This window comes from Lagopus leucura, unplaced genomic scaffold (genome assembly GCF_019238085.1).
Source record: "Lagopus leucura isolate 7727_CA_CO unplaced genomic scaffold, USGS_WTPT01 Super-Scaffold_100004, whole genome shotgun sequence".
Classification (NCBI taxonomy): Eukaryota; Metazoa; Chordata; class Aves; order Galliformes; family Phasianidae; genus Lagopus; species Lagopus leucura.
In genome coordinates, this window is record NW_024962264.1 from 33,349,322 (window position 1) to 33,421,410 (window position 72,089).

Below are 72,089 nucleotides of genomic sequence, written 5' to 3' on the forward strand. Positions count from 1 at the left end.
GCAGCTGTGCCGTGTCTTGACACGAGCAGGGAAGATACATAGGCTTGTTTCTACTTTTCTCTGTTCTCGCCTGACTGGATCAAAGTTAAACAACCACAGACAGAAGGAAAAATAATCGCTGAACAGAAGTGGAAATGTGAAATACGTCAAATGATATTCTTTTTTTTTTTTTTTCTATCGTCAGAGGTGCTCGGGGGTTGCATGTGGCCAATAAGAAAAGAATAGACAGGCAGTCTGCAGAATGGGAGATTTCTGACGGTGAAGTCCTATTGAGGGTTTTTTTTGGAACAGTTACATATAAGACACCAAAGGAATGGCTCAGAACTACTATCCCCACCTACAGTGTTTCTTTCCCTTTTCATTTACGGTAACAATGTTCAGGCAACAGTTTGGTTTTTTCAGTTCCCACTTACTATTCATTGTGAAACTTGGTAAGATGGGCTCTATTTCAATGTTCCTCCACGACTGTACGGATTAACACATTTTTCTTCAACAGCTTTTTGCTATTATAAATGCATCCGACTGTTTGGACCATTCCTTGGGACAATTGGTTGGCATCAGTCTGTCCTAAAACTTCTACCATTCCTCTCATTTTTATTCATGTTTATAGAAAACATATACAAATGATTCTAATTCCTTGTATAGCTGCCGAAATACTGAGTATCAAAACTAATCAAAGAAATCCTCATCATTGGTACAGCAGGCAACTTAGTAATAGGCACGATTTGAAGCAAGAGCAGATCTGTAAGAACAAATACTGAAGTAAAACTCCATGTAACAAGAGCAACAACTGCATGGCAAACCACAAAGATCACCTTTCAAATTGAAATATTCCAAACTTTTTAATGGTAATAATAAGCCCCAAATCAAAGCTTTTATTCTAAGCCAGATTGTATACTCAAAACCAAAGGGATTCATTTGGTTATGCCACAGAACAAGGAATCTCTCCAAACCGCACTATGAGTGCTGCCATTGCTTTTACTTAGTAACTACAAAAATTTTTATTTCAGGTTATTAATGCCTTATATTCATAGAAAAGTAAATTTAAATTCATGAACATTTAGTAGCTCTGTATGTAGATGTGGCACTGGGACATGGGTTAGTGGGCAATACTGGTGGTAGGTGGACGGTTGGACTGAATGATCCTAGAGGTCTTTTCCAACCTCAATATTTCTATGATTCTATAGAATTCAGCTGAGAACAGCATGAAATATCTGAGTCCTAGTCTATTTAGCAAAACTTGAGCTTCTGTGATAGCAAGTAAAAGCCCCTCTTACTGCCATTTCCAACTCTCGAAATAATACCCAAGCTATTGACAAAGTTTCCAGGAAAAAAACATTTGCAGTAGTTGGATATCATATTTAAAGTAATCTTGAATGAGAATTTTTGATATCTGACAACAACTTTTTCAATATCTGGGAATTATCCACTGCTTGAAAACTCTCTGGTGCCTGAACACTCCTTTGGTAGACAAGTTTGCCTTTGACCATTGTTTACTCTTTTGTGTCACAAATAGTACCTATCGCTTTCACTGCCTTACACTAAACCTGGTTGATAGGTACATCAAAATTAAATCTAACTAAATGTGTAAACTGTGAAAATTAGGTTAGGAGGCAGTTTGATTGTTTGGCAACCCTTGCAGAGTCTGTCTGGGGAAGCTGCCAATGCCTGTGCTTCGTATGTACACAGCAGATCTGTTTGTACATCACTGCTGCCATTGTGTCTCTGGCAACTGAGAAAATGTGACCTGTCAGCAGTGGTACTTCTGTCCATGCCAATGCTGATTCGACTTCATATCACCACCTCCCACCAGCTTCACAAGAATTAATCAAAAGTCATTTATGAAAAGCTTTCACTATACAGCAGTTTTGATTTCTGCTCCACATAGCCCGCAACAAAAATTCAAAGAGCTGGGCCGTTTGACCTCATGTAGCCTTTTTCCTCCAACTCACAGCACTCTCATCAGCACTACCAAAATCATCACATCTTTATTCATGGCAAGTATTCACATTGCTAACTTTTGCCACCTTTTCCATCACACCTCTTCCTGGAGTGACCCAGTGCCATACTGACCTGCAGAGCTAGGGGCTGACAGGAAACACGCTGTGGGGGCTGCCACGGAGCTCCGGAGGAGTATGGGCCGCTTCTCAGCAACTTCTGTGCTTGGTTAATTCAGTCTTTTTCCGAATAATTTTGAAGAAATCCTGTTAGGGAAATGCACTTAAAACTTCTGGTTAAATCCCACGCTTAAATTCAAGAACTTCCCTCCCCCTCTCTGAGCAGTGCCCCTCAGCCCCCAAAATAGCCACTGGGTTTCTGCGTAGCTAATGCACACAGCTCAACTTCCACCACAGCGGTCCTTTGGGGCACTCCTGTTGGAGGACAGTGTGAGAATATAACAGTTGACAGAATGCTGATGTGAACACTACATGTTTTCACACAGATTTCCAAGTGCTGTCTTTAACTGTGCTGCATCTTTATTGTATTGCTTGTCATAACTTATTATACCTTTACTTACATTTTCCAAAATACTCTGTGGTCTCAAATATAAAGTATGCTCCACATTCTTGATTATATAAGAAATAACTAAGCTTATTATAAGCTTATAATAAGCAATGACAGACTTTTAATTTACCAACAAAATAAAGTCATCTTCCTGAATGAATCAACAAAGCCACCAGGCCATTTTCAAGTAAAGCGATACCACATTGCCAGAATGACAAGTACAGCATTGCCACACAGACAGTAAACAAGAACTGAATTGGAGAAACATCATCTGGACTTTCTATAGTGAATCATCTCTTTTTTTTTTTTCTTTTTCTAACTGGAGGTTGAAGAAAGGGTGATTCGTTCTACTCTGAATTCATTTTCTGTTTCATTACAGCTGTTTTCTGCAATGTCTTTTGAGCAATCTTGGAAGTGCAGCATAATAGCCCACTTACTATTAAATCAGTCCCAGCAGAAGAGAAAACCAAGTCTGTGGGAAAGAAGAAACATTTTCTCTCTGAGGTTTAGGAATAAGTGGAAAACTGGGGAGGCAGAGTTGAATGAAAAAACCCTTCTCAAGGCAAAGAAAATTCATCTTTTTAAAACAGTATCCTGAAGAGCACAGACAGTCAGTATTAGGTGAAAAATCATAGAATTACAGAATCACAGAACAGTTTGGGCTGAAGGGGACCAAAGATCATCAAGCTCCAACCCCCACCATGGGCTGGTTGCCACCCACTGGATCAGACTGCCCAGGGCCCCAGCAAACTTGGCCTTGAAAAACAGCAATGTGGGCTTTGAAACTGTGAGGCACGTGGAAGCTTTTCCTCAGCCAGCAGAAAAATGAATTCCTCAGGTGGGCTGGTGAGGCAGCAACACGTTTCGTTGCAGCCAGTGATGGTGATGCTGCAGATGCACCGGGCCAGCCAGAGCTGGGGCGAGGGGAAGGAAGCGGTGGAGGAGGATGCACCGATACCACTGATGCAGCACCTAACACTATGGGAGCACCACACGCCAACATGCTCCCAGGGCCAAAGTGAAGTGAGCATAGGCTGAAAGCTAAAATAACAAGGAATCAGAGGGATAAGCCAGGTTTGAGAGAGGACCTTTTTCACAGATGGGGAAGCCTGGTTTTGAGATTCCTAACAAGGAAGCTGAAATAAAGCCATCATCTCTCTTACTCAGACAGCCAGCATGACCACAGAGCTATCGCTAGTTGTGACTAATGCCTAAAGCTGAGAACCTGCAGGTCTTGTGTCTTGCAGCAGGAGGTACACACTAGGCTCTGAAGTCACTTACTTATCTACAAGATAAGTGTCACCTTCTTATCTACAAGACACCTACTGTAACCATATCTTCACCTTTTTGAACAGAAGTTTGAGGTGACCTGTGCAATAAGGTGTTCTATACCAATCACAGAGCACTGGATGTTGTTCTTACCTCACCTGATGAGATTCAGCATGGGCAAGACCATCTTTGCAATCATGGGAGATGTATCTCAGCCATATGGCTCCTCAGCAAACAGCCACCTCTCACATTAACCAGAGGACATTTACTACTTGGAGGGTGGGGGAAAGCTGCCAGAGTGCCCCAAAGCTGCCTGTGTAATGGTGAAATAGCAAAAAAGCAAGCAGGATACAAGTCTTTCACACACAGGCAAGAATAAAAAGATATGGAGGAATGGGAGTGAGAAAAAAAAATATGTGGGGAGAGAAGAGCAGGGGCACAGTTTAAAAAGAGATGAAGATATCTCTTCCTCCTATCAGAACAGTCTCCTTAAATGCAACCTATAGTTCCTTTCTTTCCCTTTAGTCATTTAGAATGTGAACCAGTTCATACCTGTGTGCAGGCCTTGTGGAGCAGGGCTGTGGGAGAGGTGCATGACAGCCTTCCTTTCATCTGTTAGCACTGGCCTGCTGTTATACATTCCTGCATCTCGTGTATGGCTGCAACCCCTGCTTCTCACTTTTGATTGCCTGTTCTTGACATTAGCTGTGAATAAATGTAAAAACATATCAAGTATAGATGCAGGGAAGAGGAAGCAACAGCTCAAGGTTCCTCCAATCCTGTCCTAAGACATATCCCAAATATTTTCAGTAATGTATCCTTTTCTTAAACAGGCACAGCAACAAAGAAGTCTTTGTGTGGGACTTAGGGTTTCCCCTTTTCAACCCACACATGAGCAACAACCTTAACAAGAGGAGGAGTTCGTAGAGTAGCTATGATGTCATTCAGTTAGTTGTGCTCCTCATCAAACCTGTCAATCTACAACCTCCTGATGATGTGTATGTAGTGCATTCAGGCAAAAATCCTACAGTGGCTGTAGAACTGTAAAACATTCTAAGCTGGAATGTACCCACAAGCATCACTGAGTCCAACTCTTGGCTTCACACAGAACCACCCAAAAATCAAATCATATACGTGAGGGCATTGGTCAACTCTCCAACTAGGTACCCTAGGGTAATTTAACCAGTGGTGGATCTGGGCTGCTATTCTTGCACTGTTGTGATGTCTACACTACTACAAGCCTGCTGTTGGGAACCTGGCACAAGATTCTTTCCATTCTGTCAGGGAAGCCAGAACAGGTCAGTTTCACCCATCTTTTGCAGTACAGTGCTACCCATAGGATTGCTGTTCCTCAGATACTTCAAATCCTGCTTCTTCCACTGTGCTGTACGTGAAGAGTTTAGCTAGCCCCTTCATCAGCCAGGCTTCTGAAAAGGAAGCTGAGGGCTACTCTTCTCCTTTCCTACATTCTAGAAGAAGTGCACTTCATCTAGGTCTAGTCCTCAATCATGGAAAAGATTGCCTGTTTTACTACTAATGCTGGAGCTCTTCTGTAAATTTTTTCACTTCAATTTCCTGGAATAAAAAATAAGTCATTTCCCCTCTGAGAGCTCAGGGAAGAGAAGACTGGCACAAAGGCTCAGCCTACGTAACTGAATGGCTCCATAAGGTGCTATGGCATAAACCACCAATCAGTATAAATAGTTTGCACAAGACTTACCCGCTACTCACACTTCATTATTTTTAAACATCCGACTGCTCATTTATTCCAATCTGTGTGATCTACTAGGATTACTTATCGATCTGCTCAGCAATACACAATGTGTGGAATTAAATAATGCAGGTGAACAACGGTATTTGTGCTGCTGCTGTTCTCCATACTGAGTCAAATGAAGCATCTGAAGTCCATAGCGCTGTTAGCTCTGTTTGCTTTGCTAGCTCTCCCAGCTGTTCTCACACACAGTCATGCAGCATACAAACAACAGTACTATTAGTGAGCAGATCGAGCACTATTTAGATCATTGGCGCTTGAAGGGAAGAGGTTATTTGCTTTCCTTCTAGATAATGGTCTATCAAAATATAAACCGCTCCACCCTGGTTTCAAAACACCAACATGCTAAGGTGGGGTAAACCAACTGCATTTTCTTCCTGTCTTTTTTTAATAAACATTTTTGTTCATCTTCAAGCAACAGCAGTTAAGCAAAAAAAGAAATCAAAAAACAAACAAAAAAAACCACTGAGCAATGTATAGGAGACTCACCTCAAAGACAGTCTTTTTTGCCATCCACACACAACATCATCTATTTTTGAAAAAATCATGTTCCTAACACCTGTGCATAATACAGAACATCAAGTTAGAGGACAGAGAATGCAAGTACTGGACTGGTCATAGTGCTGTGATGCCTGTCTGCCTCTCCTTTGCAGAGATACTGAAGCAGCTCTCAGGGCTTACTTGGAGAGGAGCAGAGCAAATTGCACCAAGGGCTTGTGCGGTGCCTGGCCTAGTGTTGTCCCTGTGGGGAGAGCTCTGCCATTCTCCTGTGTGTAGCCAGCACTCATGCTGAAGCTCTCAGGCTGGAGGGCAACTTCGCTGTGCATCAGTGTTATTTCTTAAATGCAACTGGGCTTTCTCTGCACGCACTCTAAGAAGCAAAAATAGGGAGAAAAAAAAAAAAAGATGCTTCAAAAAACGATTTCATTTTAAATACTCTAAATCTACTTAGGTTTCTAAAGTACACAAAAAGTAGAAGTCTGATTGCCATACAAAGGAGACTTGAGAAGAAAACTCAGCTACTTGTGCAAGTTAAATTTGAGAATGGTCACCTCGTGATGACTTATATTGGTTCTTGAATATACATGGACCACATCTTTCCCCTAAGCACTCACATCTCCTTAAATCTCAGCCTTTGCAGGAAGGATTGGTTTATCTTTTGTAAGAGTGCATGGGTTTTAAGTTGAAAGACTTCAGGGCATTTCATTAATCAGAAGTAAGAGATAATAGATACTTTGTGTTTTAAGTTACTTCCTACTGTATCCTCTTGATAAAATGAAGGCAATACGCCCTCACAATTTTCCATTTACACGGAATTCCACCAGTTTAATCAAAGTGAAACATAAGGTACTGTTATGGTCCTTGTACCTTCAGATTTCCTTACTGATAACCCACATACTATCCGTTAACCCATTGCATCATTCAGAAGAATAAACAACTTGGGCTCATTATACAGGAAGCTGAACAAAAAGGAAATAGAAAATATTAGCTTTCAAATATATATATTGGCCTTTGCACAGTTCAGACTGACATATTTTTATAGATCAAGGCTCTTCTTCAGAACAACCTGCTAACTAAAGAGAGAAAAAGTAGTTCCTACTTTACTTTACTAGTTTACTTTTTCAAGTAAACTATTTTGTTACACAATTTCCATCCCTAAAGGATAAAGACTGCAAACGTCAAGACTTTATTTGTATTCTTTTATAGCAAGGTACGGAAAATCATTCAGGCTATACCAGCGTGAGTGTGCATTTTTCTAAGCATCCTCCTTCTGGTTTAGTAATATTACCACATGTATGTCAGCGTGTATGTCTATGCTCCATGGACTTGGGACACTAATTGCTTTAACAATGTTGAGATGATTATAAAAGCATTGTCTCAGCTTACAAGGTTGAAATAAATTGAATATGAACTAACTTTGCATAAATTAGGAAAGCATGCTGGCATCAAATTGTCAAAGGGCAAATGTCTTCACACATAGTTTCTTTCTTTTATGTCTTTAATGTCTGGGATGCTTTCACCTCCTGTATCTAAAGGCAGCTTTTGATGGGTGGGGCTGTCCATGTGCAACAGCTGGCATGGGGTCTGAGCCCCAGGGAAGAGCAACAGCCACAGGATGGAGGCGCAAGACAATTCTTGGTGCTCCTCCTCTGAGCATCAGCTCTCATGGAGAAACGGCCAAAGAGATGTTCCATACTTTATAATATCGTATTCAGCAATTAAATCCACAGTGTCTTCCAGGGTAGCCATTGCTTAGAGATTGGCTGGCTCCTCCTTGCAGGGATCACTGATTTGTAGGGGATGAAAGGGATCTTTAAAGATCATCAAGTTCAACTCTTTGCTAGAACAGATTCCCTACAGTATGATTCCAAATGTCCAGGCAGGCTTTGAGTATCTTCAGAGAAGGAGACTTCACAACCTCTCTGGGCAGCCTGTTCTAGTGCTCTGTCACCCCCATAGCAAAGAATTCTTTTCTCATGCTCATATGGAACTTCCTATGTTCTAGTTGTTGCCCCTTGTCCTGTTGCTGGGCACCACAAAAAAGAGCCTGGCCTGGGCCTCTTGACTCATGCCCATCAGATACTTATAAGCATTGATAAGATCCCCTCTCAACCTCTTCTCCAAGCTGAAGAGATCCAGGTTACTCAGCCTTTCCTCATAAAAGGAGATGCTCCAGGCCCCTCGTCATCCTTGTCGCCCTCCACCAGGCTCTCTCTAGGAGAACCGAGGAGCCCAGATACACAATACTCCAGATATGACTTCACCAGGGCAAGGGGGAGAAAGGCGAACCTTCCTCAGGGCCAGGGAAGAGATGAAGTTGTCTTTACTTCCTTTTTTACCCCCTCTTTCATTCACTTACTAAGTGCTGTGTTCAGACACGAGATTTTTGCTTTTGTTCCTCCCGCATCCAGCTGCAGGAGGGAGTGCTTCTTCTTCTTATGGCCAATAATGAAAAAAGCACCTGATTCTAGATAGAAAGTTTAAACAGCACCAGTCAAGGTGTAATTCTATCCAGGTTATCCAGTCATCATTCAAGCATCTGAACAACAGTCCACTGAAGAGAAGGATGCAACACAGTTCTATATTTAACAGGACCTGCTCATATAGCTACATCTTCCAACAGCATACAGATGACCTAGAAAGTACATACTACTACTGCTGCTACAGAATTAGTGTCTTGCTGAGGGATTGGACCCTAACCAGGCAGCATAAAATACTCCTCCTTGAAACAAGCAGAGTACCACCAGAAGGAGCCATTTTGCCAACTCATTTGTAACTGGGAAAACATAGTTTTCTCTTTTCTTTCCTTCTGTTTTATGATTTTCTGTGGGATAAGGGAGTCTTATCCACTTAAAACTGAATTAGGTAATGCAACTCCCAATACAGCGTCTTACCACTACAATAGCTTGTTATTAAAGCTGGCACACAGATTAATGATTGAGGTGGTGTAAGACTTTATAATAAAGGTTATTTTTTATTTCTTCTGTATTTGATTAAATTTCTTTACAATGGGAATACTTTTCTCCATAATTTATATCACAGTCCAAGAAAAGGGATGGCGGGGTTATTTCTAAGGCTACTTGTGAAATAGATACTATATCTTAAACCTTGCAAATATAAAAAACTACTTTGGGTTAAGTACAGGTAATTTTCTTATACATATCACATTGTTCATATTGAAGACTAACTTTTCAGTCACATTCATAAATTTTCAGTGGGATTGAATCACATTATTTGGTCACATTAGGTTACTGCAAGGCTGCTTGTGAACTCTGACACTATTTTTTGCTTATGCTATTGCAATAAAGAAATGTAACCAACAGATTTATACTGAAATTCTTCTAGGGTTTACCCATTGGGAAATCAGTACAGAAAGAAGATTAATTCTGGGGGTATTTGGTGGTTGTAGGAGAATTCCTTGACATATAGCAGAGAGCTACATCAGTCCTGATTCAGTAAAGCAGCTGCAGAGGTGCAGAGCAGAAACGCAACACTGCCTGGTTGTGTATGCAGGCTGAGCGCTGTTCTGTACCACACAAAGCCCAGGCCCTGCTGGGTAGAGGTCCTCTGCATGCATACACTCATGCTTCTGCACACTGACACATTTGACTTTGAAGTGGACCTCACTTTCGCAAAAGGCAAAATCCAGTATATGCTAGGTATTTTTTTCTCTGCTTTCTTTCTGTAAAGCATTAGCATAAGGAAATAAGCCCTTGTACTTTGTACATCTTCTCACCTTTTCTGATAAAAGAGTTCTCCATAGCTCTGGGATATTTGCTGCTCTGGTCTGATGATAGGGGAAGCACTGGCACCTGCTAATAAACCAGTTTATTAGCAGGTAAACATAGGTTAACAAAATACTGCTCACCACAGCACTGGACATTAGACACCTGTTATTAAGTTGCTGTGGCATTCTGCAACTTCACTGAAACCATGGCGTAAGTCTGCTAGATAGAGAAGTGAGAGACAGCAATAAAATGAAGCAGGAGCTGAACTCACACGTGAGAAGATTTCATCTTCTTTCTGTCTCTCAACAAAAGCATCTACATAATTATCTTCTGGGGATGTTAACTGTATTTACATTGCTGACACTATTCACAAGTCCACTAGAGAGCAGCTATGCTGCACATTTACTGTTTTTTCTTTTTTTTTTTTTTCTATTAGTTTCTCTGACATTTACTGCACTTAACACAAATGACTAATCAGACCTGAAAAGCTTTCCCAGTACTAGACTGAGGAACAACACAGGAGTGGACTCGTTGCTCTGATTCAAACCAGTGTAATCTCTTTCTTAACTCTGATCTGCTTATTCATACCAAATTGCAGTATCATTCTTACAGAAATCCAGTACCTGAAGGGGGCCTGCAGGGGAGACTTTTTATAAGAGCAGGTAGTGACGGGATGAGGAGAAACGGCCTTAAACTGGAAGAGGGTAGGTTTAGACTATATATTGGGAAGAAATTCTTCACTGTGACGGTGATGACAAACTGGAACAGGTTGCCCAGTGAGGTTGTGAATGCCCCCTCCCTGGAAGGGAGCCAGGCCAGCCTGGATGGGACTTTGAGCAACCTGGTCTAGAGGGAGGTGTCTCTGCCGATAAGCAGGGGAGTTGAAACTAGATGAACATAAAGGTCTCTTCCATCCCAAACCATTCTATGATTCTATGAAATCTTCATTCATATTCTGGTTTGGGACATTTCATTTAAGCTGAAGAAATGCAGAGCTGGTTTAGAGGCTTTTCCTCAAGCAAGCCTTGAGTAACCTGCATCATGCTTTCCACTGAATACCTTCAAGGAAGGGTGGGAGTGCAGATTTTTTTGGAAGAAGTCCATTGCAAGGTTCAGTCATAGTGCTCACTGTGCTTCCAGCACCTTGCTTGTTCTTTCCAGTCAATGGATAAAACAGGAATTGAAAAATAGATAACTGAAGTTCTTATGTATCATTTCCCCTAAGCACAAAGAAGTCTGTGCAGATCCATGGCATAGCAGTCCACATCAACCCATATAAGGCCATCTTCCACTTACCTTATGGAAGATGTTAAACAATAGCAAAGACTATTTTACATAAATAAGGAGGTATAAAAATGTTATTGTATAAAATATTGGCTTCTCTTGGTTATTACTGCAATATTCGAAATTAAATGGGTTAAACAGGCCTTTCTGTAAAACATCAATCAGCAGGCTAAATATAAAGGCACACTTCAAATTCCAAAAGTCACACTATTTAATTTGTAAAGGAGAAAAAAGAAACAACAACAAAAGAAATGACTGCTTGTCCCAAAAGCTGGTAAGTCAGATTCCTTAGCTTGATCTGTTAATGAACAAAGCAACTCATTCTGGCCCTGTTAGAAGAAGAAAAGCATTACTAAAGTAGAAGAATATCAGCCTTTCTCCAGCCTCCAGACTTCAGTCAGATATATGCTTGCCAGGTTCTCCCTAAACCACGCAGACTTTTTACAGCTCTTCCAGATTTTTCCAAGAGAATGACTGGTAAAGGCTGCACTGCCTAAAGCAGGATGCTGGGGTGAACCTTACATTTGTAAGAAGATGTATGCAGTGGCACAAAACACACTGCAGTTTCTGAGATGACAAAGCAAAAGGAGTTCACTTCAGGATTAATATTCTGCATCAGACTATGAAGAAAAAGTTCTTTCCCAGCTCATAAAAACTATTAAAAAGAAAGAACTGCAGCCTGAAATACTATAAACAGAACATTGAAATGCTCATGTGAAAGTGTCAACATGAAATATTTTGATACTTCAAGTTATTTGTTTCAATAGAAAGTGAATAAAATCAATACAATCAAATAGGAACTGATAAGAGGAAAAATATGTTTTGTTTGATTCTTAGGCACTGAACTAGTCTAGCAATAGAAGAGACAACAAGGCAAGGCAGAGATTGAGCAGGGAGAGCTTCTAAGGCATTTGACTATATCAGAAGGTAAAACAGTTCAATCTTTGTTCAATGTAAGGATGATTTAAGTGAACTGAATGATGGTTTTTATCTCAGGAAAACTCAGCATGGCCAACACAGAAACGTGGAGGGCAGTGGCAAGAAGAAAACAGGATGAAAGCTACAGTGTCTATTGCTTTCTTCAACATGCAGCATTTTTAATGGCACCTTCCAAAATAGAGTAATGTTCGTCTTCAATTTCCTCCTGCAGATCCGCCACAACAGCAATCTGAAAGAACGTCAGCCTCCTTTGATCTCCCCATACTGTTTTGGAAATTGCGTATTCGTCTCCTCTGTTCCTTCAGGCCATTTCTGACAAAAGCATTCTAACAAAAGCAAAGAGTTTTCCAGTTCTCATCTTTAATGTTTCCATTTCCCTCTGTGCTGCCACCCTTTGTGTAGCAACATCATATAGAATTATTTTGCAGACTGTAGAGTCCAATTGGCATCTTCTTACTGCATGGTGCACGGCATGGACACAAGTATGGAAGATCAGGGTGGTGAGGCTAAAAGAACTGCTGTCTGTGCACTGTTTGACCAGTCCAAAGGGCAAGTAAAATACAAGGTTCCTACTGATTTCAGCTCTTAACACTTTCTTTTGCTTGTGGCTGGGCTACAAGCACATACACAGTTGCCAGAAATGGTTCTGCTGATGGCAACAGTGGATGAAGTTCTGAGCTGAAGGTGAAGGCTGGGTAGGTCACATCCACCCTACCAGGGCATGATGCAGTTTGGTCTGGGTCATTCTGCAAACTCATTCCCTGAAAGCAAACACAAAGCTAGTGAATGGCTGGTACTGGAAAGAACGTCCTTTTGAGTTGGGCCCTCAACACTGGGAGATTAAGTCAGTTGAATGGGAGATGTAAGCTGTTGCTTTTGCTCCACATTGCCACAGCACTGCAATGAGAGGACAGGGGTGCCTGTTGCTGGTGTACAGTAATTATGCACCACTGCCTATCTTCAGCCACCAACAGGCAGGTCGGCTGGGAGGAAGACCAGTCCCAGGAAGACAAGTAGAAATGGAGTGGCTTAGAACCACTTTAAAATGCTGCCAACCAGGTATCAAGAACTGTAGTTACAGAGCAAAGGAGAAAAAAAGAGGAACAGATAGTTTTTCATAGGGTTCAGTAACAGTGCAGTTGTGTAATCCCTGTGATAACCAGCAGAAGATGTGGACTGAAAATTCTGATATACAGAGGAAAACAGAATCTTAAGATACTACTTACAGGTAAATTTCGGATGCTCAGAAAGACTGTACTTCTCTGGTTATCTACATTTTCCATGCTTGCAATGATTATGGAGGAAAAAGGTTGTTTGCCATTGATTTCAGCTAGCACCTGCAGCAGACCCTCATTTTTCTCTCAGCTTCCCACAAGTCAGTTCAGGTAAACAGCATGGTATGCTCAAAGAATCTGGTGTCATAATTCTGCAACAGGCATACAAATAACAGGCAATAAAAAATGTAATTGTCCAGAAAACTAACTTAAGATAGCAATTTTACCATTTGCTTATATACTTACTTGCAGCTGCAGTTGTAATGATTATCAGCTCAGGTTTCTGGAAAGAAAACACCAGCAGGACAAGACATCTTTATTTTCCAGTGAATTGTACAATAAGAGAGTAACACTTCTTTTTTTCCTTTTTGAAAAGAAACAAGTCTCCCATCAGAACCAATGAAGTTGTAGGAAGGAACTAAAACCTATGGCTTTCTATTGATGTTTTGATATAGAAATGAAATTACTGAAAATTATTAACATGAAACTTGACAGTCTCCCTCAACAGTAGGTGACGACACTTTCAATCTTTGCTCACAAAGAAGTATTATATAATCTTCAACTAAAGCTTCCTGACAGATTTTTGTACTCTCACAGATGCAATGAGTAGTTGCTTTTCACCTAGGGTCATTTATTTACACTGGAATTGGAACCAGATGATCTTACAGGTCCCTTCCAACCAAGCCATTCTATAATTCTATGACCATATATTTTAGCAAGTAACTTTGTTTTGTACCTCAAATGTTCTTTTTCTTTTCTTTTGTATTTTATTCAAAGGTCTTTGATCATCTTGTTTCCCTAGATTTGCTTACTGTGTTTAACCACAGAGAATGGCACACATGCTCCTGGGAATTTACTTCTCAGAGGCAATACTTCTGTTGGTGCTAAGTGTAGTTCTGCTGCTTGTGACAGAAAGGAAGGTGATTTGCCACTATTAGAGGTTCAGCTATCTATTATTGCCACAGCTCAGCTTTCTGGGGATTTAAATGATGGCAGGCACTCACCAGAGCAGAAGGCAGAAGCAGAAGTGTAAATGAGGAAGATAAGAGTCCATGGTGGGTCCCAGTTCCAGTTTGGCAATGCAGTCGTGGATGTATTTCTTCTGAAGCTACACAGCATGGACAAGCCAAAAAATTTATTTTCTCCTCCTTCCAATTCCGGTTACACATACCTGCTGTGATATCCTTTGCACCAACATCAGCATATTTCACTTGTCAAGGAACTGCATTATTTCACTGTACCTAGCATAAAATAAAAGGGGAAAAAAAAAAATGCATTAACTGACTAAGAGATGACTTACACTGTTTTGCTTGTTTGATGCAACTTCAACTGTTTAAGCTGCAGATACATCTTGCATTTGCCCTGCATGTGAACTTATCAGTTTGCAGAGACTGTCTGAAAGACAACAGATACCTTGGTTTATTCTAAACTATCTTACTTTGTTGTGTTGCTTTTTTTTAATATCATATTCTCACTTGGAAGGTTTTTATTTCATAACGTCTATGTGACTTCTCACAGTTCATTTCTCTGTTTGTTTCCCCACCCGATAAATACTTTCTTCTCAACTGCAACTCCAAGTATTTAATTTTAATTTCCTTCTTAGAACTTAATCAAAATCAAGGATATTTTTATTACTCTCCCTTTTAAGGTCAAAACAGGTTCACAGAACATCTTAAAACATTTCCATTATTGTTTCCACTGAATGCAGGGAAAACACAATGTTGACTTCATTAAAAAAAATAGAATAAAATCACACCAGAGATAATTTTCATAAATTAGATGTACAGATTTCACCGTTCAGAAACAAGGATGTCAAACGTGTCCAGCTTGTGCAACCTCCTACACAGAACCACAAGGTTTCAATGATAAGTGACTGAAACCACAGCATTCAGCTTTTTGTCCAAGACTACTGAACGGGTGCTGCTGCTTCAGTGCGATGACTGATCGCACATTAGTTTTTCCAGGGTTCACTAAAGGTGCTGACCTGTGAAAAAAAATGAAACTCATTATGCAAAGCAACTGTATCATTTAGCTTTTAAAATGTGTACGAGTGCACACATACAAGATAAATCTGTTGATGCAGGTATACACATTCACGTCCGTTATATGCATCTGGCTGCAGATGAAGGCAGACCAAACAATTTCTGAAAAAATAGACCAAGCTTTCTTCTTTTCTAGAGATATTGCATTTGAGTTTTATCTGTTAAGTATAGTGTTAGGCAGCAGCCTCTGAGCATTCTGTAACCTGCTGTAAACAATGAAATAGTACATTTACTGAAGCATAAAGTCATAACAAAGTACATTATATTCAAAGAGTATGAGAAATGGGATAGTTCGTATTGCTATTTAAGACAATTCTATAATGGTATAGTTGCAACCACATTGGAGATGTTATTGATATAATTGCCTGGAAAACAAAACAAACAAACAAAACTCAACAAAATGATGACATAATACCAGCAAATTTTAAATGTAGACCAGGCTGCTGGGTTAAGACTTTCCTAAATTCTCTTCCTTAAAATGATTCTGTCAGAAACTATGTTTCAGCCACAGTGAAAGGGCTTAATTCTATTTGCACTGGCAAACAATTGCTGTTCCTGGAATGCTGTTGCTCAGTGATACCCAGTGGCCCCCTCGGCCCTGTGTGCTAGGAGGTACTTGTTGCGTAGGCGATCCATGGTTTTGATCTGCAGCAGAGCCATTAGAAGAGGAGTTTCTGACTTCTAGCAATGCATTGCTGGTTGTAAACCTGTTGTGCTATGGAGAAAGCAGAGTTGGTAGTAAAATAATTCTAATCAAAATGAAGTAAAACGAACAGGCAAACTCCCTGTTTGCTAGAAGGACTTTTAACTTGGATTGTTCCATTGATACCAGCAGCTGTAACAGAGGCTCCTGAAAGACAAACTGTGACGCAGAGCCACAAGAGAATGGTGGTAACATGGAGTAGAAAGTTCTTTAACTGGCTTTGTTGCTGAAGAAGGCACTTGTGCTACTACAGCTTGAGGTTTGCAGGGGTGCCTCCTGCATCAGCCTGCTCTTTGGTTGCACAGCGTGACAATAGAGCCTCTTCTCTGTGCAGGAGCTGAAGCACAAGCATCTGATGGCTCACACAGTGGTTTGCAGCACTCAGTGTAATAGTGCACAATAGAAGCTGAGGAGCTGGTCTGCAAGCAGATATGTGGAGTCACTTCAAGGGGAGGCAGACCACATCCTCCTGTGTATTCTCACGCTGCTCCTCTGCATTCACCATTTCTCACTGTGCCACAGAAATGCCCCAGCATGATATGGCATGACACAGTTCCTTGACCTGGGAAACAAAAGCCATGGCAGGAAAACAATGTCAATGAGTTTACTGATCTTTAAACCAGAAGTATCATTAAATAATTCTAATAAAAACTGTGTATGCATGCATAGACATTAAGACATTTATGATCAGTAGTAAAATCTAAAGATATTTTGGTAATGCAAGAGAACCCAAAACTATTTAGAAATAAAAGCAGTATTCAGTTATCTGCTTCTACCAACACATGCCAAAAAAGTAAAACATAATAAAAAGCAAAAAACTGTATTTGATTTTAAAGATAAATTGATGTAGAAGGTATCTGTAAGGAAGATAAAATCAGTGCATATTTGCTGGAAAAGAGGGAAGAGAGGCCACAGTCCCTCCCCCCCAAAAATGTGTCCTATTGTTTGCTCTAGACCACGCAATAGGGAAACAATTTTACTGCTGGAGAGATCCGAAACCAGCACAACAGCCTCATCAAACCCAGAGAATGACTTCCAAAATCCGTAACAAACCTCTAATTTTGATATTGAAATACAGACTGCAATGTCAACACTGACACAACAGGAAGGCCCAAAAGCCAGTGGTTTTTGTATGTCACACACGGCCAGAAACTGCAGCAGATTTGCCCATTCTGAGCCTGTAGTGGCTTGGTTTCTACTTGTTTGATAGTGTTGATATTGTAAAATAGAAGTAAATCTCTTTCAACTTCTGTTCCCCCTCTTCATAAACATTAATAAATTAACAAAGACTGAACTTTGTGTTGTTCTGCTTTCTCTGTTCCCTGTCCAACATCTGCATACATCTCATTTGACTTCTCTTTCTGAACATTTTGAATGAACAGGACATTTACATTTGGGTTTCAGTACCACCACGTCACAGTCTGTCACACCACACGCCATACTGTTCTTTAATGGAATTCTTCCAAAACGTGTTACATACAGAGAACACTCCTGTGGTAGAAAGATTGCACACCCGCTGGCCATGCTTCCTAAGATCTGAAGAGCCACAGAGAAATGCCACCATGCAGCTGCAGGAGATTTCACTGCTGCAATACAGAAAAGGAGCACTGACTTTTCTTGCTTATAGCCCTCATCTCCCTGTACACGTGTGTCTTTCAGCTGAAGAACTACTTTCTGTCCTCAAATTGCTATCTTGATATCCTGACAGCTGCTGCCTTGTCTTCTGAAGGTGGCTGTCCTTTAGTAGTGGAGAAAGATGTGCTGTGAATAAAAATGAAGATGCCCTATAGAAGCTGGAACACAGCACAAGCACAGAAAAAGCTCTGAGCTCTTATCGTTACCAAGATTGAACTGATAATGACTTATGCGGGAGAGCACAGCCGAGATGTGAAAGAGACTGGATGACGTGAATGCCTGCAATGGCAGAAGACTAGACTCAGTGACCCAGCAAGGCTTCTTCCTTCCTACATGCAGAGAAAGGTACTACCCAGAAGGTGGGTGATTGCTCCAACAATAAAAGGAAGATTTGAAGTGATATGGCCTCAAAAGGACAGTTCTTCTGAGCATCTTGTGCTGTGCATAGCTGGTCCAGCCTTGCATCAGGCTCTGGATGTCTCAATACAGGCATTTCTCAATACAGTTTGTCATTATTTGTTGATAAGAAATACATCAACCACACTTCATGCATAAGAAAACACCATTGGGTTGACTGAGGAGCAAGACGCGCCTGGTATTTAACAAATATACAACTACTGTTAACGATAAATTGTTCTGCTTTACAGTCATTGTCACTCCTTCAGAAAAAAAAAAAAAAGGAAAAAAAAAGAACACTAAGACTATAACGCTTGGTACAAAGCAAATGAGACAGGACGGGAACATTTGCAAATGGCTTTGCATTACTCATGCATCTTCACTAACTGAAGCTGTTTCCAAAACTTAGACAAAAACATGAACAGGGCTGTACTAGATTCAGAAAGTCTCTGCCTGTTCTTGAAAGCAGGTTCTATTTTCCATCCAAGTCTCTTTCATTCTTACATTACCTTTTTCTGTTGCGTGATGGCATTGCATCTCAGCCCTATCTGCAATCAAGAACCAGAGGTTATAATGTAGCTGATGTTCACTACTGAAAGAGTAAAAAAATCATTTTTAAATCTAGTAATAGCCAGAGGCTGAACACAGGCATACACACAGCGCCTAAGTACCAGCTCAGCCCCTACTATGAACCACAGATATGGAGGTTCTTTGACACTCATGGAAGTTCTCCACAGACAGAAGAAATCCATCCAGTGATTTCTCTGTACTACATACCAGGTCTGATTTGTCTCTTCTCAATGACCTTTGGATTTGTAAAAAGGTGTGGGATAGGTATGATGCCTTGCCAGCTCCAGGACTGTGAGCTAGTTCTGCTCCAGGTGTCCATCACTTTGTACTAGTTAAAAGAAAAAAGTACTGGGGCTTGCGGAGTCACATATTTAGTCCCCATGTAGAAAACACTCTACCTGTTTGGGGAGTTTCTTGCTCATGACTTTGGTCTGGTTGGGCAATTATGGTAATGAAATGTTTATCATGAAGAGTAGCAGGAGGATTACTCTGGGTTTTTTTTTCAGTATCCAGAAGCAAGGAAGATGGAGTACAACACAGTCACTTTAATCTGACTCGCCAATAATGAACTTGTAAGATTCTACTTTATAACTCAGCCAGATGAGCACTTGTGCTCTTTTCCTTGCTATATATATATAAAACACAGTCTCCTGACACAGCCATTCCCTTTGTTCTTTCAATTCCTTCATCTACTGCATGGGATCTTTTTATTTGCCAAATCCACTTCAATGAGGACTAGAAACTGTCTATAACATAACATTGTGGAGGAACATTATGGAGAATCTCAATAATTTTATTGTACTATATGCAGTCTATTAATTTTTCAGTGCCTTTTCACCACACTGAGAGTTGTATTTTTTCTGATTTTCATAGAAAATATAACTTATAGCTAAGAAGAGGTTTTTTTCCCTGCTTTTGGTAGTTAATTTTCCTCTTTTCTAAGCAAGGTTAGAAGACAGAAGAACTACACAAAGTTAAGAAGAAGAAAATAATATTTGGAGGGAGTTGTCAGAAATATTTTATAAACTAGTTTTCCTAGATCTGTTTTATAAAGGTCCTCTTTCTAGGCTCACATTTTCCAGTTTGCTTTCCTACACTCTCCCCATGGATGGCATACATGTGGAACGTCACATACATAAGTTACAAAAATTCTTTGAAAGCAGCTCCGTGCATTACAGGCTTCTCCTTTTTTTTTTTTTTTTTTTTTTTTTTTTTTGGCTGAGCCATAGCAATGACTAAGCTGTGGGAAAAGCCTCCATTCAGCTATACTGTAAAGGAAAATGTGGGTGGGGAAACCAGGTTTTCAGGGTCGAAGTCATTCAGTACTTGGGTGTTGAGTGGCAATGTCGCAAAAAGGAAAGAGGAGGACTTCACTTAATGGGCCAGGGATGGAGGTTTTTCAGATTTCCACTCTGCAGCCATCCCTCCAAGGCCAGGCAGGCGACAGTGTGAGAGTGAGTATCATTATTTGACTCAGCATGTTCCTAAGCCACAAAAGAGAAGTGACGTATATAAAAACCATGTTGCTCACTCTTATCTGATGAGAGGGATATCAAGGAGTTTTCTCCACTGCCTAGACAAAAAGGAAGCTCTTTGTCCTTATATTTCACTTTCTCTGTCAGTGTGCCTTTCTTCAAACAATTATTATGCTCTTCGAGCCTCTAACACAAAACAGAAGACTACACAAATTTAGAGAAATGATATGCAACCACTTGCTATCACATTACCAAATAACTAGTTGTTTAGTTTCCTATTCTAATTGCTCCATCGACTTCATAACTGATTTACAATACAACAGATTTAATTTAGGAATATTTTAGATAGAGCTGTCTCATTAGTATACCTCCAATTAGCCCATGAATTATCCTGCTAGACTGGTAAAGAGATGAGGTCTGCCATATTTTTGTGATGCTTCTGGGTATTAAGTGACAATGCTTCACTAAATACCTGCTGCCCAAGTGCTCTCTGATGCTGTTTTACAGGTATCTTTTCACACATAAGGTTCCACTGTAAAATAGACAGGGATTTTCACCGCCACCTACCATTCACATTAATGTCTCCTCTGATATAATAAGCTGCCTTTTACAGTGCATTGATATAAAAAGTGTTTTTGGGACTACATGCAGCATGCACAACCTGGCATCTATCAGCAGAGTTCTCCCTTAGTTTGCAATGTCATTAAATATTCCAGAATGTGGAGAACCAGAGTCTAACAAAACGGCTTCTTTTTTAAAAAGTGAAGCTTGCAATGACACAGCCTCCTTTAAACAAGAAGAGAATTTTAAAACAGTTCTCAACATGCTTGAGCTTGGTTCAGGGAATTTAAAGCTGCCTTTGTCTGCCATTGTAATTATTTTCTTTCCTACAGTGACAATCTCAGGACCACTCATGCACAACTGTCTCATTGTTTTTCAGACTATCTCTAGAAGCTGCTCTAATTTAAACTCTGATCACTGCATTAGACCCTTAATTATTACTTTAGGAAAAAAAAAAAAAAAAGATGACAATTAAAATGGTTGTTAGCTACACAGGTATGGTTCTTCTATACAGCTGTAGGACACGGTCAAGTGTGAGAGTACAGTCCTGGGAAGCTGCAAATGACTCCCAGTGACACAGTAATATCCACAATGTAGCTGTGCGTTACTCATGTCCAACAAATTATCAAGGACCAACAAAAATGCAATTTTAGTCAGTAATAAGTGAATCACATCCAGATGGTTCAATACAATATTATAGCTCCTGCACAGTGAGATGCTGGGACCTCATCCAGAATATTATCAACCATTCCAATGGAGGTGTCTGCCAATCAAATGGAGGTGTGCAGAGCAGAATGGATGGGATGATCACAGGACAGGGACACTTAAAGGCATCAGTGTGCTTAGTCTGGGGCCCAAAGGGGTCTGACTGCTCTCTCTAAGCTAAGCAAATGAGAAAACATCAGTCAGAGAAAACAATCTAAGTGGAATGACAGCATCAGTGTAAGAACAGAAGTGACTAAGCTAACAGCCGGTGCCATCAAGGCTGGAAGTAAAAATGTCTCTGATTGCTAAGCATAGAGACTTTAAGAACCAACTATGGAAGTAAAGACAACAGTTAAATAATTATGACATATTGTCATGGCAGTCGATAGGAGCTGATGCCTCTTTGTTTACCCATTCAAGCCCTGAGTTCCTGAAAATACACGGACAGCATTAACTGAAGTTCTTGAGTGGTCCTGAAGTTGTCTGGTCAACGCAGTGGCATTTTTGCATAAGTAACTGCCAACCATCTAATATGCTAACAGAGTCAATCTCACATCCAAATGGAAACCTTCCAACCTATCAACCAAATAAAGCTGCCTAAAATAAAAGCTAGCATGTTCACCTATAGAAGCTGGGCTCAAAGAAATTTCTCAAAAAAATTCAAATTTGAAACACTAACAATAAAGGCAGAAACATATGTATCACTGGTCTGCTCCTTAACTATGAATGCTCCAATGGCATTATCGAAAACTGTATTGAGAATACAATGTATGTTTATCTAAATTACTTGTCAATAACCTACAGAGAAGATGAAGATTCAGTTAGGTTAAAGAGGAGCAGACTTCACATAAACAATACCACAATAATAATCTCTTCATCCCTTCAGCAGCTTCACAGAGGTGTTAAACAATAGATTTGAAAACAACAAACTGTACAAAAATTCACACGAATAAGGTGAAAGAAGGGATAAAAATAAGTTCTGGTTATGGTTTCTCAAACAAAGTGTCTCTACTGCTTCTGATTTCCACTTATGAACCTTAGCTGTAAATTAAAAACTTCTGAATAAAACCTGAGATTCCCTCCACTTCAGTCCATCTAGGCTGCTCATCTAAAATGAATACAAAACATGTCCTTCAAAACAAGTGAAAAAAAATAATGACTGCACTACCTTTTATTGATGAAATTATATTTTAGACTGTGCTAGAAGAAAATATTTTTCTATCTTGTTTCCATTTTCATTTCTCAGGATTCCTGTTCTGTCAGGTGTGATTAGCTGCCCCTTTTGCCAGAAGACATTTTGTACATACATGAAAGCATAAGTGCATTTGTGTAGACATACATGCATACACCTTTAAAATCTATTCCTCCAAGCTATCCAGTTGTTGAAAGATTATAAACTGTTTATAGTGAATAAACATTTGCATACAGAAAACAAACACACCACATTAAATGGTGAGAGATTTTGAAATAGACAGAAATCAGTCATCCCAACTGACTGTCTGATTGACCCACCTGACAGATAAAAATAGAAGCATTTTGTAGAGTGCCAGCTTATTACACAGACTAGCCTTCTAAGTAACACAACATCAAAATGAAGTCCAAACACCTTCTATTTTGCTTTAAAATCTTCAATAGGCCAAGATTTAAGACACTTAGTTAGGTACCTTTTTATTTATCACAGTGAAGGTGCTCAACTGATTTTATTTGCCCTCTACCTGTTCTACACAGCAACCTGTAATGGTCATACAACAGTGCTGATAACCATTTATTACTGACAGTATTTAACAGACATTTAAAGGCATTTTACCTCCTTGCGATGAAGTGTTAGGAGCAGTGGTGTTGCAAAGATTCCCAGAGGTGGCAGCACGGAAGTCCCTAGTGCTCACACAGCGCTGCTCTGTATGCTCAGTGCAAATAAGTGAGATTACTCTCTCATGAAAATGGAGCTTAGGCTGGAGGAAAATAATTGATAAATAAACAAATAGTAAGCGAGCAAACAAACCAAAAAAAGGAGTATATTTGGGAATGTCTATAAATACCGTGGCACTCATTTAGCAAGAAGACAACTGAGGTACCCCCATAAAAGAACATTCCTTACTGACGTCCCTTGGAAAAGCTCCCAGCACTAATGTGTCTTTCAAGTAATAATCTCAAATCTGCTTCCTCAGAAGTAGCATACGTACTTCATTGCAGTAGGCAACAATTTTGAAGGAAATCATAGGAATCTGAATTATTTCTTAATTCAGATTATTCCACTGTTTTTATTCTCCCTTTAAATTTTGTAAAGTGCATTGTTAATCTATTTCACACCGCACAAAGGCATTTCGGCGTTCTCAAGAGAATTCTCTAGTCTCAGTGTCACATCTCCATTGAAGGGGTTGCATAGATATGCAAAGCTAACTTCCACAGCCTAACTGTGACAAAACATAACTGAACATGTTTAGCTGCCGTATCCAACATGATAACGTTCTGAGGGACTGACAACTTAGTACCGATCCTCCAATATCGTTCCCACCTGGGCAATGGGCATGGGATAGGAATCCACTTCTCCCATGGCAATGCATCTCCATCAAGTCAGACCCCTGCAAATGCACTTTCAGCCCCCAATGCACATACTCACTAGCACATTGTTAAAATATATGAAATCAGTTTGAAGTAAAAAGCAGACATCAGCTAGCTTGAATGTTAAAATGACCTTTTATCCACAGCTGTTGCAGAAACCATGCATGAATGTAAAGGTGACAGTTCATGGACATCAGCTGGATCAAGCTACATATCCTCTAGAGCTATAAAGAAAAGTAGGATAAATACTTTAATGTTCTGAAAAGAAGTCCTGCCATATTTCATCAGCATGATATGGATGATTTTCAATTGGATTGAAGAGATTCTTTGCTGCAAGAAGCAGGAAAAAAAAAAAAAAAAAAGCAGAATCTTTGTTTACCTGGGCCTGTGGTTTCTAAGCATCTACTTTTTACTACGTTCATTTTTTGACTCAAAGCGAAAATGGGAATTCACCCTTTTCTCTTTTTTTCCTGTCCAATGTGCAGATGGGGCATATTTTAATTCACTCCATCAATCCCTGCCCCCCTACGCACAAACTCACCTAGCCAATGGAAAAGAAAAAAGGGTTACTCATTAATCCATTCTTCAAAGCTTTCCAAACTGAAATGGGTGGGTTTTACATCTGCATCAAAGACCAATATATAGGTAGGTATGTGGCATACCTGAGCACAGCTCAAACTGAAGTGTTCATCTTGGATAGCGCAACTTTGCTCCTAACACAACAAAACTCATCAGAGTATGGAGAGGATGATTATTTTCTGTATGCTCTTCTTCTGTTCCAGTATGGTGCTGACTGCAGCTCCACCAAAAGCAATGAAATACAAACAGCTTGCAAAGACAATTGACCATCTAAAAGATGTAGTGAAAGATAAGGTAAGCAGAGCATTTGTCCTAATTCTGAAATTATTTTCAAGTATTATGCATTGAATATATCTTTTGAGGGACATTGCTCAAATGCTAAACTTTTCTAACTTAGATTTGTTTTATTGTAGGATGTTGAATTGCTGCATACACCAGAAAACCCTGAGGTGAGACCGGTTTAACACTTCTTTCTAACTATATCAAATGTATTCTGTATTGGTTATTTCCACTGACAAATCGACATGCCTTCTTTTTCAAATCTCTGACCTAGAATTCTTAGTACAAGCTAAGCTATGTTTGAAGATGCTTTGATAGAAGTTCCTTATTCCTGGATTTTTCATATCGGAAGTGTTTATATTATGCAGTCTTAATTATTAGGCTAGTGATAGGTTAGGTTAGGTTGTGCATTCTAGCACATCTACATTCAAATTTGTAAGTGTTCCCTTTACTCAGTGCCATGAGTATAAAAATGCCTGACTAGCAATGCTCCTGAGGATGCAGTTTTTGGGCAATGAAGCACCTCCAGCTACCGTGAGCTCCAGGTGCATTGGCAACACTGCTAAACGGAGTCTGAAGGGATCCCCTTTCCCTCCCACTGGAGATAAATGTCAAGAGTGGTACTGTAAGGCTATATTACATAGCACTTCCTTTCATGCAGTCACACTGGTTTCTGTCAGACTACTTGCGAGCAAAGTGTGTGCTACCACACAGACCAGGAGACAAAGCTGCATTCTGCAAGTATTCTCTTTACATTATAACTTGTTAAAATAACCACAGCAGGTCTCCGCAAATTTCTTTTTATACCGATATTTATTAATACATTTTTAAAATGATGATACTATGTATTATTCGAAGTCAGGAACTTCTCATATGTATTAAGTTACGCTAGAGTCACAGAAAGCGTGCACGTATCTACATACTGGCAGGATGCGGGATTTACAGCATAATGAAATGCTAAAAATAACAGCATGTCTTAAAAGTTTAGAAACTCAGTGTGTTCTGCATTCTTTTGATAATCCCCAACATGCAATGAAGACCTTGTTATCAGTTATCTTAAATTTACCCATCATGTTTGTTTATGGGTGTGGACACCTATTTCAGAAAGAAAGCGATTTTAAGCAAGATGTAAAAATAATCATCATGCATAGTAAAAAAAAATACTTGCAGCATATAGAGGTGTTTACTCAGGGCTGTAAACTTTTTTTTTTTGCAAACTGCAAGAAGAAAGGAAAAAAACTCACCTCTTTTCACAAAGCTGTTAGCCTCCTCCTAAGATTTATGGCTGGTGCATTTTTGACTTGCAAAAAACATAGAGAAGCATGACCAAAACAGATACATTCCATTCTATCTGATTGCTAGAAACAACTGCAATGCAAAAAGTAACGCACCTGATGTTGGTTTTTTTTCACTAGCCCTCTTTCTAACTCGTACCCTCAAAGGGAAAAGAGCCAGATGGTTAGCCATCATTTTACTGCAGAGTTTACTGCTACCTCTGAAACAAGCAAATACACCCAGTGACTAATCACTTCATCGGGTTGTTGCTTTTTTTTCTCTTGAAAAACACCAGGAAGGAAGACAACAGTTCATTTGCAGCACAGAGCTTTACGGGCTGCTTCTGGGAGGTCCTGAGTACCTCTGTCAAAAAGTATAGCAGATGAAGAATTTAGGTATTTTGGAAGGTACTAAGATCGATACAGGTTTGATCCCTGATGAAAAGACAACGCTAATTATTAAGAGTAATTGTTAACAGTAATTATTACCAGCAATCAGACTGAAAAGGATTTTATTCTGTGGAGTGAAATTTACATTTATTGAATTATCCAAATACACATATGTTATATATTCTGTTATTATATTATATATATTATATATCCCTCCAGTATCTAAAGGGAGGCTATAAGAATGGGGACAGACTCATCAGCAGGGGCTGCTGTGATAGGATGTGGGGAAATGGCTTCATACCAAAAGAGGGGAGAATTTGATTGAGTATAAGGAAGAAGATTTTTACAACAAGGGTAGTGAAGCATAGTATTACTTATATGATAACCTGCTTATGGCAGACTTGAATTTGGCCTTCAATACGTAGGAAGAATACAATTTTTCATTACATCAAAAATTCAGTGGTTTATCAATATTGGTTTTGAATTCCTTGAGACACCAGTGAATGGACTGAATGTTAGCCCCAGTGCAATCCCACATCATTTCCCTGTACACTCAAGTGAGATTTAAAAAATAAAAAATAAAAAATAAAGTAGTGGAAGGCTAAAGATAGCAGAAGATACAAACTCAAAAGAAAAGATACTGAAGCTGAGGAAGACTTCATACTGAGTTGATTCAAAAGACTGGAGGGAAAATAGGATAGACCTTGGAGATAGACCTTGCAGCTGAAGCCAATGGCACAATGCCCATTTAAATCACATAAGCATCTAACTGCTGTTGTTAGTTCAGGAAGCAAAGGTTTTTCAAGGTAATCTGTAAAGTTAGAGTCAGGTGTAGAATGTTTGTTTCTGGCACAGCTATTTTACACATTTGCCTAGCGCCCCTCAGACTTCACCACCGGTACAGACTTTTTAATGCCTCTTCATCAAAATGCTGAACCCATCACAACATACCAAAAATCATTGTGGCCCTCTGACTGTTGGCCTTCCTACAGCTAACTGTTAACTCAGCAAAATAAGAAAAGAAAAAGCAGCATATATGAGAAGTGCTAGTTTCTCAGCTCATCACGGATGAGGCACAAAATGTTTTCAGTTTCAGCTGGAAAATCAATCTGTTGAAAAAAAGAGTACTTTTTTTCCAGTAAGCAAGTCTGGTTACGGTAAGAAGCTTGAAACAAACACAAAAGTGTGGTTTTTAATGAAAATAAAATGTTGTATCTAACCAACATAAGATGATGCTATTAACGTTTGCTATAGACAACATACACTGAGGTTGCCTTGTCCTTGCAAAAGCAGCACACTGCAGTGGCATCTAATAAACCAGACGAGATTCAGCTTCGGTAGCTGTTGGTATGCAAAACAAAGATGACGTCTTTGGAGCCATTCTAATATGCATAATCAGCAGTTTTAACTGTGTGTTTCTTTGAAAAATGGAAAACGCGTTAGAAATGGGCTTCAGTAAACACTGCTTTTCTTTTTATGTTGATAATAGGTTGGCTTTGGTGGTATTTTCCACAGTTGTATGCCTAGTGAGGAAAACTGCTACCACACAGGAAAGGAGATTCTGGAGAGTTTGTAGCCTGTTAGTGTAATAAAAATTAATGTGCAACCACACCATGAAAGAGAAAAAGCAGGCTGCTGTCATCATTAATATCCAAAGGGAGACTTTAGGCACGTATTTGATGAGGAAATACTTAAGCAATTATCAAAGAATGGGAAAATCAAAGGATCCTTTGTGTATCTAAAGCTATACTAAAAAAAAGTACTGTTGGATCTTGGATTCTTAATTTTGAACAAAAATCACAACTTAACACATGTGTGGTGATGTTCCTTTTAAAATTGTTCCTTCTGTTCCTGTCCTAGGATGGATGCCTGTTCACAGCTATGACCTGCTTCCAGGATGGCATACTGAAATTACAGCCAAAAAACAGCCAAGTAAATGTTACATTCACCAAAACTGTGAAGATCTTGAGAAGACCCATTTTGCCAGACTCTGGAGAGGTAGTATTTTCTGCCACTGCTCAAAGTCTTGATCATTGCCCCCTTATTTTCTGCAACGGACACCACCTCTAACAGTAGAGCCAAACTTGTTAGAAAATCAGATCAATCTTTCATTACTTTGGAAACAAAAAATATCAATTTTTGTGCACTTCCAAGAGAAATTCATTCCAATCCTATCAGTCAATTGCATGTATGCACTTTAATGATGACAACAATGTGACGTACTGGGCAAAAGAACAGGGAACACTGCAAAAATTGTGAATGAAAGGTGTAGTTACTATTTTCAATCCCTTTCTGAAACAGCCCATATCTTGGTTTTACTATTCATAAAAGGCTGTGATTACAATCAGCTAGATTTTTTAATAAGAAGTCTTTAAGTATTATTTACAATTATGGTCAGATCTTTCAAAGTGGCATGCTCTGCTTTATCTTTCAGCATTGTGAGTCTTCATGTCAGTCTTACGAGAGAAAAAAACCCCAAGAGTTTCTGAACAGCTTTTCAAAACTGATACAAAAGGTAATCAATTAGATCTGGATCCTGCTGTCTGGTTTCTGACATTCTGTAAATAAGCACTGATACCTGTATTTTCTGTTATTCCTAACACTGCATTTTTTTCACAGTTATTCAAGAACTGTGGATACACCAGAGCTGAAGGCTACTGAAAATCTACTATTTAAAGCAGACACTATCTTATTTAAGACTGTGAAAAATGTAAATATTTCTCATTGCTACTTTGCTGTGCTGTGTGTGTGGTAAGTGAAAGCTTCTCCCCAGAATATAAAGGAGGCTTATTTGGATGGCTAAGCATAAGAATGATGCTGATTTGAAAGTAATCCTAGCCTCATCTCACAGTGAAATTCCAACCAGTGAAATTCCGTTATTTCAGAAAACAAGGCTCACTTGTGGGACTTTACTGTCACTTTATGCTGAACTAGAAATGCATGAGGTGGCTGCTAGTCTTTTTTTGCATTCATCTCAAATGAATCTCATACATAAGTGACTGAAACATTTTAAAGAAGACAGACAAAAAGTTACCAGTATGTTTGAAGACTCAGGTTTCTACTTGGACTGATTTCCTTATCTTCAACAGTAATACCACACACACAATTTTATTTATAAGTTTTTAGATTGTATCTTAGCTGACTGTGAAAAAAAAATATCCTGCATGTAACTATCACAGAAAGAGTGGAAAAACATTTACAAACCTTACTGTATGGTATGGATCTGACATACTTCCATGTTGAACTTAACCAGGCATTTGCCCTGGTTTCAACGGGGAAAGGGCTAACTCAAATGCTTGGAGATGTAGAATTCTTGTAGAATTCTCTGGGGAAAAAACTTCTCTCAGGACTCAGAATTCCACCTCGACTCCTTCAAGCTAACATAAATTCATGGTTGATATGACAGGCCACTGCAAGAGATCCAGCAAATGCAGTAACTGATGATTATTCAGAGTGAAGCTTTTCAAAAGCATATTTCCTTCCTCAGAATATTTTACTCTTATATCCATGTACCATAACACTATTTCTTCTGTTCACTCTTGATTCACCAGAATGCTTTAAATAGCAATTTTTTCTTTAAAACCTGTCAAGTTTTTGTGGAAACTTCACTGTACAGCTTCTGCACCTTGTACATTTCTGTGAAACTTTGGCCAGAGACAGCGCTGGCTTTTTATTTTTATTTTTCAATAAAAGTAAGTATCACATCACTTAGAACTAATTTTTAGCAACTGAATTATGTACAACAATATTCTGCTTGCTGTGACTCTGTACCTCGAGACTTCCATCTGTGAAGCAGCAGTTAATTTACCCTCCAAAGAGATATTAGAACCACAAAACGCTGCTCTTGGAAGGGAGTGTAAAGACCGCCAGTAAAAATTAACCTTCCATCTGACTTTCTCTATACTTAGTAGAAATACAGTATAAAAAGGAAACTGGAATGGAAAATGATAAGCTTAGTTATCTCCAGAAATATTGAGAGGCACTATTAAAAACATTTCCTTTCTTACAATTGTCAGCCTACAGAAAAACTAACAGAAAAAGCTTTTTTTTTTTTTTGCCTCCACATTTTTACTGTCCTGAAATGTGAACTTCTTCAAAACATACCTATGTTAAGAGGAGGAAGGAAGATCCTCAGGGCAACAGTGAACAAAGTTTCCACAGTCAGTTCTTTTTTGCTTTCCATCTCCTTATTTCTGGCTGATGACAATTTTGCTTCAGATTGTCTTTCTTTTATCTTTTCCTTTTATTTGTTTGAAAAACTTTTTCCTCCGAGTAATGTTCCGCTATATCTCAGTGTTTCTGCATTTCTGAATGAAAATTAACATTCTAAAAATGAACTGCCCCTTGTATGTATGGGGAAAGAGCTTCCTTTTTTACAAAATATAAGGTAGGCATTTTTTTACTCTCTTTTCCAGTAATTCAGTATGTGCGTTCAAATCAGTTTTTTACAAAACCCGGTTACAATTACGTAGCAGAGGTGAAATGTGATTAGCATGCTTTAAGAGAACACTGCACATTATATATTTACTAGTAGTCATTCTAAAAGATTGAAAAGCAGCTTTTAACTGCTTTAACTTCTTTTTTTTTTTTTTTAACTTAAGATGGATCTCTTAAGAGAAAAATTGCCATTTCCTTAACAGAATATCATAAGCTAACTGGTTATTCCTGCCTACACTGAAACAGTTGATTTTTTTTGATTGTTTGTTCATTTTTGCACGCAAGGCAGCATGTAACAAACTAAGTAATGTAGCTATTTCTGTTTAGTGACTTGCCCCACTGTTTTTAATTGATGGATCACATCACAACAAGTGTAGTGGCTAAAGATTGGTTGGTAGGTTTTCTGAATCTCAATATACTTGTTTGTAAAGTAAGACCATTTCTTATATCTGCAGAATAACTTTAGTCAAAATGCTGAAGCCATGATCTAAACAAACAAACAAACCAGCAAGAAGCTGTAACAAATCTAGATCTTAAAGGGCTAATTGTCCCTAAGTCCTGGAGAAAACTGTATTAAGTGGATAATCCAGTTCAGACATATGGGAAAAATTAATCACAACGTTATCGCAGTTGCTCTTAGTTGATGCCACTCCTCTGGGCAGTGCCAGCACAGTCACTCTGGAACTCTGTGTATGTTTAAAATACACTTAAGACTCACACGATGCTGAGGCCTCCTATTAAGTTTTCAATTTGTGACAGCTATGAAAGATTGAGTGTGTTATTCAAGGATGTACTATTTTAATCCCAAATGAAGAACAAGAAAACAGCGAAGGACAGATCAGTCTTCAAGAGGACATCACCTTGTTCTTCAACACTATTCTCAGGAGAATAATATGACAGTGGCCCAACTCTTATGTTGGGAGGACTAGTTACCACAATTCCAGACATGAAACAATCTTGATGTGTTTTTATTTGTAAGGTGAACTCTCTTTGTGCTGACTGCATTGTTAGAAGAAGAATGTTTCTTTAGCTGAGTACATAGGGTAAGCCATAAAAGCTCATTACCTCCCAGGGAGGTTTAACAATATATTTATGATTTTGGTCATGAGTGTCCATTGTGGGCACTTCAATATGTGTCTTAGCATGGTATATACAGTTTTGTATAATATTTACTTTTCTTGAGAGGTTTCTGTATTATTATACCAATTGTCTCATTTAATTTAATTATTTATTGTATTTTGTGAACTGAATGTTTATACTGAGAACCTCGTGGTTTGATTTATTTATACACCTATGATATTAAATAATTTTAGCTAATACAATTTTCACTTGTTCTTTTCTTAAAAAGCTTCCAGCCATTTCAATCCTTACTGTGGTTTATAAGATTCCTCATGTGAACTTTATTAGCCCACACTATCACAGATGCTGCCAGATCAGACCAAAGATATGGTATACAAAGTATATTATCCCTCTGTACACAGTGACTACAGGGAAGTCTCCATCACTACATTACACCTTCCAAGGGAGCACAGTGTTCAACACACAGCTGTTTGCATATGCCATAAAGCTTAAATTTATTGACTACCATGAAGTTCAGATTGCACACGTACTGCTGAGAGAATCCTTTTGGGCTGCTCTCTGGCCTCTTGCCCCTTGGTCTGTACAGACATCCAGGGTCGCCCTGTTCCCAGGTGCAGAATCCAGCACTAATTCTTTTTAAACTTCACAAGGTTGGCGACTGACAGAAATCTTGTGATAATATCAGCCAGTTCTTTGAGTACCATGGGTTGAATCCCATTGGGCATTCAGCTGAAGCAGAAAATCCTGTGCAAGTTCAGAGTTGGCTGGAGTTTATCACTCCCACAGTGACTCTTGAGTCCTAGAGCCCTAGCCCAAAAAGGCATTAAACACCTTTGCTTTATCTACACTCCTATCTGTGAAGTGATCAATCTCATCAAGTAATGGTCCAGTGTAATCTCTGGTCCTCCTTTTCCTCTTAACATACTTCAAACATTTATTTGCTTTTAAAGCTTAGGAAAATTGAAAAATATAAAAGTAATGTCTCCTATTTATTTTCATGGAAACTACAGCAGATACAAAGAGCACAATAGCACTATTTGATAGAGCAAATTCTCAGCTACAAAACATTGTTTTTCAACATAGCTATTAGCTATGGTTTTTTTTTGCCCACTATGAACAAGAACCTGTGTGCCACTCATAAAAATCTTCTTGGCTGTCAGGAATGTGGCATGTCTTTCATGTCACTGTAATCACTGCTGGAAAGCACACTCACAGCCTCACTGTGCTCACATTCGCTGGTTGGACTCCATCAACATTAAACAAGAATCAATGAACGTCAATTTGTGCAATCTTTTTTCACATGGAGGAATTCATTTCCACAGCTTTGCTTCACGTGCACTTTTCCATGTCAGACATCACTGTCAGACTGCCCCTCTGCTGCTATCTGGCACATGACAACAAATTGTAAGAGAATATTGGTGGGAAGATTCAACCTCTACTGCCACGCCACCACCATCTGCCTCTGACATCATGGGCTAACATCGTCAAATAGGAGCCATTACTTTCAGAGCAGCCCTCATGAATACATAGATTAAAGATGCTAATCTATGATTCCAGAAATATTATTAGTAGCTGATGAAATAGCATCTCTGCTGCATTCAGACTATACTGTGTAAATAAAAACCTTGACACTGCACTGTGACAAGCAAAGTCACAGAAGTCCTGTGGTTGGGCTACTTTATCTTCCTAAGAATCTTGTTCATTTGTGGTCTCTGAACTCAAATTCTAGTGCTTTGGTCATAACACAATTTGAAACAGATTTCACAGCTTTAACATAAGGCTTTAGGCTTCCAGTATGTTTAGAACTATTTGCTAGAGCAGAGGATACACTTTATGGGCATCTGCTCTGCAGTGGAAAACAACAGAGCCTCTAAAACCAGAGGACTGTGCCTACACTAGAGTAACTCAACTATTTAACCCCATTGAGAAGTTTAGGCACCATTTTTCCCACATCAACCAAGACATTTGGGCATAGATGCTGCTGCGTACATATTTCACAAGTCTTTTTCAGATTTAGAACATCTCAAAAATGTTAATTTGTTCTATATAGATATGCTGTATTCTTTCTATCATTTGTTTACATCTTCATGGATGCATTTTCCCAGCAGCTGCGGGTTGTACACTGCTCTTGCTTTTCACTTTTACTGATGATCCATGTTGTAAAAGGTGCAAAGCTGAAAGTGAACATTTCCTACTCAAACATCCTACTCCAAGCTATGATCTGAATTGCTGTACTGCCACCTGTTGATAACTGTGACAAAATGTTTTGCTATACACTGGAAATAATACTTATTTTCTTCTCATTTAATTTTCCACTTTTCTGCTTACACATCTGAAGACTTCCCAGTATCCTTTTCTTGTCCAATTGCATTACCACTGTAAGACCACGAAGTATATGTTTAAAAAACCCAGAGTGAAGACAACCAAAAAAAATACTTCAAAAGCAGTTCCTATTTTCTAGACTTCAGAGATGTTAAAAAACACCAAATATGAGGCTTTGGTCAACTCATACAGGATAATCTGTTTTTTTCTTATGGAAGTTTTGTATCTGAAGCTTGCATGTTTCCAGCATATCTGTTGTGTAATTCTTGAACAACTTGCAGTGACAACTTACATAGGATGAAAGGCTTACAAGGGTAGATAAAAATTCTGAAGGAATGAGAGGATGAATACTGATGGCAAGGGAATACGACGTCACTCAGAAAACTATGAAACTTGAGATAAATCACCTGAAACCACACACAATACTGCCAACATACAAATGTTTTGTGGCTAGATTAAGGTCTATATTCCTTTGGATAAGAGCATCTTCAAAGGGTTTACTACATTTTAGCTTGTGTACATGCATTTCACATCATCAGCTGGTTTCTTTTTCTAATGAAATTGAATTAACTCAAGTCTGGCTGAAAGATAAACACTTGGCGTTTGTCCTGATGCTGACTTGCACACTCAAGAAGTAAAGAATTCAGCAGTGAAGCAGATAGGACTGCAGCTATGTGTAATCCAGTTGGTCCTTGGACAGTAACATTCCCAGGTATGTGAGAGACAATAACCTATAATGAATATCTTCAAAACTTTTTATGGAGCAAAGCTGATTACAACATATATTTACATGATGTAGAAAGAGAATACAGATTAAGTTCTCAAAACTCACTGCTGATACCAATTTGCCAACAGATTAACAGTCAACAAAGATAATTTACAACAACTTCCTCTCCTTATCATCTGTACACCAAGCTTGAAACTATCCTCATAATTTGGAACTTAATAAAGTTAGCAGTGAATATGCTTGCTGTTCTTATCACTGTCATTACAAGGGAGTAAGATCACTATTTCTGAATGTATATATTGCTTATTTATCACACTCTGCCTTTAGGCAACCTGCCATCCTTATGTCCAGCAGTCTTGCCTGTGTTGCTTCATTCACAACCATACAAGGGAAACCTGAAAACCTGTTTCACGAACAACCAATTTAGGAATATCAATTCAGGAAAGGCTGTAATCACTTTAACCAATCCCTCGTGCTCATCACCAGCAGAACCAACTCAGTAACACTGCAAATCTCCACTATTTCCAGTGGGTGGCAGTAGGTAACTGCCAGCATCAAAGGGGTTGAGTTTAGTGAAGACCCACACCACTGCACAGATAAGAGCTTCCAGATACTGACAACAATTCGTTTTGCACTGCTAAAAGCTTCCACAATTCAGTCATCTGGCCAAACAATGAGAAACATGGTAAAGCACTACTCAAGGTATCTTGAGCTGCATCACAGCACTTCCAGACACCAGAAGTTGTATTCTGATTACACGACGTGCACACCAGTGAAGGACAGATTGAAGAAAGATTAGAAGATATCAGAAGTAAGCACGGGTTTCAAACAAGGGGAATAACATAGGCATTTTAAATGATCTTACAACAAAGAGCCATAAGTTGCATTTCTTTCTCTTAGTATTTTTCATGTTCTCAGTGTTAAGTTATAAGACTGCAGAAAAACTCACCTTGCTGTGGCTTGGTCTGTGCAAACATTCGCTCTTCCCAGCACAGACTTGCATGGTCCTTCTGATCTGAAGCATCTTTAACAGCTTCCATCTGTTTGGCGTGGGACTCTCTCCTTTCCACTTAGCATGTAAGCTGACCGTATGTTTCTTGTGACACAGGGCCTAAGGCACTCACTGTACACGGCAGTATCTCACGTCACCTTTTCAGCAATAACTATTAATGCCAGTAAAAGGTGTGCAGTGGCAGCTGGAGATGATAGGCAGAGCACTGCACCTACCCAGAGATTTCTGCCATCCAGCAGGAGATGGCCCTGCTATGGTACCAATGACTTCTCTTCAGCTGTTATCTGATGAAGTGGGAACCAGGACTTCTGAGTAGTCAAGGAGGCAGACAGGATGTCAACGCTAATTTTCCCTTTGGAGAGAAAATATGGGTCATTAATCAGCTTTGACCCACACTCTAACACTGCTTCAACATCTTGTGATTGCAGTGCATGACCTGGTCAGCTACCAGAAGACAATTTTTGGACTTCTTTTGATCAGGACTGCACTAAGACTCTGCTAAGATCTCTAGAGAAGGGATGTGCAATAATCAGTTCACACAAAAGCCGTGTTTCTCCCATGTTTCTGCAGAGAGTTCTCGTCTCCGCAGGACTCTCCAAGTCCTGCAGAGACCCTTACACCTGACACATTGCCCTGCAAAGAGTACATTGGTGCCTATTCATTATTGTCATTAGCATGCCATTCAGTGATCATCCTTTCAAGCTGATCAATGCATAGATTGGTGCCCTTCAGAGACGGACTTTGTTACTTTTAGAAATTCAAGTGATTATAGCAGACAAAATATTTTTATGCATATAGATCATAGAATCGTAAGGTTGGAAAGGACCTACAAGATCATCTAGTCCAACCACCCTCCCATTACCATTGCTACCACAAGCCACTGAACCATATCTTGCAGCTCCTCATCCAGGCATCTCTTGAACACTGCCAAGGACAGCAACTCCACCGCCTCCCTGGGCAGCCATTCCAGTGCCTGACCACTCTCTGAGAGAAAAAGTCCTTCCTTATGTCCAACCTAAACTTCCTCTGGCACAACTTGCGGCCATTTCCTCAGGTAGACGTTAATTCCATGAAATATTTTTTTATGTTTTTTCTAAGGCACAGTTCTTCTTTCCAAAGACCAAAGTTACTGTTCTTGAGCAGATTACATTTACTCAGGCATCCACTAGTTCTTTTTTTTTTTTTTTTCCTCATAACATCTATGTGTTTCCCCAGTTTCCTAGATTCTCTGTGGAACCTCTTTAGAACACTGGCTTCTCATTTATCACTGTCCAATCCTCACGTAGCATGGCATCTTCAAGAGAGAGGTTATACCTGCTAGTCAGCAATTCAAATATTTAAGAACTCCTGGGTGAACACTGCCAGCAGCCTGCTGCTGTTTGTTTTAAACTTTGCCTCCAAAACTTTCTTAGCCTCTTCAGTTCCAAAGGACTTTTCAACAATTTCTTCATGAGAAAAGTTACCAACATTCTTACTTTATTCCAAACCTTTTCACTTTTTGTACACAAGTAATTAACTAGCTTGTTTTTGACAGTCTTGTTTATCAGTCTTATTTTTTTTAAATTATATATATATTCGATCATTATTTTACAGAATTCTTGGTCCTGTTACATTTAAAATAAGACTTAGTATTAATTTTAATGATGTTTTCTCAAATTCTTGTACGACCCCTTCCATCCTTACTTAAAACCTTAAACCAAATATAGAATCACAGAATTGCAGGGGTTGGAAGGGACCTCTGGAGGTCATTGAGTTCAACCTCCCAGCTAAAGCAGGTTCCCTATGGTAGGTTACACAGGAAAGCATCCAGGTGGCTTTTGAACACTTTCAGGGAGGAAGATTCCACAACCTCTCGGGGCAGTATGTTTCAGTGCTCCAACACCCTCACAGCAAAGAAGACAGTGAGAGAGAAAGCAAGAATGAAGGTGTTTTATACTACGACAAGCTGAACAGAGGTCAGTACCAGCAAGGAGTGAAGCACACAATAATATATGAGGTTAGCACATCTAGCATTTCATCAAGTTGGGTGGCACTGACTTTTTATGTAAGTAAACAGACCAGTGTAAAGACCAGATCATAGCATAAGAGGGCACCAGGCAACTGAAAACAGAACACAGAACTCCCCACCTCAATTTTTTAAAGAAATAAATCTCTCTAATCCCTAAATGTAGGGAATTAATGTTCAGAAAGATTTACTGGATCAAGCAATAGCGTTCTCATTCCTGAGAAATAATTAACGATCAAAAGTTATAAAGTTGGCTTTTTCAATACAAAAGAAGATAATTTAGGATACAATTACCTCTTTGAATGTAAATCCAACATTTACCTGCAATGGCCTTAGTTCAGTGGAACAGATCAAATCAGTCCTGAAATTAGTTAAGAGGATAATGTCTGCACTGATAGTATTAACTGCAATAGGTTAAAAATAAGGATAAGGAAGATTATTAGAATAAATTAGTAAATCTTAGTTTATGCATCAGGCGTTTCTAAAGCATACTACCATTCTGCTTGAGGACTTCATAAACACCTCATCTAATCATTACTATTATTATCCCTTTCTTTATAAACAGATAAGTAAGTCAGGCACAGAGTCATGACTTTTGCCAAAACTGCATATAAGCTCCATCAGAGGCACACAGTAAAGCAAAATGAAGCTAATGGATTCATTCTAGTCACCTTTGTCAGACAGGTACAAGCATGACACAGAGTATCTACATTCTTCCTAATGATTCACATAGTATTTATGAATGCTTTTCCCAAAAGGATGACACTTCATAGTCAGACAAAGTCAGCACTTGTTAATGCCAAGGCCATTTTTAAAATTCAGGTAGAATACACAATATTTGCAAGGAAGTAAGCAGGAATTTTCTACTAAGTTTTGCTCCGTACTGTATTCATTACCTCTCCTTCCAGCACTGCTTAGTAAGTGGAGTATATAAAAACACAAATAAATCCAGTCAACTCAGAAACATCTGGCTTACCTGCAAATAGCACAGTGAAATTTTAAGACAGTCTGTTGCTGTCTCCCTGCTGTGTTCTCTTTGTCCAGAGATAGTTTTTCAGTTCAAATATTATTTATTATTCAAATATTACTTTGTTCCCTCTTCCTACATTAATCTCTTTCCCAACCCTACTTACCCTCTCCCCCTTAACACTTTCAACCTCTCTTTCATCTATCCTCCTTCTCTCCTTTAGATGAAGCCAGTTTAATGGTGCATGACATCCACAGCTATTTTGGATTAACACAAGGAAAGTCAAAGTATTGGTAAATCTTGCCCTATGATACAACAGGTCATTTATTTCCAGTTCCCACTGCACTTTGCTTTTTATAGAAGGTGAAAATACCACATTTTGTTAAGGAAGCACAGCCAGTCCAGTCAGCACATAGCACAGATGACAAAAGGAGCAATAGGGCAGGAAGCGGTGGAGGGCTCAATGCTCAGCATAGCTCCATGGTGGCACCAAACCAATCCAGGGTGCGCCTTTCCATGGCACAGCATGGCTGCCCTCCAGGTGAGGAGCAGGCAGCTTTTCCTTATCATTCCCTATGGACTTGCTTACTCCATATTTTTCCTTGAATTCTCATTTCTTCTCACATGCTCTTTTAGGCAGCTGCTATGTTCTACCCTCCCCCAACCCCACACCCCCCAGCAAATGCCCCATATACAAAGTTCAGCATCAGAAATTCTTCTTTCTTTCCCTACCACCATCCACTCTTCTCTCTCTTCACTCAATCCCAATCCTTCACCTTAGCTGGCAAGTGTATCTTCATATCTGCTCTTCAAACCTGAAGTGAGTCAGGTTAAAATCAGTCTTGCCCTTCTGGCGAAACAACTGAGTATTTGGGGGGATATTATTATCACTGATCCTTTCCATTATCAGATTTACACCATGGCACTACCAACAGCTAAATAAGTACCAAGTACCAATGCAATGTGGTAGAAACTACTTTTTACGGCATTAAAACTACCGGGTGCTTATTGATTGCTTCAGACTCCTTTTTCACTGTGTTTCACTGAAACTGGGTTGGTTTAATCCAATCCCAGTTCTGCTCCCATTAGCAATCCTCAAACAGTTGCATTTTTGAGGGGGAGCTTGCTTGAAGAGACAAGTTACATTTGATCTGTATCAGTTCTCTGACCCAGACCGGTGCACTGCACAACTTCATGAAGCAGTATGATGGCACAGGCAACCAGAGGAAGTGAACAAGAATCATGCATCAAGATACGATAAGCCCACTCAGCTCAAGGAGCACAGTCTTGTCCTCCTTCAGCATGAATGTTCTTCACTACAGTAAGACTTTCCTCAAAAACATTTTTACAGGGCAAACTCAGAAGTAGAACAGGCTGGGAATTTTTTAGTGAAATGTTTTTCCACTGGAGGATAATAAATCTACTGAAACTGAAACATTTCAACTTTCACTGAAACGATTTGACAAATCTTTCAACAATAACCATTTCCCAGGTCCAGAATTGAACTTCTGTGAAAAAACAAGACAATGTGCACCAGAGCAGACTACTGGTTTCTGGTGTGGGCATTTGACAGGAAAGTGAATGCCGGAGCTGGGTCCCATCCCCACTCTGCTTGATTTGACTTCTGCATTTGGACATGCCCCACCAACATCCCAGAGGAGGTACTTACTTAACAGGCTGTTGACAGACATGGATAATTCTCTTTTTTTCTTTAAATTAAAATTGTTGAAAGCTTGCAACTTCATTTCAGTGTGACATAGGGAAAAAAGGTCAAAACTGAAAAAATAACATTTTTGTAAGGTGGAAAAATATTTTTCAGCTTGTTCTACCTAATTCTCATAAGCTTTCTCTCAGGGTTGAGACAATGCTCTGGCAAATTTCCCAGTCTGATGCATGCACCTTATTTACCCTTTAAGCAAAATCCAGTGGGCGGCATAATTACAAAAGTCAGATGAAGAACAGCAGAGGTATACTGCACAAACAGTAAATCCCATTATGGAATAAAGGAAACTGTAGGCTGAAAAGTCAATAGGAGAACCAAAATGGATAATAATCTCATTAAAACTTCTCCCTCTACAAAAGTTTCCATATGAGTATCAATCAATCAATAACCCATTTCACAATCAAAAGCACCCAAGGTGTTTTCCCAGCCTCCACATATGTCCTTATTTTCCACCAAGATGGAGCACCAACACAACTAATTCACTTAAGTGAAACTGCTCTGCATCAAGTTAGTTATCAGCAGCCACATGACACTGGATATCTCATGCCCTGTTTTTGAGTTAAAGAGTGATTACTTATGCTTTGAAATATATCTTAAACTCCTTTGAACTTTGGACAAATATGAAGCTCCAAATATATGTATTTCATAATTTTAATCATAATATATGATTAAAATTGTGGTCCTTTCTGTTGTTCTGTTTCAATATTGTATGAAAAATGATCCAGACATACATGACCTACAAAACGCCTCACAGCTCATATATGTGCAGCATAAATGTGCTTCAACTCCTATTAGTCCTAGAGATGTGTGATTAAACAATTTATGTAAATGTGCCATATTTCACTTGTCATGGGCATGCTCTTTTACTGCCTATCCAACAGGCAATACTGAATAATTAGAGAGCATCTAATTAGAAAGCATGGGCATTGGAATCAGTGATCTCTGGTGGTCCCTTCCAACCCCTAAAATCCTGTGATTCTGTGATCTCAAAGAGCTAGGACAGTGACATTAAATAAACAGGAAAAATAATATTGTATAACTTCATGAAGTTGGCAGTATTTTACTCATTATATAGTTAGTGCCATTAGCTAAACGGCATTCTTCTTATGAGCACTGTCACCTGTGGAAAAGGATTATAAAAGATCAGGACCATGCTAAACCTCTGTCACTGAAAGCACAAGGAACTGAGCTGAATGAGAACTGCAGGTGCTTCACGCCACAAAGGGATCACAGAGATTAAAATTGTGCATATAACACATACCCATATTCAGCAGACAGATGAGGAAGCACCAGCAGGTGGTGCCCCAGAACAGGTACCACATGAAACTCCTTCGGGTTTGCTGAGCTCCACACCAGAGCTAAGCCTCAGCCGAAATGGCCTCCTCTGCAGAAGCTTCTGCAAGGTGCTCTTACCAGCTCATGTCCCTGAAAATCAGGAGGCGATCATTTCAGTTTCCATAATTATCAATTTCCAAAGTACCCATTCCCTTAATGAAAAAAACACCCCAAACTTTTATTTAAAAAATTAATCACAGGAAAAACTTACAAAGAGCACAAATCCTTTACAAGAAATCCTTCAGAGAATATGACTAATGTACCTGTACTTATAAAATATTATAAAACACTGAGTCAAAGCCTACTCATTTCATTTGTTGTTTTCACAAACTTACAATCATTTTCTGGATGGAAAAAATATAAGACTAGTTTCTGAATACAAGTGAAAGTCCTTTCACTTCTATTTAGAATTCAGGATTCTCAAAAGCACTGCGGTATGAGAGGCCCCACACATCCCTTCTGGCTACAGCAGCAAGAGAAATGCTCTTCAGCACACTGCATGGTGCAACTGATGTTCTCCTAAATCTAGAGAGCTTGATCTTGCTCTAAGCAAGCTTGAGCTTTTCCATCTGCTTCTAATAATGCGCAGAGAATGTCCAGATGCGCGTAGACTTAAAATGAATGCTGGGGCCTTTGCATGTATATATTGTGTCAAAAGGGGCAAACTGTTTTTAGTGTCAGCCACTGCTTGTGTGTATGCAAAAGCATTGGTCACTCTTCCTCAACCCTTTGCTAACACCCCATCACCTGTCCCAGTATGCTCTCCTCCACACCTAGAGCTAGCTCATGTTCTCTTCTCCAGCTCCATTAAGCTCAAGGAACGCTACAAGTAGCATTTGAGTATCTTGCTTTTCAACTCAATGGACTCCAAAAAAGCAGAATATAACTTTTTCTTGGTGCTAAACCATTTCTGGAGATAGTGCTAGTGAAAAGGACAACAAAAAAGAAGTTACAATATTTAGGAGCTTAAAAGGTTTTTGTCTTATAGGCTACTTAAAAACACTGTTTTAAATACTACAAACTTAAATATAAAGCATTCAACTCTTTTTTTTTTTTTTTTTTTTTTTTAAATGCATTGCTAAAAATATCAAAACGAAATATGTCATTTCTTTTTAGGGTTTCTTCCTAAAGTTCTTCTGATGATTCATTCAAATAGTTGTAAGTAAAAATGAACACAACCTTGAAATAATACAACATTTTTCGCTGTCCTTATTTTTGGAAGTGGCAGATCCACTCTTGCTTGCCCTATCAAGTGTATGTCACCACAGACAAACCAAACAGTTGTCCAGCAGGACCAAGAAATTAGATACACTTCATGCAACAGCAACAAAGATTTTATAATAGATGAACTTGAGCTTTTCAAGCCAAATAATGTACAAGCAGCAAAGTCCTACGCAGCCAAAATCAGTGTCATATAACAGAAATATTGGGTAAATTCAGTTATAATTAAGTAGAAGCACTGTTCACTGAAACATACTTAGGATTTCCTCATAGCACCGACATACTGAAAAGAATTGCTATCATTATTTCATGTATAATTAAAGACACCTGCAGTTTAAGTTAGCTGCACTAGGTTAAGCAGTAATTCAATGGCACAAGAGGCAACAAAACCCAAATATTGCTATGAAACTTACATTACCACATCTTCCCATTCCAAGTTCCCAAACTCCAACTTAATGGAGTTGGAGAAGATAACAAGAGCTAGCTCTAGCTGTGGAGGAGAGCAGATTGGGATGGGTAATGAGGTGTGTTAGCAAAGAGCTGAGGAAGTGTGACCAATCCTTTTGCACTCCCATAGTCTGCTGCTATGCTGTTTCAATGTTGCTTACTTAATATGAAAATTAATTGGTCTTTTCCTTCAGTTTAAAACTTAGTTTAAACTCCAGTTTAAAACACAGGGAAATAGGAATTTCCCTGTGTAACAGGGAATTTAAAAAACTTCACAGAATCACAGAACGGCCAGGGTTGGAAAGGGACCTCAAAGATCATGAATCTCCAGCCCCCTGCCATAGGCAGGGCCACCAACCTCCCCATTTTATACTAGACCAGGCTGCCCAGGGCCCCATCCAACCTGGCCTTGAACATCTCCAGGGACAGGGCATCCACAACCTCTCTGGGCAGCCTGTTCCAGCACCTCACCACTCTCACAGCAAACAACTTCCCCCTGACATCCAACCTAAATCTTCCCTCCCTCAACTTAAAACCATTTCCCCTTGTCCTACAGTTATCTACCCTTGTAAAGAGTTGATTCCCCTCCTGTTTGTAGGCTCCCTTTAGGTATTGAAAGGCTGCAATGAGGTCACCCCGCAGCCTTCTTTTCTCCAGGCTGGACAAGCCCAACTTCCTATTTGTAGAAACACGCTTGCTTCCATACAAATGGTAAAACAGCAGGACCAGTATGGCAACATGTTCAACCTCAGAGACTACTGGCATATTATGGATTTTGCTGCTGCCATTTCAGAAGCTCTTTTCACCTATGTCTTTCAAATTCTACAGGAAAAAAGCACCACCTAATCTTCTTTGTAAAATGCACTATGATTTATAATCAACACTGCTGTTCAAATCTCAGTTATTATCTCAAGAATATTGTATCTTAGTTATTATATCAAGAATAGGAAGCTATAAAATCTACCTGTATAACATAAACAGATCATATAATATTAATGTTGAACTATGTGACAATAAACACACGTCCTTTAAAAAAGTTTTTTTCAGGCACAGTGCTACAGCATTAGTGAGCTAGTTGGTTTTTTCCCCTCACCATCATCCATTGGTTACCTCACAGAAAAAATTACCTCTTTTCACTTTTGCAGTTTCCAGTTTTAATATTAAATTAGACAGCCTGTTATTTTAAGCTCCCCACAAGTAAAAGAATAATCTCTGGATAGAGGTGAGCACAAAATTTAACATGTCTACACATTTAATAATATTAAAGATGCTTTTGCTAACATTTGTGTTGAGTATTTAAGCTTCCTGTTTAACACTGGAAATTTGTCTCCCCCAGAATTTGGTTTCACTCTTGGTTTTTCTCTTAGGCATTTAAATAGAATCTTCTATCATTTTTGTTTGGCCACACGCTAAGGTATTTGGAGGCACAGTAATAAAACTGTTCTCTGAGAAAAATTGTAGAACATAACATAGCTCATAAAACATTCCTCCAGTTTCTCTGAATGTGGAATCTGAACATAAAGATTTTCACAGATTTCAGACTATGTTATTGTTCAAGCAGTAACTGAAGAATTAAGTCTCAAAGACAAATTTAACGAAGGGATTTTCCCCTTCTTTCCTAGGCAGTACTCACATGTACAATAGATGCTAGCAGTCAATTACACACTCCCTAGTTCCAACTCTCAGTAAATCACAGGATTTGAAGTAAAAAAAACAGAACCAAAGACAACCCAGCCACCTACTTGCAAGGAAGATTCACAGGTTTCCTTGCTAGGACTAGGGTCTGACTCGTGGATTGTTGTTTTTTTTTCTCCCCTTTTCCTAATCTACAACTACACAGAATCTCCCACACAACAAATCAAGAAAAACAGAGTAAATTCAATAGCTGTTAGTGAGCTAGTGAACTACTTATCAGCACACAAGTAACACAGAAGCCACTGATAAGAATTTACATGGGAAAAAAAGTCAGCATTAAGGAAAATCATTGTAATACAAAGCACACTAAAAGTAATGTAATTAACAGAAGACCTAGGCTGGGAAGGTAGCTGTAATGCCTTTCTAGCCTATAGCATCTGTATGAGCTACTGCTATGTCAGTCTGAGAAAGCCTGCCAAGGAGCTGAAGATATATACATACATATGGTTGAAAAGGCACATTTATGGGCAAACTCAGCATGAGAGAAACTTACAGCACTCCCAGCACAGTGTTATTCTCCATACATGTAAAATCAAGCAAGCATTCCCAGTAGACAAACAACAATCTCACACTCCAGACAGTGTTGCTGTGGAAGAGGTTTGGTAGCCAGGCTAAAAAACCCCACCTTCTTTTCTCTACCGTCACTGCAAGCTGTAAGGTGCAAACAGGATAATCAACCACATTCTAGACGTGGTTTGCAAACCAGGGGGTAAAGGTAATGAAGTACTAAGATTTCCTTGGGAACAAAAGAAAACTTCATCTGTAGCAGTAGATTTTTTTCATAACTACTTACTACTACCGTTAAAGCCCAAGTGCGTTATTTTATCACCATTTCCGGGGGGGGAGAGAATTAGAGTCAAAATTAAGATATATTTATATGGTAGTTATAAGGTTATATATTAGAATGAAGCAAAATGCTAATGCAAAGTACTTCTTTGTTCCTATGAGATCAGAATTAGGACTGGATTATTCAGAAGGAGGCATAAAGTTCCCACAAACGTAGTGGTGAAATTTCATTTTCATTTATTCATGAGGAAAACTGAAGAAGGGCTCAACAACTTCCCCAGGTAACAGGGAAGGCAATCTAATTGTGAGAATGACAACATGGGAGTTTCTAAACCACATCCCTGCTTAAAATCACATTTCACCTCACCAGGCAATCCTACAAAAACCTGTCAGGATTGGACAGAAAGGAAGAAATTACTGTATAGTCATCTAGGAGAAGTGTTAGACTACATGCCTAACTGAACAGGCACGAGAGGAAAAACCCTGAATTACCACAAGCAGGGATATACCATACACTACAGGGGAAACCCCTGTGTTCTATGTATGAATTGCTTTTGTTAATAATGAAAATATGACCTAAACCACAAATGGTATTCTGCATTTATTCTGACAAACATTTTAATTAAAAAGGTAGAAAACGAGGGGTCACACTGGTTATTCTTCTTGCACTGTATCTCAACTTCAGACTTGCCACATTAGGTTTGTGAGGTACCTGCAGATCCATTTTTAGCATGGAAAGACAATACAGTATTTGAAATAAGCATTCTAAACAAAACAGTATTTTAGACCATTTTCTTTGTGTTTAATTCAAGCAAGAATGAAAAGCAACCAGCCAAACAATAAAACAAACCACAACATCCTTCAGTGTACTAGAGCTACCTTCATTACTTGAATCAGCCCCTGGTCCTTCCCTCATTCACTTTTTTCTTGCCTCACATTTGGTTGTGAAGCCACAAGAACCACCTCACCTCATGAAAGTCCTTGAACACAGGGTCCTCACTGTGATCCCTACGTGCCACCATAACTTAAGTTGTAAAGTATAAGCAACATGAAGGAGAGTATCATTATTATTATTATTATTATTATTATTATTATTATTATTATTATTTCAAATAGTGCAGGAACATAGCTGCAGGGAAAACCTAGTCTCTACATGTTATGGTGCTTACTATGAATCAAGTGTCAATTATATCTTCGGAAAATGTAGCCTCTATGATGAAACAAACCTATGTCCACTGTCTTCTTAAAACATCTCATTTGCATACTGCACACCATACTCTAAATGAATCTTATGAAATTGGTCATTAAATAGAATCATAGAATCACAGAATCCTTAGAGTTAGAAGGGACCTTTAAAGATCATCCAGTCCAACTGCCCTGCAATGAAAAATGACACACAGCTAAATCAGGTTGCCCAGGGCCTTATCCAGCATCGCCTTGAAAGTCTTCAGGGATGAGGCGTCAACCACATCTCTGGGCAACGTGTTCCAGTGCCTCACTACCCTCCTGTAAAAGACTTTTTCACTACACCCAATCTAAATTTACCCTCTTTAAGCCTGAAGCCATTTCCCCTCGTTCTATCATCATAGACCCTGCTGAAGAGTCTGTGCCCTTCTTTCCATTAACTCCCCTACAGGTATTAAAAGGCCACTAATCAGGTCACCTCAGAACCTTCTCTTCTCCAGGCTAGACAGCTGCACCTCTTTCACTCTGTCAAGACTGAGGGAGATCTGCAACAGTGTTTCATTTCACAAGCAAATGTATGAAATTTTAAGCACTGAAAGATTCAAGGAATCTCTACCTGAAATTTGATTCAAATTTTCTTTCAAATGCTATTTCTATTTAAACGCTATTACTATTATCTCATATGGCATCAACTTGAATTTACCAAAATAATAGGTTTTCTCCATGAAACTAGCAGCTCAGTTGAAATTTCAGTTTAAAAAGTGGGAAGACAGTAAGTAGACTTGTCACAAATTTTGAAAGGTTGAAGCCTCAACTGGTATTTTTCAAAGAAATGCTATTTTTCATTTGGGAAAAAAATGCAAAACAAACTAATCAACTACTAATCTATGATTAGATTGAGTCTCTTCCAACTCAGAATAGTCTACAATTCTATCTGGACACTTTGTACTCAGGATATTCTATGATTCTGCAACCTTTTGTAAACACGTCACAGCATTTCAAAAAACACACAGTGGAGACCATACAGCTCTCTGTTACACAGTATTTTCTAGAGAAGTTGAGTCACATTTGTTAAGTGATCGTCCACATGAAGCAGAATCACAATTGCTCTAACATGACAGTCACTTCTAACGCTTTCGGCAGCTACTGAAGTAAGAAATTTGGCATAAGATTTACAAAAATGGAAGAAAGTAGGTGCAGTATTAGGACAAATCATAAAAGTCAATAGCTCTTTTTCAAATCTCCACAGAGATAACATGGAAAAGATTGAAAAAAAACTTTTGAAGAACTATGTACAACAAAAAGTACTATAGAGATTTGTCATTAAAATAATAGCAAACATCTTCCAAGAGTCTAACGACAGCATTACATGTTTTTTCCTACAGCCTCAGCCTTAAACAAAGGCAATGAACAGACAAATATGGTACCAGTTTCAAGCACTCTGTACCTGTGTAATAATCCTATCTGAAATCCTGAAGTGTCTGAAAGAAGTGCATTCTACTTCTATTTACAGTATTAATTAATATTTTGCATCAGATCACAGCCTTCTGCTTTACCATTTTTGTACAGGTGAAAGGTATATTTACAATATCAGCTTACTGTTTTTCCCCCACTCTACTCTCCTGTCTCAGGTTTACATCTGCTGCGATGTCACCTTTCAGGAAGCATCACCCTAACATCTGGATATAAACGTCAGGTCCATTCCATCGGGATGTCAGCTCATGCCATACAGAAAACCATGATAAGGTAATTACAGTTTAGTAAGCTCTAATCATCTTCATACTGATAGTGACAGGTACTCTCTGTAGTTAAAAACAGAACTTAACTGATCAAACATTCACTGTTCCTCACTCTACTTCATGGATGCCAGGCTATAATGGGTGTTGTACACTACTAACACTTTACAGCAAATTTAAAAGACATTTTTCTTAAAAGTTTTAAAACTCAACAGGTACAAAATGACATGCTCAAGGCACGCTCTGCTCCTACTCACTTATATGAAAGCCTGTGTATTATGAGAACACTTATTTGGGTCTGAATGGGGCAAGAGAGCACAATGCTTACTCTCTCAAGTATTTGGTTATGGAATATATGACTGAAGTTGCTATGATGCATTTGACACCAACAAATCACTGTCAATCTTTCCCTCAGCAAGATATGGAAAGTAAAAAGTACAGTAATTTGAATAATGTGGGAAGACCAATACCCAACCAAATTTCTCCATCTCTTTTGATTCCACTGCCAAATTTGTCAATTAGAAATTCCAGAAAGCAAGTGAGAACTCCGCACTAAAACTTATCTTTGCCTTCCACAATACAGTCTATTGACTTTTGTATTTAGCTATTGAAGAGAGAAATCATTCAGAATAAGTCTAGACTGTTGCAAAACCTGTGTGCAATTTCAACTCTTTGTGGTTAATAGATTTCTCATATTCTATCAAGATTACAAAAATAAAGTGAGACTAGAATAAAGCCTAATCAGATCACTGTGGTCCTTTCAGAAACCTCTAATGACATGTTCAAAGTTTCAGTTTCCTGAAATTTTTATTACTGATCTGCAAACGTGAATGCTCACATACAGATGTACTGAACTTATGGAGCAAATGACTTTTTGGTATTTGGATATCGTAGCCTGCTTTGATGAAATTCCTTCTGTAGCTTTCAAGGGTGCAACTTTTCTTGTGGAAATCACAGTCCTTCTGCTACTGTGCTGTTCAGTCTTGTCTCTACAAAAACTGCTTCCATAGCCACAGAAATTTAAAGACATCCTTGTCAAAGTCCAGCAAACTTCCGAGGTGACACAATTACCACCCAAACCCTACTGAACACAGTTTTTCTAGGGATTACTTAAGAGTGTATTCCAATGTAATAAAAGAGCACATTCTCTCCTTTAGGGTTTATAAACTTAATAAAATGGATTTGGATTTCATTTGTCATGCCTGAATATTATTTTAATATAAGAAAACCAACATAATAGTGCATGCATTTGAACAGTAAGTGTATTCTGAGTCTGCATGTTTCTTGTCCCTCGTACCATTTTGTCAAGAAAGTACTTTCTACTGGTTTGAAATTTAATATTCCCAGTCTCCAAAATGGCTTAGTTCTCCAGAGAATTACTCTTCCCATTCCAACACAAGTCTTGGAAAAAAACTTGCTTTACCAAGATCTACCAATTTTTCAAGGCACTTCATGATGTTCTTTAGGCATTAAAGAATTAAGAGTATAGATTCTGACTTCAGCATTTAGACCAAGTGATGGCTGGGAGCTGATATGGTAGCTACACTAATCATCCAGATCACAACCTAGCTAGAATGCGCAGCATCTCCTTTCCAGCCCACGCAACTACATTTCCTTTCTGAGAAAACCAAGGTACAGGAGGAAAAGTGACGCACATAAATGTCTTGCATGGTTTGAGGTCATGATGTGGCTAGGGCACACATGCAGGTCTAGAGGCATGCATTCTTTTAAAATTACCACAGGACTTAATATATGATGTATAATCTCTGTATAACTTTCTACTGAGGTAGCTGTCATTTTTTTACATAATTTCTACTTTCCCCAGAAGTAGCTGCAAAACATATCGTAGATACTACTGTCCTGCACTGATGAATTGCTTGGTAGTAGTCATCTTTAAGCCTTGTGTAACTATGAGGATACATCCTAGCCTTATGTTCCAGCTCAGCGCCAAAACTCTCCCCTTTGTTTGCACAAAGGTTCAAATAACACTACACAGAGCTAACTAACTCAACTACTTCACAAGAATCACAAGAATCACAAGGTTGGAAACAACCTATAAGATCATCCAGTCCAACCGTCTCCTCATCACCACTGCCACCACTAGTACTAAACCATATCACGCAGCACGTCATCCAGACGCGTCTTGAACACTGCCAGGGACGGTGACTCCACCACCTCCCTGGGCAGCCATTCCAGTGCCTGACCACTCTCTGAGAGAAAAAGTTCTTCCTTATGTCCAACTAAACCTCCTCTGATACAACTTGCGGCCATTACCCCATGTCCTGCTCATTGCATGGGAGAAGAGGCCAAATCCCTCTTCACCACAACCTCCCTTCAGGAGGTTATAGAGTGCAATGAGGTCTCCCCTGAGCCTCCTCTTCTCCAGACTGAACAATCCCAGCTCCCTCAGCCGCTCCTCATAAGACTTGTGCTCCAGACCCCTCACCAGTTTTGTTGCCTTTCTCTGAACACACTCCAGGATCTCAACATCTTTCCTGTAGTGAGGGGCCCAAAACTGAACACAGTACTCGAGATGCGGCCTCCCCAGTGCTGAGTAGAGGGGGATGATCACCTCCCTGCTCCTGCTGGCCACACTATTTCTGATGCAGGCCAGGATGCTGTTGGCCCTCTTGGCCACCTGGGCACACTGTCGGCTCATGTTCAGCCGAGCATCAACCAACACCCCCAGGTCCTTCTCTTCTTCACACTCATCCAGCCACTCATCCTCAAGCCTGTAACGCTGCATGGGGTTGTTATGGCCAAAATGGAGGACCCGACACTTGGCCTTGTTGAACCTCATCCCATTCACCTCAGCCCAGCGGTTCAGCCTGTCTAAATCCCTCTGAAGGGCCTCCCTACCCTCAGGCAGATCAACACCACCTCCCAGCTTGATATCATCTGCAAACTTGTTGAGGGTGCACTCAATCCCCTCATCCAGGTCATCAATAAAGATATTAAACAAGGTCGGCCCCAGTACTGACTTCTGGGGGACACCACTTGAAACGGGTCGCCAGCTGGACTTCACTCCATTCACCACAACCCGCTGGGCACGGCCCTCTAGCCAGTTCCTTACCCAAAGAAGTGTATATCTGTTCAGACCACAGGCAGCCAGTTTCCCCAGAAGAAGCCTGTGAGGGACCGTGTCAAAGGCTTTGCTGAAGTCTAGGAAGACTACATCAACAGCCCTTCCTTCATCTGTCAGACTAGTCACCCAGTTGTAGAAAGAGATGAGGTTGGTCAAGCACGACCTGCCTTTCACAAACCCGTGCTGGCTGGGTGCTGGCTGGTCACATCGGTCTCAGCTCTAGATTTTAGACATGATAACCTTATTTCAGTCCCACAAACGCCTGCTCCTGCACCTTTGCTTTGCTGCATTTTATTAGTACTCAGGTAAAAGTGACACAGATCCCTTTTACTATCCCTTTTAGCAAAAGGCTTTCTCAGCCCAGGAAACAAGGAAAGCTAGGTCATAGAGAAGCTGCAAAAGAGCTAAACTTGTGAACAAAGGAAGGAAAAAAAAAATCATAGGAAAACACACACTATTTCCTTCCAGAAAAGGAGTAGGGAATGACCTCCATGCAGCTGTGGAAATCTCCTGTATGAATCTATCAACTTTTCTAATGACATGGCAGCAAATACCCTGCAACAGCATGTTAACAACTGTCCAAATAGATAACAAATCAAATCCAGCATGGAGGCTGTTTCCAAAAGCACCCCTGTGCCTAAGTTGCTGCTACCCTAAGGGCTTTACGAAAAGACCAAAATGATTACTCCTAACCTCAGAGCACATTGGAAATCATACTAAAAAAGTTAAAGTAATTGTAAATAACTTTGGCAGACCTTTCAGTAGCCTTAAGATAAATAAGACATTTATTCCACATCAAAAAGGCATCCAAGGAAGAAGGATCAAAAGAAATGACCATAAATGCATAAGTACCTCTACAGCTAGAAATGACCACAGTGAAACGAAACTGCTGAAATAAGGTGACAAACAGAAATTATGGTGGTTTGGTAAAATTAGAAAACACCACCTCCCATCTTTTTGTTGCCAAAATGATCACATTTATGATTACATAAATAATGATATTTATTTTATCTGGTGTTTGATTTATCAAGATTTGGGGTTGCCTTTTCCAACTCTCAGCACTAGTATGATACAAGCAGTCACATGACATTGAGAATGACCGAACAAAGATGATTTAACATTAGTTAATTCAAAGGAATCTTAATGAGGAAGGTATAATTTGCATCATATCAGAAATGCATAATGTGGTGGTCCCTTTCAGTCAACATATGAGAAGTACTCCAGAATGCAAGTCATACAAAGAACAGCTAAGAAAAATTACCTTCTGCCAGCTCTCCAAAAACAGCTGGATGAAATTTCAACTTCCATATCATCTCATTATAAAAAGATGTTCATTTTGAAAAGCTCATCAGTGCGCTTATAGAACAACAAACAAACTCAACAACAAACCAAACACTCCCTGAACATACACTGCTTGATATTGCAATTATAAGTGTTAATGGTGTTACCTAAAAAAGGCTCAGTGCTAACACTTTTACTAATTACTGAGGCCTTGAGCAGTGCAAAAATTTTGCTCTGATCATTGTCCTGATGACTTTATACCAAATCAACTGATCTGCTGATTTTTCTGTAAAGAAATAAAACACTTGTGACACTGCAAATCATATACTGAATTACTGTGCCTCAACAGGATTAAATGCTAAAAAACTCATAAAAACAGTGGTCCAGAGGAAAAAAATAATAGTAACAAACCATTTTAGATTTTAGGACAAAAACTAGCTCTGCTGCATCTATTAGTAATGAATGAATTTTCAACATGAGTGGAAGGGAAAGAACCAAGAATATTCCTTAGCTCTGAATCAGCCACTGAAACCCACTGTGGATTTTCCTAGTAACATTTTTTCCTCCTGTTTTTATGTTCAAATTCAAGTCATGCCAGGCAGGTAGTATGGAAATTTGTCTTAAATATTCCTTAAAACTTCCCCTCAGAAGACTGAAACAAATTTCATTTCTTTTTCAAAGTTGATAAGTGGATTTACCTATGATCAGATTAAAGAACTATCACAAACCTCATCTGCTGTGTTTCGGACAAAACGGACGTACTAGCAAGGTAGAATTTTAAACACCATCTCTGCTAAATGAAACTGGATCCACACTCCCCATATTTGATCAGCCACCTTGTTTCCCTGACCTGGGCATCATTAATAGCAGGGAAGATTACAGAACAGCTTAGGTTGAAAGGGACCTTAAAGCCCACCCAGTTCCATCCACATGCCATGGGCAAGGTTGCCGCCCACCAGATCAGGATGGCCAGGGCCCCACTCAGCCTGGTCTGGAATGCCTCCAAGTATGGGATGCATTAATTTTTCTTAGGAAGACTTGAACCCTGTTAGGGGCTTAAGACACATTTGATATTGATCACTATTTCATCAATTCATTCCTCTGATTAATTAATTTTTAATGCACTGGCAGAAAAAGACAACACTGGCCAGCACTTCTTTGAAATGCTGAATAGCAAAAACTTCAATAAATAAATTTCTTCCTCAGCAAATACCATACTTCAGCTGCTACTGCACTACATTAAAAAAAAAAAAAAAAAGAAAACTCCAAAAACCACCAAAACAAGCAAACAAAAAAAGGAGGAAGAAACAAGGAATGTATGGAGCACTCCGGGCTTGCACATTTTACAGTTTAGAAGTAAAGCAGAAGCAAGTAACCACGTAGTTCCGTATTCCTGAGGCTATTTTCAGTGGTGCTCGGTGACAGAACAAGAAGCAATAGACATGAACTGGAACACCATCTAAACATCAGGCAGTACCTCTGTACTGTATTGGTGACAGAGCACTGGAACAGACTGGCCAGACAAGCAGTGTCCTTACCTCTTAAGCGACCTTCTCCAATCCACACAGAAAACAAGTATTGTACCAATGAGCTACCTACTGTGTTTGACAAATTTCAGTTTCTTTGCAGCCACCATAAAAACTCTCCTTAAGTCCACCAAGGCTATTGCATTGGTTGCCAAACACTGCTTACTCCTAAAGGTACGAAGTACCTATAACATCACCTTGGAATTTAAGAGTTGGTTTACATCACAGCGAGTAACTATGGAATAACTTTAGAAAAAATCTCCACAAAGTGACACTTTCACTCTGTAGCTCCTTCCTATCACACTGCACCAGTAACAGTTAACACACAGTGACACCATTCAACAACATTGCTCCAATTTGATTTCGTTTCTTCATAACACCTCACGTTTGGCTTTCCTTTCTCTCAAATAGAGAACTGGTATACATCCAGAACACACAATCCATCTGGAAATTGCAAAGAACAAGAACTTGAAGGGCCTATTCAGTTTTTCATACATATGCCAAAAAAATCAGTGAGCCAAATTCACAGAACTGTCTAATCAGCAGTGCGTTCATATCAGTCTCTGTAGATTTTCACTTAAAAAGAAGTGTGAAACAAAACTAGTAAAGGTTAACACTTGTATTGTTTTGTGGGTGTACTGGGAAGACTTTCAGAAGGTATGGGGCACATTCAACTGAAAGGAAATAGGTGACTTAAGTTTTTGCTTGTGGCAATGTTCACTGTAAAGACAGTTCTTACAAAAATCCATTTGGCTCCAAGAGGAAAAAACAAACAGGACTGATCATTCTTGTGAATATACATTACTGAGCATAGATTATACGTACACAGAAAGAATCCATTTAACTTCACAAAGAAGTCTTGCAAAAATTAAACAATTTTATCTGCAAATACAGCGCACCATCTTAACCTGCATTAGGTGCAGTTCCAACCTTTACCCTTTGTTAATCAACTTACTAGACTATATTAGACTATAGCTACCACAGTAATCCATTTTCTGACTTGCAGTCACCCCAAATTGTACCTTAGAATGGAAACCCCAGCTCTGAAGTTCATAACCTTGCTAAGTTTACTTTCTGAAATATTTTTTTTCCTGCCACTCTTCTTACTGCAATGCCCTAACTGCATTATATTTACTACGGCCAACAGTTAAATGAGAAAAGTTAAGAATGGGCAACATTTACCCTTTTCTTTTGCTTGACTTCTTAGTTATTTCACAGTCTTGATCTAAAAAAGTTCTGTAGCAACTTCAACACCTGTGAGTACATTTGCCATAGATATTTTTGCATATCTGCTGACATAAAGATCTATTGGCCGTTCTGCATACATGGAAAACCTATTAGTGAGATCATTAGTAAGTACCATCAACTGTTAATCTATAAAAGCCAAAAGAAGAGCCTAAATGCCTCTCCAGTAACCACATGACAAGAGATCTGTATGACAAAGAGGCCAAGACTTCCAAAGACTTGATAAATGGTATTATGTGTCAGGGTACCTGCCAGAAGGTTAGGAAACTGTGGCAGAGTAAAGCCTTCTCCTGAAGTTGTGTAAGACCATACTTTTTAACAGCTTGAAGTTTTAAATGGAACAGATGAATGGAAAACTCTCCACAACTGTCTGAAAGGAGGTTGTGGCAAGAAGGGGGCTGGCCGCTTCTCCTGCGTAACCAGTGATATGACTAGAGGGAAGAGCCTCATGTTGCACCAGAGGAGGTTCAGGTTGGGCATTAGAAAAAATTTCTCTGAAAGAGTGGTCAGGCACTGGAATGGGCTGCCCAGAGAGCTGGTTGAGTCACCATTGCTGGAGGTGTTCAATAAACATTCAGATATGACACTAAGAGACATAATTTAGTGGGGAAATATCGTTGGTAGATGGACAGTTGGACTGGATGATCCTGGAGGTCTTTTCCAAAGTTGGTGATTCTATGATTCTATGATTCTACTTCCCCTACAAGGACAGGCTGAGAGAGCTGGGGCTATTCAGCCTGCAGAAGAAAAGTCCTCAGGGAGATACGAGAGTTTCTTTTCAGTATCTAAAGGAAGCTTATAATAAAGAAAGGGACAGACCATTCAGCAGGAGCTGCTGTGATGCAGGACAGTATGAAATGGTTTCAAACTAAAAGAGAGGAGATTTATATTGAACATAAGGAACAAGTATTTTACAGCAAGGGTGATGAGGACTGGCACAGGTCGCCCAGATATGTCATGGATGTCCTATACCTGGAGACATTTAAGGTCAGGCTGGATGGGGCTCTGAGCACCCTCATCTAGCTGAACGTGCCCTGCTCACTGAAAGAGAGTTGGACTGGATAACTTTTAATAGCCCTTTCCAATTCAAACAATTATATGATTCTATGATGATACCGTGATCACACAACCCCCACAGATAACCATCTAAATTACCACCTAGATAACCACATAATTCCTGTGCAAACACACACTTTTTGAGTATTTTTCGACTGTGAGTCCAGAATTCCTCTACCTGCAACCTGAGATTGTTCCTTCTGTCTTTTTGTAGCATGTCCCCAAGAAGAGCCCCACTCCATGCTCTCTATGATCTCCTTTTAGAGACTGAGAATATGACTTCCTGTTCAATCTCAGAAACTTCAATTCCCTCAACCGCCCCCCCATACATTATGGGTTCTTAACCATCATAGTGGTATCTCTGAGCCATTAGACTTTGTTCAGTTTATCAGTGTCTCTTCTGTTCTAGGTGCCCCGAACACATGACCTGAGATGTAGCCACAGGAGAACAGCATGGAGCATGGGACAGCCACTTCCCTCCATTTCCTGACTAAGCTCTTTAATGCAGCCCAGTATGCCATTAATCTTCATCACAGAATGGCTGAAGTTCAAAGAGATTACTGGAGGCCAACTGGCTCAAGCAGTGTCACCCAGAGCCAGCCACCTGATAGCTTTTGAGCATCTCTGAGAAGGGAAACCCTACACAGCAACTCTAGAAACGATACAAACACAGTGCTGACTTGTTCAACTCATCCACAGGAATTCCCACCTTGCTAATGGCAAAGCAGCTCCCTAACCAGTCAGTCCCCAGCCAGTTGCATGATGCTATTCTGTTCCAGGTGCAAGACTCCTATTCAGCTTCACATATTTCCTATCAGCCCAGGGACTGTGGTGACACTGACCACCCTAGCTCATAATCTTTTGTTTTGGTTGTTGCTTTTGCCTTTTCCTAATCACTGGAGATCCTCAATCACCATCATCTTCGTCCACATGTCATATACCAATAGAAATGGATACTCAGAACATACTGCTACCAACCATAAATCTGGTAATTTACTTTCTTTAAGGAAAGGCTAGTTTATAACTATTAGAACTGTTTCTGGTCCATCCTGATGTTGATTATTTCAATGAAAAATGACTTCAAAACAGGTTTTGAGGAAACATTCCCAACTGTCAATTATTTTCAGATCTTTTAAATTTGTAAAGCCAAAAGCTTTCTTGCTGTTATTGACATTCTTGCAGGAAACATTATTTCATTTTTTCCTTGAAGAATTATTTACTTTGGGTGTTCTTCTTTGCACCTGATACAGTGGGTACTTGCCCTTGTCAGGAACAATATTAATCTAGCTAAAACCACTGTTCTAATCCAACACGGCAACTTCTGATTTCCTATTTCACTCATTGCTTAATTTGTTCCTGTTCTACAAGCCATCCAAAGGATACTTTCCCTCATCCCTTATGTCCCAGTGAAAATGTCATCACATGCACTGGTGAATCAGAAAACTGTAATCCTATAAGAATCAAGAAATACAAGAAAATCGTTTCATGGTCTCTCCTGTCTTTTCTTATATTTCCTTATAAATACAGCCAGCAACTCTCCCCTGTATTTTCTGTAATCCCTTGTATTTATCTGAAAATTGTTCTACTACTAAAAACATGCTGCAACTAGGACAGACAGATTATTAGTTGTAACTGATACTGTTACAGTTGTTCTTGCTCAACAGAAAATACAGCAGCCAGCTATCTAATAGCTTGGAGATTTTGAGTGTTAGGTTCACAGGGACTTTGGAAGGAAGTGCTCCATTCTATGTGGTGTACTAAAATACGCTTCAGTTCTTTTATTTTTTAAGCTTCTGTACTTTTGTTATCAACCGAACTCTTTTTATAGAATTAGTTCTCCATTTCTTAAATGGAGGCCAGATCATGAAGCTCTACTGTGGCTTGACTGAGGAGAAAAACTGACAAAAGGCTGTAGAAGGAAAGAAGGTGCTATTTTGAGGGTTTAAAATCAAATGAAGAACAGCTACCACTCAATTCTTTATTCAAGCCTTTACTTCAACACGTTTACATGAATTTCCCTAATGAAAAAGGCATTCTTCTAGTGGTTATTGCTTAGAACTATGAGATCTGTAAACATGAATATAATCTCAACTATTCAAAATTCTATTTAAAGGGCCAGGAAAACATTTGAAGAGTTAAGTCAACAACAGTCTGTGATCACAAGTTGATAATTAACACCTTTGCAAGAGATAAAACCTTCACTGGGGTTCCTATGACTCTCATTGACAGTAATCTTGTGAAAGCATGCTACTGAAGCAGGAGTCTGAAAAACTCCTGCACACGAACTAAAACGTACCAAACATGTGGTACACGATGACTCCAGATGAATGCAACTTTGCTGTGGTGATGGAGAAAGGAGGCAAGCATCTTGATGAACAAAATGTCTAATACCTCAATGAAACCAAAACTTCTCTCCAAAATTCACCTGTCATCAAGTTTGCAAGGAAAAAAAAAAATTAAAAAAAAAAAATCAAAAAAGAAAGCAAGCTTTCAGTTTAGAGATACACAAAAGAATGAGAGCCAAAACTGAGAAGTATCAGATCCTATGTAAAAACTTTTCCAGACTTTGAAGGCATGCATAATGCATACCAGAGATTTAGTCAGTGGGATCATTATTTCATTTAGTTTAGTTTCCAGAATTAAAAAATGAGCCTTTTATATTAGGCACAAGTATTACAAAAAGTATACAAAATCCTCTGCAACAAGAAAGACATAAACATTCTTCTCTCTAGATCCACAAATATTGTGGAGCAACTTCTCATCAATGCTAAAAACTACCTCATAGAGTCTTCAGACTCAGAATCTCAAATTCTCTGCTTCCAAGTGAATTTCCAGGGATTACTCTACAAACAGGTGAGAAGTCTCTATAATATTACAGAACAGCAAAGACCAAATAGCACTGAAAGTAGTGAGCAGTAATTCCAACTTCATTATCAATAAGAATGTGTCTTGCGCCCCAGTATTGAGGTATTTCTTAACACTTTGTACAAAATACGTTGAACGAAAAGCCTCAAATCCTTGCATAAAATGACCAAACTGTACAAGCACTCTTAGAGAGGAAAACCTCACAGCCTATTGCTCAGCAGCTCGCCTCTGCAGCCATAACTCCCATCTGAAATTAACTGCTATCAGGAATAAATAGGTGAGACAAAAGACACAGTGCCAGGAAAGGTTGCAAAATGCACCTCTACTTATTGTATTGTACAATACTTACATAGTGTAAGCTACAATAGCTACTAAGACTTCTGTATGACCTTACACATTACATGTTTGTGCTTATTTCAAAACTAGGAAACGAAAACTCAATTATCCAGGTACTGAGATCACACTGATGATTAACACCAGTTTTATGGTTTTCAGACAGTTACGCAGACTCTAACAAAAAACAAGTATAACAATGGATTAGCCCTAACCCAAGCAACAGCATATTCTGAGGTTGGACAGAATTTTCTCTCCCTGGCCCCATACACGTATATTCTATGGTCAGAACCTACAAAACAGATTTCCACATCTAGTTTCCAGATATAGCAATGGATGAAGAAGCAGTCACCTGCCCAGACTTCTGAACGTTACAACGTGTAGAGCCACAACAGTGTACAGAAACTGAATTTATTCCATGTGGCTTAAGAAGAAAAATGCAACGAGCAGAAAAAGCATTTTTGACAGAGATTTCTGGGCAGCAGGGGGAGTATGTGGCTCAGAACCGTGCACAAAGTGAAGAAAACTGTGATTTTTAAGCACTGCTCACAGGATTTCCAAGATTACGAGCAAACAGACCTTTGAACCAGGAAAGAAAAACAATGCAGCAATATTAAGCAAGAGTCCAAGGTGAAATGACTGTTGACTCTCAACTTCAGTACTGCAATGTGCACCACAAAATGCAGTGGTTTGGCTATCAGTATGAAAATCTATAAATAATTTTAAGCTGGGGAGAAGAAAAAGGTATGCACAAGGAAAAATGAACGGCATTAAGACACGGTAACAGAAAATTTGGTTGAACATCCCAAAACAAAGAACCCTGATGGATTTTTTTTCATACACGTTTTAAAGTTTCATATGAAAGACTGACCTATGCACCTAAAGCTGCTTTTAACTGTCTTTGCAAACGATGACAGGTAAAACCACCTTCAGACAGGAAGCCAACTTTCTTCCTGTTGTTTAAACAACAATTAGTAAAGTGAGAGTATGTCTTTCTTCTGTGCTTAAATGATGCCACAGGATTTGTAGAAGGACAAACATATACCAGTAGACGCAGTGGTTAACTTAAACATCTTTAGAACATTTGGTGTGTCAGTAGTATAGTGTATGGCATATTCTATGGGGGAGTGGGACAGCCCAAGAGGGAAAAAGTGTTTCATGCAAAAAGCACACTGAGAGAGTGAGTGCCAAAAGTGAGTGTGGGCTTCTCTTACACCAGTGAATGTAGGTAAAATCCCTCTCGCAGTCAAAAAATTCCAAAGTGTCATCAGGGAGGAAAAACAAAAGTAATGATTCTTGCCATACAGGTAAAGCATATGAAAAAATGTGTAATAAAAACCTTCTTTACATGACGCCCCCATCTTTTTCCCCCCAGAGAGAAGAGTATAAATACTAAACAGTCTAATGACAACTTATCACCTTGTATTGTACATCACAATTTGAATACCAGCATACAGATAATCAGGACATTGACATGATGTGCAAAGTACTGATCTTCAGCTGCATTTCAGTAGCAGTGCTTATGACTACAGCTTACGGAGCATCGCTATCATCAGAAAAATTGGAAATTCTTCCAACATTAATAAAAGATTTAGGAATACTGGAAAAAAGCAAGAACGTAAGTGATGGTTTTCCTGTATTAGTTCTTTTCTGCTAATGTTTTCTACTTATTTTTTTCCATGCAATTTGTCCTCAAAAATTAACTTTTTCTCCCTCTTCTCTACAGGAGATTCATCTCGAGCTCTACACACCAAATGAGATCCAGGTGAGCTTTAGCCTTCTGTTTTCAAAAGGACTTCTAAGATATGGCAACTTTAAAATGATGTATTATTGATTTAGACCAAAACAATTCACTTATCGGAAGGGACAACACAGAAAGCAAATCTGAGGTGTTTGAATTCAGTGTGAGGTTTCCTAAAATACACTTCTGCCTTTGACTTATATTCTTAAGCATTAACAAGATAATGAATAATGAATAATGAAGACAGATATTACTTTCTTGGTCTGTGCAATACAAAACATAAAACTAATCCTCCGTATTCATTTTGCCTTCAATTCACAAAAAAAGAGTTCTGTGAATCAATTATATGTTGTATAATATTTGTAGAAGGCACTACTGTTGTATCACCACTAATATAAGAACAATTCGGAGAATGAAGAGTTAGAAACTTTTTAAATACAGCAATATCCACAGGAAAATGCCCATATTTTATCAAAATCAGATGCAGCAACAGTAGCTGGTTCTGTTTAATGTATCTCTCATATCCCATTAGTAATGAAATTTAATTATGCTCTAACTAGCTCTTTCCAGAAGTAAAACTTAACCAACTCATCCTAGATATAGCTATAAATTCTTATTTTATGATGTTCAGTATATATGTAAGACTTATTTCCATGCCAACACCGTCATTGTGGTTTCTTTTTTTTTCTAAAATACTGCATACCTGAGTCCAGGAGCATTCTAAATACACCATTATCACAGTCTATTTACTATTCACAAATTACTGATCTGTACAAATTTTCTAATTCAGTGTGCAAGCAGCTAACAAGAGCATCAATTTGTTTGTTACTGGGAAGTAGTTAAGACACTTATGCAAATTAACTACTTTGAGCCTCCAATTAAGTTTTTAATCCAGCAGAATTCTCACTTAACAGAAATTTTGTTTGAGTAAAGATTTAAAACCAGATTCTGCAACCACTTCCTTATCTGAGTCATTTTTCTTCTATGCTGGCAAGATCAAGATGTAACTATCTCAGAGCTCCAGTGCTCAAATGTAGACATGTAAGGCTGATTTAACAGCATATTATCACCAAGTGCCTGAAAGAGCTTGTAAGAGTGATGTGTAAAGCGATATACCCACATCAAGGTCAGGAAGGATGCTGTCCTGGGCAGCATGACCTAGCGGGAGGCAGCCCTGGCAAGGGCAAAGGGTTAGGATGAGATAGTCTGTAAGGACCTCTCCAACCCAAGCAATTCTGTGATTCCAAGACATTCAACCGTAGGACCAGATATAGGCATTGCATAAAGGAACCAAAGTGCATTAATTGAAGATTGCCACTGTAAAATAGAGGCTTTACTAGTAATCCTTTTCTTAGGACAGGATTTCCAGACAACAACTGGAAATAAGGCTCAGTTTAAGAGCTAACACAGCAGTTTCATGTTCTCAAGACATATTCCATCATTTGAAATGTCCTGTAAAGATCATCTACATTTCAAAAGCTACAAGAACTAAGGCCACATGTAGAATTTTACAATGTGACTTGATGGGAAAAAATGATATTGTTCAAAGGGAAACAAGGAAAAAAATAATGGGCAATTAAGAAAAAAAAAATTCAATCTTTTTCAAAAAACATTTAATATAAATACTATATATCTCTATATATTTACATATGTGTTGACTTTGATTACTATATTAGGAGTGCAGTCGGCAAACTCTGCAGTGTTACCTGGAAGAAATGGTTACTCTGGAGAAAGAAATTGAAGATGAGCCTGAAATTGAAAATGAAGTTGAAAATGCTCTTCAAAGTATCAAAAAGAACCTCCAGAGACTTAGGGTAGGTAATCTTTACGGTCAGTTAGTTAAAAGCAAATGCATTTCAGCAATAATGAAAAAGAACATCAGAATCAGTCTTTTTTTTTTTTTTGCCTTAAGGCCATTGTGTTATGGTTGCTTAAGAATACAGCATTTTGTACAACAATACTGTAATGTCAAGCTACTTGACAACATCTATTTGCATGAAAATCCAAGACTTTAGAGCAGTTGGCCCACATTAACTATTCAAGTCAACATTTTAAGAAGTATGACATTTGTTTTCTATGCTAAATCATGTAAGTCACCCTACACTGTTTTTAGAAGGGTACCAATTATTTACGTAAGTAGTAGTTCAGAAAGCTGTGCCATAAATTCATGGTTCTAAATCTGTCTGGCAAGAGAGCCATAACCAATTAACAAAATTTACTGTATTGCAGGATCTAAATCCCATAGAAGGTGACTGCAAGATCTGTGAAGCTAACGACAAGAAAAACTTTCCTGATTTTCTCCAACAACTGACCAACTTTCTGAGATCTATGCAAAAATAAGCAACTAATCATTTTTATTTTTACTGCTATATTATTTATTTAATTATTTAATTACAAATAATTTATGTATTTTATCCCGTGGCTAACTAATATGCTGTCCATTCTGGGACCACTGTATGCTCTTAGTCTGGGTGATAAGACGTCTGTTCTAAGATCATATTTGATCCTTTCTGTAAGCCCTACGGGCTCAAAATGTATGTTGGAAAACTGATTGATTCTCACTTTGTCAGTAAAGTGACAAGTATTTACTGAAGGAATTTTTAAAAGTCACTTCTAGATGACATTTAATAAATTTCAGTAACGTATGAAAATCATGTTTAGAGTCTTCCTTTTTAAATGATACTGTCTTTCACTGGTGACTCATTGACCTGCTTAAAAACTATTTATAATTAAAAAGCCAACAACATTTACCAGTATACAAGTGTGTTCAGGTACCATACTCAAAACAAGACACTTGCAGCTAATCTAGGTCTTCCCAGTTTCTGAAAATTGATATAAAATACCAGATTATGCTGGCATACAGCAGAGGGTATGTCATAGAAAAACAAATGCAAGAGTACCAAACTACTTGCCCCTCCAAAAAATACTCAAAGTGATCCTAAACCACCTGTCCTACTTAGCTACACAGTCTCATATACTTTTCTCTGGGACTATTTTTCTCCATGCTGCAAGAAAAAAATATGTGGTTCTCACAAATCTCCAGCGACAACTGAAACAATTAAGCAGTTGAAATAATAAACATACAAGTAACTTAAGTACCAACATCCCAGAACACTTACATAGCCAGTTCTTTCCAGCAATGACTGACATAAAATTGATAATTAATGTTTAAATCCAGTCCAACACGTACTGCATTAAGTATTCAGAAAAATCTTTTTGTGGAACCTCGGAAATGTGCTTCAAATGAAGATGGAGTCAGTCACGTGACATTCTAAGATTTATGCAGAAGGAAACAACTAAGTAGAGCATCTTTTATAACCCCAAAACCACCACTAAATGCTAGCGATGCACACTGTAATTGATGAAAGTAAGCCATACTACAACAGTTATCATTTTATCATTTAGTCTTTGATGTGTTTTGCTGGTGGGTGTGGTATAGAGTATTTCAAGTCATACTTAAAAACAGACTAACAATGGAAAACACAGCAGTTTTCTTGAATGCTGTGAAGAGAAAATAAGTGTAATGCTAGCTTTCTGCCAAAACTGAGAAAATACTCACAGTGTCGGTATCTGTTGCTCCACTTCTCTTCCCACAGCTTTGCCCCCACCCACGATGACTCTGAAAAGCAAAATACTGTCAATCATCTTAGCCACAAAGAGATCAGCCCCACCCTCTTCTCAATCAGCTGCTTTCCAAGTGACAGCCTGTAGCAACAGTAAGACCTAAATACAGCAAGATTAGAAACCAGAAAATAACTGTTATAAATATATTTCTCCTTTGTCAGTATTTACAGAATGCTACATTTTTGTACACGCTTTCCTTTTCATGGGATAAATTCTTAAAAGCAGCAAGCTAAAAAAAATTTAAAAATAAAAAAATAAAAATTTAAAATAATCTCCTTTAAAGCCAAGTGGAACAACAGTAAGCATTGAGTCTATAAGATAGCATCAAAAAGAGACTAGTGTTAAAAGCATCTGGGAGTGCATGATCTGAACAGCAGTGACTGACTACTGATTACTACCAGTTGCAGACAGACTTTAGTGTGCAGAATCTTGCTAGGCCACCTATGCCTAAGTGACCACAGCAATTAATCCAAATAAGGCTGAGACTGCTAGCAGTGATACTAACCAGCACAGCCAAATCCAGAGTATACCCTGAACACCTGCTGGACACTCTATTATGTTTGTGTCCAAAAAAAACTTAGTGTGGGAAGCTGGGGAGTAAGGGAGGCTTGCCTGAAACCTGAATATTAGAAAGAGAACAGAAGCCAAGTTACAGTTCAATAGCAAATACACAAGTTTAAGTGATTTAAAATGAAATCTTTTACAGTTGTAAGAACATACTATGATATCATTGTAACTCATTGATAGTGATATATTTGTAGATTATCTCTAACTTGATATTTTTCATTGGGTTACTTAATAAACTTCTAAACCTCTTAAATCTGTGGCATCTGAATCCTCTGATCTACAGCAAAAAGCAGCTCCCTGAACTAGCAGCTTCACACATAATGTGTGGATTGGCAGGCAAACACGTTTCAGTACAACACTATGAAGGTTTATCTGTGTAGATGCCTAGCCTCTAGCAATCACAAAGAAAGTAGAGGTGCAGTTTTTACTGGGTATAGGCCTGCTACTAAATGGGGTTTCCTTTATCACTTACTCTAACATGAGAAATCTCAACTTTAACAATTTGGCAGAACCAACCTTGGGATTAACCCATAGAGTCAGACACCAGAAAAGGAATAACCAATATCTCTTCTAAGTCCCTAAACAGTAAGTGTAAGGGAGTTAACAGTCCTGTACTTCAGAAACAAACAAAAAAAGGAGCATGAAAAGATTCTTATCCCATAATCATAAGGAAGATGGAATCATCAACAATTTTAGGAATGAAACACATACAGCACGAAACTATAAACAAGTTTTCATTGTTTTTTTGTCTGCACAAACTGCTTTGGAGTCAGGCAGCAGTTGAGAAGTGAAGGTTGCTTATAGCCTCGGAAAATGGCAGTTTTGGTAACTGGAGTTAGTTCTGGAGACTGTAACATCATTTCTGTACAGTAGCCATGCTCTGCTGTGGATTTCCAAAACTACATTTTCTGACTGGCCTGACCCCTATCTAGCATTTCCATGTTCAAGTCACCTTTTCAGAGAAGTATCTACTTCACTATAAAGATTGCTGAAACACACAGCTGGTTAAGGTAGCTCTAGAAGAAAAGCTGTGTTGCAAATGCTTGTACTCATGAGGCCTCCTAGATTCTTACTTTTATTGCGACATTTCATGACTGCAAATTTCCTAAAAAGTATATACAGCACAATAGCTCAGTTCAGTTGAAGAGGACTACAAAGATAACCTAGTCCAACTTCCTGACCTCTTTTGGGCTAAGCAGAAACTTAAAGCCTATCACTGAAGGCACTGTTCAAACATCTCAATGCTGACAGGTACGGGGCAACTAACACCTCTCTAGGAAGCTTGTTCCTGAGTTTGATGACCCTCAAAATAAAGAAATGTTTCCCAATGTTCAGTCTGAACCTCGCTAGTACATCCTGCCATTGGTACCCAGGAGCAAAGCCCAGCAGCTCCCTCCATTTTCCCTCCTCAGAGAGCTGCAGAGAGCAGTGAGCTCACTTCACAGCCTCCTCCAGAGCTGACAAACCCAGTATCCTCAGCCTCTCCTCATAGAACACGCTTTCAGTTTTGCTGCCATCCTCCAGTTGCTTTCAGGAACCTTAACATCCTTTTAATATTATGGAACCTAGAACTGCACATAATATTCAAGGTGAGGCCACGTCAGTACTAAATACTGCAGGGGAATCACCTCTTTCGACTGATTATACTGTGCTTAATGCACGTCACAACTCTGTCTCCTTGGCTGCCAGGACACACCGCTGGCTCATGGTGGCACCAGCATCCCCACACCCTCTCAGCTGAACTGCTCCAGCCACCTGTCTCCCATGTGAACCCATGTCTGGCATTGCTCTATCCTAGGTGCAACACTTTGCTGCACATTCAAGCTCATCCATTCTCTAACCCATAGGTGTCCGACATTTTGGCTTGCCTGGGTCACAGTGAATGAAGAGCAATTATCTTGAGCCTCATATAAAATACTTAATGCAGTTCATGTATATAACTAACTTTTTTTTTTTTTTTTAAATTAAAACCATAACACTAGTGGGATAATTTGTCCTCACTTTTTGTGAAACTGCTGCATAAATGCCTGATTCGAGAAGTGGATGCAATTATTAGTAACTTATCAAAGCTTTCATTAGTGATTTGTAAATGAAATTTTACTCTTCTTGTACTTCATCCTTGAAAACACTTGCTCACAAATGTATGTACTGTCAAAAAGCAATGACATAAGATGGGACACCGAAACATGGGATATTTTTCTCTGGTAAGACAGATCCTATAAAAATCTGCAAAGAGATATGATCTTGCAGTTGAATATTCAATTGCAACATTTGAAAATTTGCAGGTAATGCATTTACATCAACTGCAAATGGAGTTGCAAACATACAGAAAAAAAAAGCTATTTTTTTCAGTCACCTTGAAGCCTATTCTGAATTTTTTTTACCAAAATGGAAAGCATGGATGCATATTCTTCACTGTTCACAGGACTGTGTTTAGCCAGTATATTAAAATGCATTAAATTATTTGCCGTAACTTGAGTTAACAGCATGCTGTGCTCCCCCACCTTTGTGCTAATTTCAACCAAAACAGTGCTAATAACACACCTGAGAGGGAAGTGTTCTCAGAGCCATACCAGGCCTCAGTGGGGAAGAGCCACTGCCATGTCAGCACAGGGCAGATGGTGGGCTGTGGGATCTAGGGGGATGTCTGATCTAGGGGATGGGACCCATTACTGGGATGAAGGACATGAGCATTTGAGGATTGCCCAGGACTTAATAACAGGATGCTTAGAAGGAAGAAGCAGAGGTGCTTAGCTGACCTGGGGAAGATGAGTGTGCAAAACTGAGAGATAAGGAGATATAAAGGACTGGTCATTTAAATAGCACGCTAGCCAGCACAACTGCCTGGTTTAGTCTTGTCCAATCCCATAAAATTTCTTGCTAACACATTCCTCTCTGTTCTGTCTGTATGTACACGTACAGGGCTCTAAGTGCTAACGTAGTCAAGAGTGCCACTGTGCACAGAGAGCAACTAACTCAATGATCACCAGCAATAAACAAACAGAATAATCTGATGAGTAGGCAAAGAGGCTTGGGAGCAAAATGGTTCTGAGTGGGGCTCTAAGGGCAATTCTGGATATAAGAACACTACCATGGCTCTAGGGTCAAGAGCTATGGGAGTAGGGGAGTCTGAGTCAGATGTATGATTGTGTATCTCTACAGGTGAGATTGCAGAAGGGCTAGGAAGTAGAGGCCTGGCCTTCGACTGCATGCATCAGCCCATACCAGAAACTGGCCCAGGGCTCTAAGCCTCAGAGGCTTTTATTTCCAGGTTCAGAAACAACAGACACCTACTGGGCAAACATGGTTCAGCCCAGTTGCTGGAGGACTCCACCTTGCACAGAGACATGTTCTAATCAGAAATCTCCGTTGTGCTCAGCCAGAGAGAGCAGCAGCTGAGCTCTTAACCACAGGGCAGTGATGCTGCCTTCATAAGAGTACCCTCACCTGCTGGTCTTTAAGCTCTGGGACTGGCTATGGGGGTATACCCACATGCTCTGCATGCATGTGCCTGACAGGAATGCCTCTCCAGCCTGATGCCAAGGGGAGCAACAGCAATCTTGCCTCTCAGGAGTTTGGACATATGCTTAGATATATCAGGACCTGTTCTCTCTTAACAGAAATAGTTCCAAAATATGCCACACTTTTCCAAGTGCTTTTGAAACTATGTAAGTAGGTGAGAAAAACTGTTAACAGCATATGCATCAATTTACTACCTGAATGCACTGCTCATTTACTCCTAATTCATTAACAAACAGTCTCAATTAAAAAAAAAAAAAAAAAACTGAGTCCAGCTGTTGTAACCAAGTGATGCCTCAAGGATACAGCTATCATACACAGCTTACCAGATCTCATTCACAAAAGAACTTCTCTCCTTGAAAAAACACTGTTTCAGAGAAGTTTTAGTTTGCTATTCAATTAATAAAATGCCTCAAGTACACAAAGAAAATGAAGTTATCTGTATATATTTAAGACTTCTAGCTTGACAGCATTAAACACCTCAGTCATGCCCCAAAGGTCTAAAACCATAAACAAAAACTGTCCAGAAGCACATAAAACACTAACAGACTGTCAAGAATATGTAAAATAGTTTTAGTATCATGAAAACAACAACAACTTGCTGTAAGGTTGTCTGTAGTGAAGATTCAACTTGCTAGTTAAAAAAGCCATGCAAGGAAAAAACACTGTCAAGTCTTGTTTTATAATTATCTTACAATAAGAAACAAAAAATTCCACTATTACTGATATACACGAACTTGACATAACAGCTTCCCAAATTTGTACGAAATACAAAAATCAAGAAACACAAACAGCACAGGATCTAGCATCAATACACGAGTATTTCACAACACACAAAACAGTCTGAAAAAAAACTAGATGATGGTTAACACCCAAACATTACCAAATTGTCACTGTAATATTATGGTAATTTACAAGGAAGCAATTTCCCTCTCAATAAGCAACACTTTTCAGACTATTCCATACAGAAACAATTTTGGAAGGATGAACAAGTACACCAATTAAGTACTCTGTGGGAGAAGGTGTCCAACAATCACATCTGACAGCTGTTAAGGGAGCTCCAAAAACTGAAGGAACCTCATTACTGGTGACTTCTACATCATACTATTTTTATTTACAGTTTTGAAATCTTAATGATGATTTAAACTCACTAGTGAAGAGTGTCACAGCTCATCACAAAACAGGTGAGTAACAGCTTGATAATTCAGTTTCACTTTTTGAAATACAAAGACCACAAACAGCACGTAGTGAATTACAAGCCATGTGATGAATCCATGCTAAACAAAAATCGTATCTAACAGAAGACACCTCCAGCTAGAGCACACACAGTCAATACTGCTTTCCAAAAGTAATACACAGGAATCATTATCTATTTATTACAGAAATCCTACTTTTACTAATTTCCCCCCAAAAAAGAGTTATGAAAAAGGCATACAAAAAGTTTGAGGCACAGTCAACTAGCAGGAACTTAAGCACATAAGTGACTCTGTAGTGTAGGGAGGGAATGAGGTGATGCTGGAAGGCAAAACCAAACAGACATGCAACGCTGCTACATACTCCTACCTGTGAAAAAACTTCACTGTTACAGCCAGTTTAATAACTACAAGTAAGTAGGAAGCTCTACAACGTGCAGATGCAGCGGGTGTCCAACCTTTTATCTTGCCTGGGTCACAGTGTGAAAAAAAATCAACTTTCTTGTTGCATGTAAGATACATAACATAGTAAACGTAAGTAACAAAACTGCGTTTTTTATTAAACAAGAAAAAAAAAGTGGGCAACAAAATTATAAAACTAGCAGGTTGGACACATATGCTCAACAATTTTCTCACCGCGAACATGAACCCAACAGTTAAACACTTGACTAACAGCTGAACTTTCTACTACTTAGTATCTCATTTTACCAAAAGAAAACAGACTCCACATACAATCCATCTTGCAATCATTCAGTGAACTGTTCAATATGCGGAGACTTCACAATCCAGGATCCATAACCATGTTGCTCTAAGTAGCTGTGCAGCAACTTTTTAGCTTCCTGATACAAATTAGACTTGACCTGGAAGAGAAAAGGTAGGATCTTGAAAGATCTCAAGTATAATGGTTACAGTAATCTGCATTCTTCAATGCTAT

General features: G+C 39.0%; 3 protein-coding genes and 2 long non-coding RNA genes across 5 annotated transcripts in view; 2 read left to right on the top strand and 3 right to left on the bottom strand.

Moving 5' to 3' along the window:
* Positions 1–4,062: 4,062 nt before the first annotated feature.
* LOC122180008 lies at positions 4,063–6,399 on the bottom strand. Its single transcript, XR_006178895.1, has 3 exons — positions 6,227–6,399; positions 6,035–6,104; positions 4,063–4,479 (listed from the first exon to the last, which is right to left on the bottom strand). It is a non-coding gene; the product is annotated as an uncharacterized LOC122180008 (long non-coding RNA).
* Positions 6,400–11,888: 5,489 nt separating this feature from the next.
* Positions 11,889–13,598, bottom strand: LOC122180007. Its single transcript, XR_006178894.1, has 3 exons — positions 13,518–13,598; positions 13,224–13,423; positions 11,889–12,758 (listed from the first exon to the last, which is right to left on the bottom strand). It is a non-coding gene; the product is annotated as an uncharacterized LOC122180007 (long non-coding RNA).
* An 11,060-nt stretch (positions 13,599–24,658) lies between these two features.
* IL21 (interleukin 21) lies at positions 24,659–29,103 on the top strand. Its single transcript, XM_042870618.1, has 5 exons — positions 24,659–24,793; positions 24,913–24,948; positions 28,303–28,440; positions 28,877–28,957; positions 29,062–29,103. The coding sequence occupies exons 1-5, from the start codon at positions 24,659–24,661 to the stop codon at positions 29,101–29,103; spliced, it is 432 nt and encodes a 143-aa protein (XP_042726552.1).
* A 32,882-nt stretch (positions 29,104–61,985) lies between these two features.
* On the top strand, positions 61,986–64,592 carry LOC122180006 (interleukin-15-like). The gene is made up of 4 exons (XM_042871379.1): positions 61,986–62,129; positions 62,238–62,276; positions 63,929–64,066; positions 64,482–64,592. The coding sequence occupies exons 1-4, from the start codon at positions 61,986–61,988 to the stop codon at positions 64,590–64,592; spliced, it is 432 nt and encodes a 143-aa protein (XP_042727313.1).
* A 6,560-nt stretch (positions 64,593–71,152) lies between these two features.
* ADAD1 (adenosine deaminase domain containing 1) overlaps positions 71,153–72,089 on the bottom strand; it is an 11,073-nt gene continuing 10,136 nt past the window's right edge. Inside the window, exon 11 of the mRNA XM_042871510.1 lies at positions 71,153–72,015. Within this exon, the coding sequence (XP_042727444.1) occupies positions 71,902–72,015 (114 nt within the window). The 3' untranslated portion in view covers positions 71,153–71,901. The remainder of the gene's footprint in view (positions 72,016–72,089) is intronic.

Bases quoted from the DNA above. Each gene is read 5' to 3' on its own strand.
- IL21 (XM_042870618.1), top strand. From the start codon at position 24,659: ATGGAGAGGATGATTATTTTCTGTATGCTCTTCTTCTGTTCCAGTATG. The intron at 24,794-24,912 runs GTAAGCAGAGCA...GTTTTATTGTAG, and splicing joins AAGATGTAGTGAAAGATAAG to GATGTTGAATTGCTGCATAC. The intron at 24,949-28,302 runs GTGAGACCGGTT...TTCCTGTCCTAG, and splicing joins ATACACCAGAAAACCCTGAG to GATGGATGCCTGTTCACAGC.
- LOC122180006 (XM_042871379.1), top strand. From the start codon at position 61,986: ATGATGTGCAAAGTACTGATCTTCAGCTGCATTTCAGTAGCAGTGCTT. The intron at 62,277-63,928 runs GTGAGCTTTAGC...TTACTATATTAG, and splicing joins ACACACCAAATGAGATCCAG to GAGTGCAGTCGGCAAACTCT. The intron at 64,067-64,481 runs GTAGGTAATCTT...ACTGTATTGCAG, and splicing joins AGAACCTCCAGAGACTTAGG to GATCTAAATCCCATAGAAGG.